We start from the raw sequence: 72089 nt of genomic DNA, 5'->3' as shown, positions 1-72089 counted from the left end.
ATGTGTTTTGGTTGTTCATGTGGGTTGTGGTTGCTCACGCTTTACCGTCAACTTGATCTTATTTTGGCCTGTAATGTTTTGCTCCCAGCTATGAGATGGGTGCTCTCCACTAGCTTTCCTTTTTGAAAGGTGGCACCTTAGCTTGGCACTCATTTGACCATGCAAGAAAAACACACCACCCGAGAAAACTTATGCCAAACCCTATTAGCCCAACACCAACAAAACAATATTGGCCTTTCGAGAATAAAAAATGCTCTTAGAGCAAGTTGTTTTTAGTTTACCTTGGATACCAATTAATGAAGATAGTGCTAGACTATATATAGATAGATATATAGATAGAGAGAGAGAGAGAGAGAGAGAGAGAGAGAGAGAGAGAGTATAAATGATGGAAAAACATGGTACAAAAAAACCTAGGATAACGTAAATTTATATCTAAAATTTTTTGAGCTCAAGGCCTTAAAGGGAATTTTCATTTCAAGAAATGGTTCCAAACACCCAAAACGAGATATCCAACAAGTCCTACACTAAAAGAGAGAGAGAGAGAGAGAGGGAGAGAGAGAGAGAGAAGGGAGGAGAAGGAAGAGGAGGAGGAGGAGAAGAAGAGAAATTTTGACATTATACAAACGATTCCAAGAGGCATCATTGGTCTAGATTCAACATGTCTTGAACTCAAGGCATGTTACTTGAGAGAGAGAGAGAGAGATGAACAATGTGTCTATGTGTTGTAGTCTAGTGGTATAGTTATGAAGCTACAAAAATTATACCAAACCATGCCCCTGCCAATTGAATTTGAAAACCTTTACAATAGACATGGGTACTAGACCATGCCCCTTGTATGAGGTGCTAGGCTTTGTCTTTGAGCTCTAAGAAAAGTGCCGGACATATTTTTTCTAATGAAACTCTAAGAAAGCAATCCCGAAGAATTTATAAAGTTGAGCATGCTAAGCTATTTGGGTGAAAGCATGTTAACGTGTTTCACTTTTTGTGCTAGTTAGCATTTTCAAGTTAGCACACCTTAAAAAAGTTGGGTGTCCGGTAAAATTTTCACAAATAATATCAAAATTTGTCGGAGGTTGTACATTTGAATTCCTTGTTTCAAGTGCTTCCTATCGATATATCATATGTCATAGATCTTGGAGATGTAGCTCATATTATTGTACTAGTTAGCATATATCAAAATTGTGCTAGCTAGCATTATCTAGGACATGAAAAAGTGTGACACGTTAACATGCCTTCACCCATTTCCTTTGCTTGATTTTTTCTTTGCTCAAAGAAACTTTCTCGGTGTCTGGTAGAACTCCAAAGAAAAAGATCTTCTTCACTTGCTACCAAACTCTCTTGGCAAAAAAGCCCTTTTATAATGCTCTTATAGGGTGGTATTTACCCAAAAAAGAACAAAAATTAAGTTCCTCTTCCCCTAGTAACTCCAGGGGGCCTCCTTTTTGAATGGGGGCTCATTTGATCCACTTAGGGGTACCCTTTTAGCATGTTTGATGGGTTGCCGACACCTTATCACTTCTCTCTCTCTCTCTCTCTCTCTCTCTCTCTCTCTCTCTCTCTCTCTCTCTCTCTCTCTCTCTCTCTCTCTCTCTCTCTCTCTCTCTCCACACCACATCATTACCTACTTGTTTGAGCACATTTGGGTTGTCACGATGCCATGACAACCCCTTTGGGTGCCTTTCCCTTCAATAAAACATTTGGCCCATTTGTGGAGCTCGGGGAACTCCCATTGTGGACTCTACCACATCATCATATGTATCGCGTAAGCGGTACCGCCCAGAGGGCCGCTAGTCCCGCCACTAATCATCAACGCATGCGCGCATGCAGCACCCGCACAGGGCCGCCTCATGGATGCCATACCCATGTGCTGGGGGGAGCTCCCCTCTCTCCCACTTGATACCTATAGAGGGGCACCCCTTTGCCTATATTCCATGAGCTCCTTGCCCCTTGCAGTGCATATGGGATCTCCATTGGCCATGTGGTAGCACGAGACCCATTTCCCTCCAAGAGCTTTTATAAGTTCCCCAAAAACACTAAAAAACTTGGCAAAAAATGACTTTTTCCTCAAACTTCAAGTTGCTCCAATGCTTTGCTTACATGTCCAATGCCCAAGCAATGAAATGCCTCTAGAAGCTAGCAACCACGACTCCAAGTCGGCTAATTCTTGATGCATCTTAGTTTTGTCGCCGGCCCTCATGATTCCATTTGACGAGCCATCAATCCGGCTAAGGGCCCATACAGTGCATATGAAATTCTAGAACTGGGTCAAGGTTTGAAATCTCCCAATTTGCATGCATTCCAATGCGGGTAAGGGTGGCCTATAATTGGCCCCCTACAAACATTCAACTGGCCATAACTTTTCCTCTGGAGCTCCGATTGACAACTCGAGAAGACCGGCATGCTCCACAACATAAGCTCTTCAATCTTATCTGCAAACACCAGCTCTGGCCATCTTCCCCAATCTGCCCTGCCTCTTGGGGATCTGCAAAAAATCTTTCTAACTTTGAACCTCAATATCTTTCACATTGGGGCTAAGGAGCCATTTGTACCGCTTCTAGAGCACTTTGAACACTACATTACCATGCACTAACACAAAACTATAGACACTCGGACTTGCCATCCCAATTGGCCTTCCCTAGAGCCTTCTTGGCCCAAAAACCCGCATTCTACATGCATTTCCTCTTGTCTCTTCTTGCCCAGGCCTTACATACCAGCTTAAACCCTTGGTCCCCCACTTGTAGGCATCCATAGTCTTTTACATCACACTTACTAGCTCAAACCAACTTTGCTTGCACCATCATTGAACATTTATATTCAACCAAAATCAATTTTATTGAACTTGAAACCTGCAACACTTTGTAAACATTCAAGCACACTAAAAAAAGCACAATCATATGTACAATTTGTACAACATCGCATATCCACCACTCTTGAGCCTCTTGAGGTGGGTTGCACAACCCCCTTGGCCAGAATTTGGTTCACATCAGGCACCAAGCTTGTGTCAAAGCACAACTTAAGCCACACCCGGTTCACCTTGTTTCTAAGTAGTTTGCCATTTGCTCTCATCAATTTGATAGGTCCCATTTGGAAAAACTTTATGCACCTGTATGGACCTATCCACTTCTTCTTGAAATTATTTTGGAAAGTAAAATCCAAGTATCTCTCATATATCATCACCATATCTCCTTCTTTTATCTACTTATCAGACATGCTTTGGTTAAACTTAGCCATCCATTTCTTTTGCTGCCTCCTTGTTCATTTGCAAAGCTTTGAGATTGAAAATTCAATCTTGTAGCATCCCCTAATGTGTGGCATTGACTCATGACATCCCCTTTAAACAACGTAGCTACGTATATATTGGCAACACCACCTCCTTACGATAGACCAACTCGAATGGAGTAAAATTGATCGCCACTTTGTAGGATGTCTTGTACACCCATAAACACTTCTTGAGATTCACTTACCACTCTGTTTTTTTTTTATAAAAATACTTTGTTAGCATCTCTATGATTTGACCATTGACGCTCTCCACCAAACCATTGCATTGAGGATGATAGGGCAAAGAGAACCGGTGTTGAATGCTCAGTTTCTCCACCAAAGCCTTCATAAGCTTGATTCTAGATCTCCGACCTCTATAAATAATGAGAACCCACGATACTTCAAAACAACAACAAGTATTAGCCACAACACGAGCATTTACCTCCTTCACAGCTTTGGCCTCGACCCACCTTGTAAGGTAGTCAATGGCTACCACAATGTATTTCTTTCCACTTGTCAACTTCATGAGTGGACCAATGTCAACCAAACCCCATTTTTCAAAAACATTTTGGGCAATGATAGCCCTCAGTGACTCGGCTACTAGCCTCCTCTCTCCCATAGTTTGGCACTTTTGTCAGGCTTTGCACTAATAGTGCACATCTTTCACTACTGAAGGCCACCAAAAACCGGCTCTCAAAATTCAAAACAAAACCTTATCTTTACTCTAGTGCCCACTTTCCTTATGACACTGCTGCAACACCATGCCGATTTCTTCTTTGTAAATGCCCCTATGTAGCACTTCATCTCGTCCATACGTCATTAGATCCTCCCCTATCAATGTAAATTTACGAGCCTTGTGCACTATTATCCATTTCACAACTTCGACCATGCTTCCAAACACTAGCCCGTGCTAAAAAAATCTTCAATCTCCTTTAGAGTTTCATGAATAGCATAGGTGGCTGGGGCCACATATATACTTGTAACCTGCACTAGCACTTTGCTGCTTGCAAGCTGATCTACTTCTTGGTTTTGCTCCCTTTAACATGCTTGAATTGAACCTCTTCAAAAAAATTCAACAACTTCTTAATGGCATAGAACCAATGCTTCAACAAATCCATTTCACCTGCCATTGGCCCAACAGTGTCTTGATGACCAATAAAGCGTCAACTTGTACTACCAACCTGAAAATGCCAAACTTTACACATTGCTCAATTCCAAAGGCAAAGTGAAATACTCCACCTCGTTGTTGGTATAAATGTCCCCCAAGCTGTAAGCCCTCAAAAAAATCACATCGTCATGTGGATCTTGTATTACCACACCTCCTCTTGCTTTTTGTACCACCCTCCTATATGCCCCATCAAACCACATGGTAAAAGCTCCCACTAGATCATGATCCTCTTTAGCTTCATCTCGTACCACCCTAGGATAGATCGGCAAATCAACAACCTTACTGACCAGAATCTTGGCTAGATCAGACAGACTTGTATGGTTGACCTTGAATTCAAACTCAAATTTATGTAGCTCTATCACCCATTTCATGATCCGCTTCCCTTATCTCAAGTGCACCAGCACTTCAGGCAACAAATTCTTGGCCATCAACACATTAAACTTGCATAAAACGAGGTGTACTTTGAACTTCCTGCAAGAAAAAACCAAGGCCATAACCCATTCCTCCGCTTCAATATAGGTCGCCTCTCCAGGAATTATAACCCTACTTTCAAAGTAATTAGGCTTGTAGTTTATTCCCACCTTTTGTAGCAACACCGCCCCAATAGCCACCGTTCCTACCATCATGGCAACATAAAAATCATCCTCTTGATTGGGAGGACACAACGTCCGTAGTAGCTGAGACAAAATCTCTTTCACTTTATCAAAAGCTTTTTGAGCTTCTTCATCTCATTCAAAGCCATGCACCTGCCACACCCTCTTTTGAAGCGAGTATACATATTGCGACGTCATCCAAAAAAACCTTGACAGATACTTCAATTTATGCATGAGTGATGCCATACCTTAAGCACTACAGGGAGATTTCATGAGAACTAGAGCCTTAACCTTCTCCGAATCCACCTCAATTCCATTTTGTGACACTACATGGCCTAGTAATGATGCTCAAGGTTGTGCTAATTTACACCTCTTGGGGTTCAATTGCCCTCCTTCTTCATCGAGTCTTTGAAAACATAGTTGTACATTTGACAAGTGATCTACCCTTGAGCTATATCAACCAATGTCATCCATGAAAACCCTAATGAATTTGCCCAAGTAGGGACCAAATACCCTGCTCATCCAATCTTGAAAATTAGCATAGGCATCCACCAACCTAATCCCTATCTAAAAGTAACCTAAAAACCCATCCATGATGGAATACCTCTCATGGCTAGCTACTTGATTTAGGATCTCATCCTAAAACCATAACTGGTAGTGGTTTCTCTTAGTCACTGCATTCAATGGCTTGTAGTTGATTCACATCCGCCATTTCCCATTCTTGTTAGGAGTGATAACCACCGAGCAAACCCACTCAAATTCCTTCATAGGGTATATTGCCTGGATCTAGCAGCTAGTTGATCTCCTGTCAAAGAGCTTCCTTCTGAATTTCACCTAATCTCCTCAGCTTCTGTGCTTTAGGATGGTACCCTTCCTTGAGAACTATCTTGTGCTCAACACCCTTTGCTCCTTGCAGATCCTTTTACTTTGTTGCAAAAAGTTTTGGAAAGGAGGCACACAATTGGACATAGCCTTCTTTTTCCTGCTTGGTCAAATCTCTGCCCAATATATTGACCACTTCTTATGCACCTATGCCATGAACCTACAATAGCACCTTATCTTTTGCATGAGAGTTTGTTGGGGTATAAAGCCCAATGTGGTCGCCCAGGTAAGTGGGCGGGCCGCCAGGTATGTACACATATTCTTTTGTTAAAGAGCTTGATCAACACAGGTTTACTTGATGATGCTGGCTACGTCACCCTTTTGGACAGAACATGTGGAAGATATCCAAGGGTTCTATGACAGTAGCACATGGAGTAAAGTCTGGAGGACTTTACATGATTTATGTATCAAATGTCTCTAAAAATGTAATCAATGTAACCGAGCAGCCGAACGTTTCTTTGTGGCATAGCAGGTTAGGACATATGTCCAAGAAGGGAATGGAAATCTTGTCTCGTTCTGGTTATTTGCCTGGCTTGTCATTTAATGATTTTGAATTCTGTGAACATTGTCTGTATGGTAAGCAAACACATCAGCCACATAAGCATAGAAGCAGTAGAAGAGATACACAGTTGGCACTTGTTCATAGTGATTTGTGTGGACCTATGCCTAACCTATCTCTAGGGGGAGCTTCTTACTTTATGACATTTATAGATGATTACTCGAGGAAAGTATGGGTTTACTTTCTCAAGCACAAGGATGAAGCGTTTAGTGTTTTCAAAACGTTTGTGACACTTGTGGAGAATCAGAGTGGCAAAAAGCTTAAATGATTATGCACTGACAATGGTGGGAAGTATGTTTCAAAGGCCTTTCAAGACTTTTGTGAGTCAAAAGGTATAAAACGTGAACTTACTGCTCCTTACAATCCTCCTCAAAATGGTGTTGCTGAGAGGATGAATAGGACCATACAAGAGAAGGTCAGAAGTATGTTGTCTAATGCACAACTGCCAAATGGGTTTTGGGTTGAAGCTGTATCAACAGCTGTTCATCTTATAAATAGATCTCCTAGCAAGGTTTTGTAGAAGGATTCAGTGGCAGAGATGATATGGTCAGGCAAAATGCCCTCATACAAGCATCTTAGAGTCTTTTGCTGTGAGGCATATACTCATGTTCCATAGGAATTTAGGAACAAACTTGAGCCAAAGAGTAGAAAGTGCATCTTTCTAGGCTATGGTAATTCTGGTGAGATGGGGTATAGACTTTGGGATCCCGAATCCAGAAAGGTTATCCGCAGCAATGATGTTCACTTTAATGAAGCCAAATATCATTCTAAACCAGAGAGGGTTGAGGAGATTAGAAGAGTTGTCTTCCAAGAAGATGGACCTGCACGTGCAAGACAAAATGTCAGGGCTCAAGAGGAGCAAGGACAGGATAGAGTGGAACCACAGGTTGTGGCTGAGCCTAAGCCTCCTATTTTGCGTAGATCAGAACGTATCACGCGACCTCCTGATAGGTTTGTTCCATCTATGAACTATGTCATGTTGACTGATTGCAATGAACCTTCATGTTACAAGGAAGCAGTGCAAATGAAGGTCTCCGGGAATTGGCAATTGGCCATGCAGTCAGAGATGACAGCTCTGCATAAAAACCATACATGGAAGCTAGTTAAATTACCACAGGGCAAAAAGGCTCTACCTTGTAAATGGGTTTACAGGTATAAGATCACCGCTCATGATAGTCAGCCAAAGTACAAAGCAAGGCTTGTTGCCAAGGGCTTTAAGCAAGAACAAGGCATTGACTTTGATGAAGTCTTCTCTTCGGTGGTCAAGATGACTACATTGAGATGCTTTCTTGCATTGGTTGCCATATTAGATTTGGTGTTGCACCAAATGGATGTCAAGACAGCGTTCTTGCATGGTGATTTAGATGTGGAAATTTACATGCAGCAGCCAGAAGGGTTTGTTGAGAAAGGCAAGGAAGATTTGGTATGCCAGTTGTTAAAGAGTCTTTATGGCTTAAAACAATCACCGAGGGCATGGTACCATAAGTTCCACAAGTTTATGCTTTCTCAAGGCTACATTCATAGTGAGTTCGATCACTATCTATATACAAAGAAGGCTAAGGATGGCAGTTGGCTGATCCTTATTTTGTATGTGGATGACATGTTGATTGCTGGCAAGCACTTGGAAGAAATTTCAACTTTGAAGTCAAAGATGGCAAAATCGTTTGACATGAAAGACATGGGTGAGGCAAGTCATATACTTGGTATGCGCATTGAGAGAGACAGATCAAAGAAGTTGATTTGGTTATCTCAAACGGAGTATATTGACAAGGTTTTGCAACGTTTCAATATGGAGAAGGGAAAGGCATTGAGTGTTCCATTGCCACCATATGTGAAACTTAGCAAACAAGATTGTCATGTTTCTGAGGAAGAACAGGCTGAAATGGATAAGATTCCATATGCGTCTACAGTGGGTAGTTTGATGTATGCAATGATTGCTACTCGCCCAGACATTGCATTTGCAGTGGGAGTAGTAAGTCGATACATGTCAAACCCAGGCAAGAAACATTGGGAGGCATTGAAAGGAATATTGAGATACCTGAAAGCTACAAAGAGTATGCGTATATGCTATGGGAGTCAGGAGCTAAGTGTAAAGGGTTTTATAGACTCAGATTATGCAGGTGACTTAGACAACCGAAGGTCTACGTCAGGGTATGTCTTACATTGGCTGGTGGAGCAGTATGATGGCGTTCTAGATTACAAGATTGTGTTACTCAGTCTACTACAGAGGCTGAATATGTTTCGGCATCAGAGGCATGCAAAGAATCAATTTGGCTTAATCGACTAGTAACAGATTTGGGAATCAAAGAAGAGATGCCTGTGTTATATTGTGATAGTCAAAGTGCTATACAATTGGCTCGCAATCCAGTTTATCACTCAAAGACAAAGCATGTGGATGTGAAGTATCATTTCATCAGGGAAATGCTCGAGGATAAGAAACTTCAGCTTGTCAAAGTTCACACCACAGAAAATCCTGCTGATCTACTTACAAAAGGAGAGCTTTGCGCATTTTCGCAAGCAGTTAGGTGTAGGGTAGTACATCACTTCTCTACATCTCTTGTATATTAGCTTGTATAGTAGCTTCTCTCACACTTAAAGTACCACATTGGACTTTAAGTGGGAGGTTGTTGGGGTATAAAGCCCAATGTGGTCGCCCAAGTAAGTGGGCGGGCCGCTAGGTATGTACACATATTCTTTTGTTAAAACCTAATAAGAACTCACTATGCTCTACACATTACAGTAGAGCGAGTTCACCATATCGTCGTGCTCTTCTTCTCGCACTCTCTCTCTCGCGTCGCACTTCCGCTCGTACTCCTTCAGAGTCCTCCATAGACTCTCCAAAAAAATCAGTATCAATCTTTAACATATCATCCCATCTTTCATCTTCCTCCGTATCTATATAGCCCTCATCATAGGTTGTCTCCATCTCATACTCATAGCTTGTCTTGTCATCCTCGTCTCTTGCCACCATAGGATGTAAATGGCTCTCTTTAGTCTTCAAATCTATCACCATCTGATTTCCTTTCTCTTTTTCGGGCAAGGTGAACACCTTGCTTTCCCAATCTTGCTTAGCACCTATAGCAAGCAGCCACAACCTACCCAAAATGATCGGGTACTTTCATCACAAAGAAGTTGATTAGGCACTCGATGCCCATCATCTTCACTCTTACATCTTGAGACACGCCTAAACACCTAGCTTTAGCATGGTTAGCCATCCTCATGCGCACATTTCATTTGGCCACTACTTTAACACCTACCCCCCCCCCCCCCCCCCCCCCCCCCCCCCCCAATCTCTATAGGCATGAACCTATATCCTTTTTTCAATGACAGCATCCGCCAAAGGAAGAATGTCATCTAGCCTACCTACCCACCTTGAGTGCTATGTTTTTCATTGCATGCACATTACCCTTAGCTTTTGAAAACCTTGTAGGACAATGGCCTTGCCCTACCTCTTGCTCCTCGTGGTTATCCTCTATCCATCACACTGAGCCACAATTCTTGCATTTACTTGGATACATCTTGTATATTTTGCACCCAATTTTGTGGCAATACCATATACCTCGGTTCCCTTGGTTCTCCTCATGAGCAGCATCCCTTGGACCTAGTAGTTGAGTAGGAACCACTTCTTCATAGACCGACACTCCCTACTCAATTTTCCTCTTGATTTTCTTGCTCTTTGCCTTTACAATTTCCACTATAGCCCATTATAATTCTCGAGGATCTCAAAGTCTACATTTTCCCTCACTTTAGGATGTAGGTACGCCATGAATTTGTCCAGGTTAAAGTAGCTGCCATTAGCCAACTACATGGCTGCCGCTAATTTTGCCCAACAATCCAAAAATAAACAAATTCTTCACTTACATCTTGTTTGAGTGCTTTCATTTTGGTATCCATCTTGACTAGGGATCCTTCTTTGTGGAAATCATGTAAAAATCGTGCCCGTAGAGCTGGCCAAGTAAGCCTCGGCTCACCTTCCTATGCTTCATGCCACACTTTTGCTTTATTGTGCATTACCAACAGAGTAGTCTACATCTTACTATCCTTGTTTGGCATATGCAGTGACAACATGTACATCTCAAAATCCACAATCCACTCATTTGGACTCTCTTCACTTGTAAAAATTGGACCATAACTCCAAGATGCCATAATTACCAATGCAAAAACTTGTAGTTCTTTACCAAATCAGGAGCAATCAGTGTGCTCCTCAATGGGGTCACCAAAAGATGAAAAGGGGGAAGGAATACACACCCAGAACTCACAACGTGCACTTCTCTATAACCCAAGGTAAACACAGCACCGCACCCCAATCCACTAGGATTCACCTTCAAAGTCCACACAATTTAAGTTGCACCAACTCATATTGCTGCACCAACACACACACACACACATGTTTCACTCAAAGCTCAAGAAAATCCCACACCCACACAACCTTTGTTCCCCATTGCAAGAACTTACAGTACTCTCTCTCTCTCTCTCTCTCTCTCTCTCTCTCTCTCTCTCTCTCTCTCTCTCTCTCTCTCTCTCTCTCTCTCTCTCTCTCTCTCTCTTTATCTCTCTCACTTTGTGCACACGGACCTCGGCTCGAGGTTGCACTTAATTGCACTACAATCGTCAACACAATCAAAACATATGACTAAAAGAAGGGAGGGGGAGTGGAGAATCGACACAAATACGAGGCCAAAATGGTGAACTTCTTCTTGAAAAGCAATTACAAAGACTCCATGGCCTACATAGAGCAAAAGTTCTTCTTCACTTTCTACAAAACTCTCTTGGCAAAAAAGCCTCTTTATAGGGAGGTATTTACAAAAAGAAGAACAAAAAGTGGGTTCCTCTTGCTCGTTTAACTCAAGGGGGCCTCCTTTTCGAATAAGGGCTCATTTGATCTACTTGGGGGTACCCTTTTAGCACATTTGATGCGCTGCCAATACCTCGCTACTTTTCTCTCTCTTCATCACCTGAGTACCTACTTGTTTGAGTCCATTTGGGTTGTCACGGTAGGCCTCATAAAAAACTAAAAAAACACATTTCCCCCCCACTTTGAGGCTCTACCATTTTGTGTACAGTTACCCGGTGATGGGGCTATAAAGTCCCACTAAATCTTCACTTTGACTGACCACAACTTCACGCTCCAGGCTCTGATTTTCATATTGTCTCCTCCTGCTAGCTCCATACATCACATACTACTTCCTCAAACCCTATCAAGCCCAAAAAACCTCCAAATGGCACGCTCTTCCAAGCAGTCAAACTATCCCAAAATTGGCCCCGTCAAAACTTCAAATCCTTGTATCTGGATATTCGTGAATCATATTGCCAATCTGAAAAGACCAGCAGGCTCCATAAATCAAGCTCTATGTATCTATCCACTAAAATCAGCTCAGACTATTTGGCATCACTTGCCCCATTCGTCTCTGCACCTTCAAACTCAAATATCTTGGGCTCTGCAACTCTGTTTGACGAGCTGTCTAGACCTGCTCCTTCAACAACTCAGGCTATACATTTCCAAGCAAAAAGACTGCACCTTGAACTTCCTTCATCTGCCACCCAAATTGGACCTTACTGGAGCCCTTCTTGGCCTATAAACCGCATCATCCATACACATCCGTTGTTATCTGCCTGCCCAAGATATTTTTAGCTTCCCCTGCTCTTTGACATGCATCTTTTAGCCTGCACATACCTACCCATGCCATTTTCTATAGTCGACCAACTTTGGTTGCACCACCGTCAGCTCTTCTGGGTATGGATCTGAGCACCTTTAAAGGTTGACCTCTCTTCCGTCAATGTATCTATATAGTCCTTCACTCTCATGATCTGTCATCCAAACTCTATCAACAAAATTAGTCTTTATCAACTACAAGTTTGGAAGATCCATTACGAGCAGATGCTCCTCTATTGTTGAGATCCTTGTATAAGATGAGTTTGAAGCTAGAGTAGACATGATCATTGGGCTTAATAGCTCTAGCTTGATGTAAGAAGACTTACACCAATGTGTTCAAGTGATCTGATTAGGGAAAAGTCAAAACTATGTCCAAAATCGTGATCGTTTTCTCACAATTCTCTCAAACTGTCAGTTTTAAACACCCCTAACTTTTAAATAAAATTTCAGGCCTTAAACGACCTTTTTTTTTCATTTAAACAAATTCTAAATCCAATACCCGAAGCTCAAGTTATGGCCAAAACAGTCAACCTATGCGTGGAGACTTCATACGCATATGATGTCTACTGACTCAGAATTGCTCCAAACTTTAATTGTAGACTCCGCTTGATGTACTCTAACCACTCCAAGTCTCAGTTTGTGCTTTTGACATTTTTAGATAGATCTATCACTCCTTTTTCTGCTTGGTTGTGTGCAACGTCCCTGGGAGGTTAACTAAGCCAAAAGTGATCCAAATTGAATGAAATTTGGGTTCTAGGCCTATTTTGTGATGGAGAACACTTTTGTAAGCTCAAATGTGAGTTTTGACTTCTAATTTGGCACTTGAGACATCATATGCATATGAAGTCTTTTGTGGAAAATTGACATGACTTTTATGTTACCATATACATGTGGTAGTGATGTGTGAACACACTAGGACCGCCGGGGCATTTTTTCCCTCTTTAGGAGGTTTTTTCCCCCGTGCATTGTATATACGCCCATCACTCTCGGGCTATCTATTTTTTTCAATTGCACACTAAGTAATACACTCTCTATTGTGTGCCTTGAGCTTCCTTCGTCTTCTCCAAGCTGTGTGTGTTTCTCTGGAACCCTAATTCCAACAATTGGTATCAGAGCAGGTTGCGTCCTCCCGGGCTTAGTCGCCAGCTGCTCCAGCACACGCCTGCTCACTTTCTCCGATTTCAGTGAGCTTTGGTGAGCGTTCGCACGTTGACAAATACTCCGGGACTCTGCTCAAATTTTTGATTTAGGCTCATTTCGACCTCCGTTTCCACTACAGGCAGTGCTGCATAGGCTATTTTGTCATTTTGTGCAGAGTTTCTGTCAGTGTCATTTTTTGCATAACACGTGCCTTATAGTCTTCTGCGGTTTGTGCTATATAGCATTGGTTGGTCCCGCTCCATTTCTCCTATTTTCGGGCAGTTTTCACATCAGGTGCAGCATTTACCATGGCTGACAACAACAACACAGATGTGTTCAAGATGTTTGCTGCTGAGGACAGGTTGGATGGGGACAATTACCCTATGTGGGCTTATACGATGCAACATGTTCTTGTGTCAAAGGGTGTCTGGAATATTGTGCAGGGCATTGATGTACGTCCTGATTTCGAGGATGTAGGCGATGTTGAGGATGTTGCAAATCTTGCTGCAAGTATTGCTGCTGTTAGAGTTGTTTTGCCTACGGCAGAACAAGCTCGTTGGGATGTTAAGGATGCACAGGCTCATGCATTGATTGCGTTGTCTGTGAAGCGCACCATTGTTCCTCACATCCGTTCTGCAAAATCTGCAAAACAGGCTTGGGATATTTTGGCTGGTCTTTATGCAAGTCGCAATGAGGCTAAAATTGCTTTGCTGCGTAAAGAGCTGGAGTCGAAGATTATGCATGAGTAAGATGATATGGACACTTTCCTTGCTAGTGTCAAGGATATCAATGAGCAACTTATTTCTGCAGGAGAAGTCATTTCAGACAGTTCCCTTGTGCAAACTATTCTTGATGCCTTACCAGATTCCTACCAGACTTTTGCTAGTACTTGGAGACTGATGACCCAAGAAAATCCTGAAGTTGTCAAGTTTGATGCATTATGCACATTGTTGTTGCAAGAGTCAATTTCTAGAAAAAACAGGACTAGACAGCGTGCAGTTGAATAGGCTTTTATTGTTTCTCAAAGAAAGGGTGGTAACAGTAATTCAGCCACTTCTTATGGTTCTGCTGCGAGTGGCAAAAATTCTTTTCCTAATGCTTCTACTGGCAGAAATTCGTCCGGAAATTCTGGTGATAAGGGAAAAAAGAAGATGCGTTGCCATTATTGTAAAGCTAATGATCACTTGATTAAGTCGTGTCCTAAGTTGAAGCCAAAAGAGGCTAAGAAGAAAGAGGGTGGTTCCACTGCAAATGCTGGTTCCACTACAAATGCAGCCATTGTTGATTCTTCTGTGAAAGGAGACTATGATGCTCATGTTGATGCAAAATGGGCTTTTAGCACAGAGTGCACTTACAAATCCTGTTGTCCATGATGCATGCTTGTCAGTTACTGCAGATTCACACGTGTGGTATTTTGACAGTGGTGCTACAAAGCACATTACCTCACATCGTGAATTGTTTACCTCTCTCGAGTCTATCCCTCATGGGAATTCAGTCACTTGTGCTAACAATGCCTCTTATCTAGTTCAGGGAGTTGGAAAGATTGTGCTTACTGCTGCTAATGGCAGTTCTTTCATACTTGTTGATGCACTTCATGTACCTGGGATCAAGAAGAATCTCTTGTCTATATCCGCACTTGCTAGACTTGGACTTGTAGTCAAATTTGTGGATGACAGATGTACAGTTCATGATCTTAGTTTTGGTGATGAAATTGTTGCATCTGGCCTTCTGTGGCGTGGGCTGTATAAGCTCACTTTGTATGACAAGTGTGGACAAAATTTTGCAAATGCTGTTGCAGATTTAAGGGCTATTTCAGATGCAAAACTTTGGCATGCACGTTTTGGTCATCTGAATTTTGCCAGTTTGCTGCGTTTGCAAAAATCTGACATGGTTGCTTCTTTGCCACCTCTTGAAGCACCTGTCAAACATGTTTGTGAAGGCTGTATTTTGGGTAAGATGCAGTGTTCTAAGTTTCCAAAGGATGGTTCAGTTCAGGCCACATGCAGGTTGCAGCTTGTGCATAGTGATGTTTGTGGGCCCATGCAAACTCCGTCCTTGGGCAATTACGTGTACTTCCTGACTTTCATTGATGATTACTCCAGGCATGCATAGGTATTTCTGCTTAAAGCGAATTCCGAAGTTTTTATGTGCTTCAAACAATTTCTGGCTATGGCTGAAAATGTCTCAAAATGTACTATGGACACCCTCCATTCCCATTGAGGGGGGGAGTATATGTCTCATGAATTTAATGCATTTCTGGCTAGTCGTGGGATAAAACACCAATGTACAGTGCCTTACACACCTCAGCAAAATGGTGTTGCTGAGAGAAAAAACAGGTCACTGACGGAAATGGCATGATGTATGGTCAAAAGTCAAGCTTTGCCGCATTCTTTTTGGCTTGAGGCCATCATGTATGCCACTTATGTACTTAACAGGTGTCCTACGAAAGCTTTGCAGTCTATTACTCCATATGAAGCATGGCATGATAGAAAGCCTTCTATTGAGCACATGCATGTTTTTGGCTGTTTGGCATATGCTTTGGTGCCACAAGTGCAGCGCAGAAAATTGGATGATAAGGCTGTCAAATGTATTTTTGTTGGTTATAGTGCTGAAAGCAAAGGTTACAGGTTGTATCATCTGCAAACAAAACGTATTCTCGTTTCTCGGGATGTAGTTTTTGTGGAAGATTCTGTTCAGCCCTTGCTGTCATGTACTAGAGACAATAATGTAAGCTCATAGGACATTTATGACACTTTGTTGCCTCTTTTCAGTGGTGGAAATACGAATGTAAGTTCCAATGAGGCAAATGTACAGCCTATGGGGGTTTCTGGAAATGTTTTAGATCAGCCTATTACTGATGCAGATGTACTTGATGAGGAAAGGGCTGAAAATGAGCAGGCTAGAGGTATGCCAAAATGGCTGGTGCACACTTTGCGTGACAGTAAATTGGATACACCTTTGTCTAGTCGAACTCGTTCAGGCTCTTGCCATGCATCTTATGCATCAGATTGTTATGCTTTGGCTGTGTCTAGTTTACATGATTTTGAGGAGCCTCTGTCTTTTGATGAAGCACAGAATTCAAAAAATTTGGATGGCTGCCATGCAATCAAAATATGATGCACTTATAGAAAATGACACATGGACTTTATGTGATTTGCCTCCTGGCAAAAAAGCCATTGGTATGAAGTGGGTTTACAAGTTGAAACACAAGCCGGATGGTGAGATCGATCACCATAAGGCTCGACTTGTTGCAAAGGGTTATGCACGGGAAAAAGGCATTGATTATGAAGAGACTTTTGCTCCCACTTGTCGTATGACTATTGTGCGTTTTCTATGTGCATTGGCAGCTCATTTTGGTTGGGATGTACATCAATCAGACATTGTTACTGCTTTCTTGAATGGTGACATATTTGAGGAAGTTTATGTAACGCAGCCTCGGGGTTTTGTCATAAAAGAACAAGTGGCCAAAGTGTGCAAATGTAAGAAGGCTTTGTATGGGTTGAAGCAATCTCCTCGTGCTTGGTATGAGAAAGATGACACTCATTTGGTTAAACGAGGCTTTCGTAACAGTCCAACAGAAAGCACATTGTATGTGAAGCGTGAGGGTGATGTACTTGTCATTGTGGTTCTTTATGTTGATGATTGGCTGATCACTGGACCAAATGAGAGACATATTGCTGAATTTAAGGCTGATTTGAATGCTACTTTGAAGATGAAAGATTTGGGGCTGTTGCATCATTATTTGGGTATACAGTTTAAGCAGTGTGATGGTGGTATTGCCTTGTGTCAGAAAAGTTACGTAGAGACAATTCTATGTAAGTTTGGACTTGAGGATTGCAAAGCTATTGCCACTCCCATGGAAACAGGTTTGAAGTTGAGTCTACATGATGCTGGTGATCCTGCTGATGTTACTCTTTACCAAACTGCCGTTGGCTGCCTCATTTATGTATGCAACACGAGGCCAGATATTCAGTTTGCAGTCTCACAGGTCAGCAGATTCATGCATAGCCCAAGGTCTAAGCATTGGCAGGCTGTCAAGAGGATTTTCCGCTACCTTAGTGGCACTTTACATCTTGGCTTGTTTTATCCCAAGGGGGGATCATTGCCGTCAGACTTACATGCTTTTTCGGACTCACATTGGGCTGGTTGTTTTGACATGCGAGTGTCCACAAGTGGTTTTTGTTTCATGCTTGGCAGTTCATGTATATCATGGTTGAGCAAGAAGCAACCTACTGTGGCCACTTCGAGTTGTGAGGCTGAGTGCAGGGCAGTCTTCACAGCTATGGTTGAGTGTGTATGGCTCAGACGCCTTATGGCTGATTTGGGTGTTGGACATGACACGGTCAACACTATCTACACTGACAGTCAGAGCGCATTGGCAGTTGCAAGGAACCCAATTTTTCATGCTCGCACAAAGCACATTGAGGTGCATTACCACTATGTCAGGGAGAGGCTCTCAGCAGGAGAGATCAGCTTGGCTTATGTGCCAACACAGGACAACCTTGAAGATCTTTTCACAAAGGCATTGTCTCGTGAGAAGCTTGAAGCTTTCCGCAAAGCTTTGGGCTTACTCCCCTTTGTGGACTGATCATGTCCTTAGGGCATGGCACTTCCCTTTACTCATGTGCCAACTCTTGTTCACTGCGTTACTCCAGGGGGGATTGTTACCATATACATGTGGTAGTGATGTGTGTGAACACACTAGGACCGCCAGGGCATTTTTTCTCTCTTTAGGAGGTTTTTTCCCCCGTGCATTGTATATACGCCCATCACTCTAGGGCTATCTATTTTTTTTCAATTGCACACTAAGTAATACACTCTCTATTGTGTGCCTTGAGCTTCGTCTTCTCCAAGCTATGTGTGTTTCTTTGCAACCCTAATTCCAACATTTTATCCCATTGACTCCTTATCACTCAAGCAACTCTCAACAACTTTCAAAATTCAATTTGAACACTTTTTGTGCAAGTTATGGTCAATACAAGCATGAATTTTGCCCAATTTTCATCTTTTGGCACTTTTTAGCCCTAATGTGCTCCAAGTGCAATAAAATTTGCCTATATGCTTCCCAAATGCTCTAGATCACAAGGGTGCACTTAGACTATCTTTTGGCCTCTAGGAAATCATACGCGTATGATGTCTAGGTGGTCAGAATGGACTTTTATTTCTACCATAGGTGCCCCTTGGTATGTGGGACTTGAATATGTGCTCACATCAATATTTGTATGTCAAAATTGCACAAAATCACCACTTTTTGACAAGGAAATCTCCCGAAAGAGTAAAATCCCCTCAAAACTCAATCTATAAGCCCAAATAAAATGAAACTTGGTGTATGTGCTCAACGCAACATACATAAGATGGGTATCATGTCAAAAGTTTGTTTTGACTACCAAAATTACCCTTCGTCTGTTGATGTCTGTTGATGAATATTGTCAAAAGTTTGTTTTGACTACCAAAATTACCCTTCGTGTATGATGTCTGTTGATGAATATTGTGAGCTTTGGCGAGCGTTCGCAGGTCAACAAATATATGGGAAGGCTCAAAGAGCTCAGTCTGCTCGGATCTATGATTCGGGCTCATTTTTGGCCTCCGTTTCCACTACAGGCAGTATTGTGCATTCTATTTCGTCATTTTGTGCAAATTTTTGCGAGTGTCGTGCATAACAGGTCCCTTTCAGTATACTACGACTTGTGCTATATAGCACGTGTTGTTCCCACTTTGTTTCTCCTCTTTTCGGGCAGTTTTCACATCAGATGCAGGCATTTGCCATGGCCGACAACGACACAGATGTGTTCAAGATGTTTGCTGATGAGGACAGATTGGATGGGGACAATTACCCTATGTGGGTTTACATGATGCAACATGTTCTTGTGTCAAAGGGTGTGCAAGGCATTGATGTACGTCCTGAATCTGAGGATGTAGGCGATGTTGCAGGTCTTGCTGCAAAGATTGTTGCTGTTAGAGTTGTTTTGCCTATGACAGACCAAGCTCGTTGGGATGTAAAAGATGCACAGGCTCATTCATTGATTGTGTTGTCTGTGAAGCACACTATTACTCCTCAGTCCTCACATTCATTAGGGCAAAAAAACCCCACAATGGGTAAAATGCTCGATAAAAAGCAACCTTGTGTTAGGCTTAGTTCACAAGAGCTGGCGGAAAAGATGAATGAAAGGGACCATGGCTCCATTGTGGACGGTACCCATCAGCCCCAAAAAGATCTGCACATTTTTAGACTTACAAAAGCTTTGGCGAGCCCCCTTCGTAGAGAAACTCTATCACCCACGTTTCAACGGGGATTGCAGATCGAGGAGCTTGAACTCAAACTTGCGGCTATGCACATGGTGGCTCTACCATTAAGTTGTGGCTCTGCCTCGGCCTCTGCAGATAGAAAACGTTACATATTTTTTTGAACGTAAGGTCAGCAGCCATGCCCTGAAGGCTGAAGTCGACGAACGTTCAAGCGGGCGGATAACGAAGATTCTCTCTTCCGACATGGAAGGAATCACGGCTACAAGTGCTTTAGGTCCGGTGATATACCGAGCCTTGCCTATAGCCCCAAAGGAGGACACGTGGCAATATGGAGAATATGGCTCGGCAATTTTAACCCGGGTTGGGGCCGGGTTAAAAACCTATTCGGATACTACGACGACGGGTCCCTCTCTCTCCTCTCTCTTCCCCTCTCCTGTCTCTCCCCCTCTCTTCCTTCTCATTCCCCTCTTCTGCACTTTCCTTCCTGCTGCCCGCTTGGAGCTCGCCCCCAGCTTTCCAGCATCGGTTTCAGCTCTCTCGCTCTCTCTCGATCTCTGTGTCTAATCACAATACCACCTGCCAGATCGTGGATCCTAGGGTTTCTCAGATTCTCTGCGTTCACGTGCAGGGTTTTCGAGCTCTGATGTAGTTCCATCTCGCAAGCAGAGATGGAACTCCCTCCATTGCTCGTCTCCTTCTCACAATCGTGGTATTGCAGGTTTCCATTCTCAATGACGGTGACGCTTTCCTGCCTGGTCAAGGTCGCCATCATGCCCCTCGACTGATTTTAGGTTCTTTGGAAACTAAAATCACCATGGAAGCTGAAGCGCTACCTGGTTTTTTGAGCTGAGGATTATCATGGAAGTTGAGTCCGGGATTGTGGGAGAGCAAAGGCAGCCAGGTTCACCTCTCCCGCTACCTCCTTGGGCCCAGTCTCCGCCGTCATCTCCATTGCCTGCATCTCCACCGGCTTCCAATCTATCACAACAGCAACCTCAAACAGGGAGTTTACAAACACAGGCTACCATCCCAGAGCAGCCTCAGAGTCCACAACCACCGCAGTCTACTCAACTATCACATCAGCAGCCTCGAGGAGCCCAAACAAATCATCAGCCACCAGTTGTTCCTGGCCCTAAGCCAGCACCTGCATATAGAGTCCTTGCCACTGTGATAGAGAAGAAGGATGATGGTCCTGGCCCTCGTTGTGGGCATACCCTGACTGCTCTTGCAGCCGTAGGTGAAGAAGGATCGCCTTCATATGTTGGGCCTCGCCTTATACTCTTTGGGGGGGCCACTGCTCTTGAAGGGAGCTCAGCACAAGCAAGCCCACAGACTCCAACAAGCAATGCAGGGATCCGTATGTATTTTTGCCTTCTTTCCTCCCTCTACATTGCTACTGATCCCTTCTTTGCATAATATTAAGGGTATGGTCCCTGCGTATTTTGTGAATCTCAGGATTGGCTGGAGCCACAGCTGATGTGCATTGTTATGATGTGGCATCAAATAAATGGACAAGGTATGATCGTCTTATATTCGCTCGGTACAGGCTTCCTGAGTGCATGAAAAATTAAGTTTTAGTGTTGATGCAGCCTGTTTTGTCAAGTTTTAAGTGTGGCATTTAAGTAGGTGCTGACCATTAGGGGACAATCTATAAGAATTTGGGTAATGTCATTGATGTTCCCTGACTTTTGGGAGCACTGTGACTGGCCACTGACATCCTAGTGAGACTGCTTGGCCAAAATTCAAATCTTGTGATTTTAACAGGCTTCAGCCTGTTGGAGAGCCGCCATCTCCTCGAGCTGCACATGCTGCTGCAGCAGTTGGCACAATGGTTGTGATTCAGGTAGAGCTTGTTTTTAATTTCATGCTGGTGTTCTTCCTTATTTTAGTCCTGATTCATAATTTTTTTCAGGGTGGCATTGGTCCTGCTGGGATGTCTCCAGAGGACCTGCACGTATTGGATTTGACACAGTCAAGGCCAAGATGGCACAGGTATTCTTGGGGCTTTCTCTTTTGACTAGAGACATGTTTCTTGGCTCGGTTCTCATTACGTCTACTTGTGTTGCATGGCGAATTGGTAGAGTGTCTGTCCAAGGTCCAGGGCCTGGACCTCGATATGGTCATGCAATGGCACTTGTTGGTCAGCGTTTTCTTTTAGCAGTGGGAGGAAATGAAGGTTGGATTCGTTCTTTGCTTTGTTTGCCAGGAGCTTTGAGTTACACAACTTTTGATTAACACCTCTTAGTGTTTAGGTAGGACGGCTGTGGCAGATGTGTGGTCCCTGGATACAGCAGCTAAGCCATACGAATGGAAGAAGCTTGAACCAGAGGGAGAATGCCCTCCTCCTTGCATGTATGCTTGCCACTCTATGATAATGACAACTTTTGAGTTTTAAAGGGGTGTTCTGATGGCTACCATGTTTTTATGGCTAATGCAGGTATGCAACTGCCAGTGCTCGAGGTGATGGTCTCTTGTTGTTGTGTGGTGGGAGAGATGCATCAAATGTGGTAAGCGTCTTCATATAGCTTGCAAAAGAGGGCTTTATTACATTCTTAAGGAGATGAGCTTATCTGAAGAGGAGCATTGCTTTTTAAAGTACATGGGCGGATGCATGTGTGCAAAACCACCTTTCGAGTGTGGGTGTCCTTATGATAATAAATTTTCCTCCACTCATGAGTGCTGGGGCATAACCGTGATTATACTACAAGTGTGATCAACTATTATTTTCTTCCTTACCTGTATGAAGGTTGCTGAAAGAAGCAAATACAAAGGATTATTCCTACAATTGGTAGTTCTCACCAGGCCTGGATGGAAGGTTGCATGCACATGAATCAAAACTATAATTCCACATGTTTATGCCATACCTGTAATCTCTAACTCTCTCTCTGCACGAGATGGGGTACGACTAAAGGATCATTTGGAGATATCTTTGCCACCACGAGAGGAGTACCTTGACATGGCGTCCTTATCATAGGTGTTGGCTACTTTTCTGGCTGGATGAGACCAACTATAGCATTTGGAAAACCAAGATCAAAACCATCTTATCCTTCTCGAAGTTTATGGGTTTGGCTCCATGATTTTCAACATCAAGCCACCAAATCAAATGGAGTTGGTCTAGACGAAATTGACAAGTGGGTGGATAATGACCTTCGAGTCTTCACCTTTCTTATGCTCAGCTTATCTGACAAAGTCATGGTGGAGGTTCGCAAGGAGCATCTATAGAGCCTAAAGTGGAGGATTCTTGACAAGTACAAGGGGAAGTCCCTTGCCCGCCCGAATACTTCGACTGGAAAGAGTGCCTCACAATGTCCGACACAGCCAGCTAAACTCTCTTAAGGGGTTGGCTAGCAAGATGTGAGATATCTAGGATGATCTCATTGCGGTTGGTCACAAGTATCTCTATTTTGCTGTTTTCCTTCTCCACAAGAGTACGCCAAGATCAAATGCCTCTGACTTGTGCTGTAGAAAATATACCCAAGTTACGTGGCCGTAATCATCCACCACCACCATGAAATAAAGAGCTCTACCCAAAGACAAAGTCTGCATAGGTCCACAAAGGTTGGTGAAAAGCACCTCCAAAATCACAGTAGCTCGGCGCGTAGTGTGCTTCTAAATAGCCTCTCTATGTCTGTTCTCATGAATGCAAATTAGGCATTTCCCATGCTTACTCCCAACATTTGGTAAGCCTTCAATGAGCTTTTCACAAAAAGCACTACGAAGAGCATCAATATAATTCCATAATGTCAGGCGTAGCGGAATTGAATATGGTGAAGATCTAGGTTTTACGCTTCCACAAATCGTTTCCTTTCTTTCCTTGCGTTAGTGATTCCTTTTAGCTTGAATGATGGTTCCTTTTACCTTTCCCTGGAGAGAGGGAATAAGAGAATGCAATAGATATGTGTAGAGAGAGAGAGAGAGAGAGAGAGAGAGAGAGAGAGAGAGAGAGAGAGAGAGAGAAGAGGAGAGCGACACTCGACGGGGTCCCAACCAACCCTCTCAAGGGCCCCCCACACCGTTGCCGATGTGGTAGATTGTGTAAATGGAATGTACATACATGCAATACCTTGAGTGCAGACTCTACTGACTTGAATGATGATTGTTGCCGTGGTAACTTCCCAAGACGAGGCACCTCGAGGCTGATTTGATGCACCTTTGGATCCTTCTCGATGTGGGATTGCGGATGGCCACCAAGGGGAAGATATGGGGTTGATTTACGCTCTTGATGTGAATGGAATGAATGGTTGAAAGCTGTCTGCAAAATGCAGATATGAAGTGCAAAACATAGCAGATCTATCGCGTAAAGCAGGTCTGAAAATGCAGATCTCGACGATGCTGATAATGGACAACAATGTGAACACTTGATGACAACCAGGGAATGGCCGAGGTGAGGCTCAATGTCTGCCAAAGTACCAAACCGCAACGGGAAGATTTGGGAGGCCAGATCCGAGCCGGCTCCGTAAGGGAGAATGGACCGAAATCTGAAAACGCTGGGTGTACCGTTGAGATCTGCAAGCGCTAGGGCTGATTCGGCGCTCCAAGGCAAAACGCTAGGGCTGGATTTGCTGTTGAAAACGCCAGGCTGATCTTGAGTAAAAGGCTTGGCTGCTTGCTACTCTTGCTAGCGCTAGGGAAATTGAAATGCTAATTGCTTGATCAAGTGCTCCCTTTATAGGCTAGGAATTGGGCTTATGAATTAACTAAGGCTTAGGTAGGGCAAACCGTCCACCAGTCCCAACAAATAAATCATAAAAATGATTTATTAATAAGTTTGGTTAGGGGGTCAGTTTCTGGGTGGAATTGTCGCAGATTTGTCCATCCGGGAATCTGATTGACGTGGGAATTGGCTCGTGAGATTTTTCTAATCTAAAACTACATGCACGTCATGCCGGATGCCCACCGTAGTGTAATAACATCTGCCAAAACGTGTGTACAAACCATTTATGCAAGAGGGTTCCAAAATTAGAAAACCAAATCTAATGGACTCGTCCAAACATGCAGGTCTTGCAAATAGGCTCACCAAATTGCCGATACTAATCCTCCTAGGATTCTAGACACTCCTATCTAGGAAGAAGGAAAAAACTGGCTCTGGAAGTCGATGAAGCATGTCCACGTGGCACATAGAGCCATGTGCACTTGACATCCTCTCCTGTTTAAGGTGAGGTACTGGTACCGAACTCCATGCACGCCATAAGACGGTCTTGGATGAAGTTCCTTCTAGATGATGTCCTCCACGACAACTTTTGAGAGAGGCTCCCGAAATGTCCAAAGCACAAGGATTATGATGATGCATCTACTCGCAAACCATGGACTGCCTCTTGGATCAATGATGCCCTTGTTGGTTATCGGCAAACAATAATCTTTGTTGCCCAAACTCAGATGGTGTGAACCAAACTGCAAACCAAACAGATGCTCATAGAGCCAACGGTTGGATATGCAAATGTTGATGTCCATGAAAGTCGGTCAACCTATGTTGCCACTATGCAGGAAGATTGGTGAGAGCAACTGTCACGTGACACATCCAACGCTGTGTGTCCGTGGACAAGCTACATCATAACAGGGTTCAGTCAGTCGAGTCAGTCTAGATTAGAAGTGATATGGCACTTTTGTGAGTCTATTCGTAGACCGTGCATGCCAAGTCACTTAGTATAGATGCATATCCTCTGGTTGCACACAACATGATCATCAATATTCCCATCAGAATCCATTAAAATCAGTTAGGGGATTTTTCCAATGCATTTAGCCTATTTTACCTATTTTTGACATTTTTCACTTATTAATTTAAGTGACTTTCCAACAAAAGTAGGTAGGGCAAATTGGGTAAGAAAATATATAAGCAAACCAAAGTTAGTACTAAATGGCAGATGAGCAAGGAGCACAACAGGCCTTTGGCAACAGGTACTCCCCTCTCTCAGCAAGAACCCCTCAAGCACCCATTGCCTAGCGTTTCCAATCTTCAGCAGCCTGGCGTTTTTAGTCCCAGCTTCATCGCCAGCATTTCAGCCCTAGCGTTTTGTAGCATCGCGAGCCATCCCTTTTACCTTGGCGTTTTCAGCCTGATCCGGACCGCATTGCCTCTCTTGCAACTAGCGATTTCATCACCATCAGAAGGCTGCAATTTCAGCAGCGTTTTCAGCCGTAGATCACAGCAGCCATCAGCGGTTTTGGTTTCACCGTCAGCCTTGCAGATACGGCGCATGCAGAGATTTGCAGCCCTAAAGGTCCATCAAGATCAGCCCTAAAAAGGTTGCAGATTCAGCCTTAGAAGACCTCAGTTTTCAGCCTTGAAGATCCTCAGTTTTCCGCCCTAAACCTGTAGAATTTCAGCGTCAAAGACCCACCGAAAACAGCCCCAAAGTCAGTGTTTTTGGCTCAGTCGCAGATTTCAGCCCTTAGGTCAGTGTCGCCATTCCCGTTGTCGTCACCGACATAGCCTCGAGTTGCATCAATCCATGCATCATCATTGTACCCATTTGTGCAATTATAAGTAGACCACTCTCGCCGACGAGAGTGGGGCCTTCGGAGGAGGGTTTTACGTCTCTGGTGTCGTATCTCTCTTCTCTCTATCTCTCAGTCTCATACACTTGCACGCACAGTGTCCACTCACTTTGTTCGTGATCATAGCACTCTCCATTAAAAACGGAAGGCTCTCCCTTCCATAAGAACAAAAGGAACCTTGAGCACAGTTCGGAGCACTCATCTTGAGCAAAGCGCAAACATTCATTCCGTTGCACCCAGAGGATATGTGCAACCAGAGGATATGTGTTGCTAATTGGACTATTTTCTTATTTTTAATGATTAATTTCTTTTTTAGGATATTTTATTATGTGCACTAAGAACTGTTAAAAGATTGTAGCTACAGGAACTGCCATCAGGAACGGACAACTCTGATGTGTCATTTGATGGGTGACGGTAAACATCGCGAAGGAGTTTCCATACGTTCGGTGGAAAGGGCCGGGTTACGAGTGCCCCTGATGCGTCACATGATGGGTGACGGGTGCATCAGTAAGGGGGCATCCCGTAGGCTAAGGAGGAAATCCGAACCGAGTAAGAAAATACGCGTAAGAACGCAAGCACAAGAATAAAGATGGGTTCAATGAAGCTTTTTACAAAAAGCAGGAACAATCGCGGGAAGGCAGACGCTTTCCCGCGAGGAATCTATGTTTGCATTGCATTCGTGCATGTGGTTGCATCCAGGGACGCCTGGGACGTGTTGTGAAATGCATTGGTTTTAACTTATAAGGTTTTGAGTTTTTGGGCAGGTTCAGACCAATTTTAAAATATGCCGGCTGCCCACTTAATAAGTGGGCAGCCACTTAGAAGATAAAGCAACAAAACCAGCCAGCGAATTCTCTCTCCCTATTTCAGGTAGAACAGTGCACAAAAAAAAAAAAAAAAAACCGGCCGCGATCTCTATGCGAGCAGCTATTCGTGCCGTGGCCAGGGAGCTATAAAAGCACCACATGCCCTCACTCAAAGGAGGGTACCAATGTCAGCAAGAGAAGACTCTGCCGCAAGAGATCGCGAGACTACGAAGCACGGAAGTCGCTTTTTCCTGCGCAAGAGCGATAGGTATCTATTGTGGATTCGCCATATGAATTGTTGTCGCGTGTTTGTGTGGTTTGTTTTGCAGGAATCTCCCGTCTTACGGGAAGGCCCTTCACGGGAAGTACGGCTTCACGCCTAAGTCACTTACGGGAAAGTATAGCTTCGCGCCTAAGTCCCTTACGGGAAGGAACGGCCTTGTGCCCAAGCCTTTTACGGGAAAGCACGACCTTCGGGTCTAAGATTACAGAACGGAGGGGTTTCCTCGGGTTCTCGTGCTTGTATACGAATTCTCCCTGAATAAAAGAATACTCTTAACGGGGGGGGGACCAGCCCATCTTCTGGTCCCCAATACTGTTGTCGATCTTCTCGCTTCTCTCACATTTGCAAAGTATTTTAATTTTCAGATTTTGAAGTGCTCGTGTACGCTCCCGTTTTGTGACAATATGCTTCTACACTCAAGTGACTGGGCATGCACGGTCTACGCATAGACTCACAAAAGTGCCAGATCACTGCTAATCTAGACTTGACTGGACTGATTGAACCTTGTTATGCTATAGCTTGTCCACGGACACGTAGGGTTGGATGTGTCACGTGACATCCCCTCCTTTTCAAAGTGAGGTACTGGTACCGAACTGTATGGCATCGAGGGATTGTTTCGCTTTGCTCAAGATGAGTGCTCTGAATTGTGCTTAAGGTTCCTTTTAGTTCTTATGGAAGGGAGAGCCTTCCGTTCTTAGTGGAAAGTGCTATGATCACGAACAAAGTGAATGGGACAATGTGCGTGCAAGTGTATGAGACTGAGAGATAGAGAGAGAAGAGAGATACGACACCAGAGACGTAAAACCCTCCTCCGAAGGCCCCACTCTTGTCAGCGAGAGTGGTCTACTTTTGATTGCACAAAGTGGTACAATGCGAATGCAATGGACTGATGCAACTTGGACTATGCCGATGACGATGACGGTGATGACGACGACGACTTTAGGGCTGAAATCTGTGGTCTTCTATCTGCTGAATTTCGGGACTGTTTCGGTGGCTGTTTTGGCTGCGTTTTCATGGCTGAAAACGGAGGAACTTCTGCTACCAATTAAGGCTGATCTGCTGCTGTACCATAGGGCTGAAAACGGTGTTGTTCTTCTCCATTGGTGGCTGAAAATGGAATCGTTGCAACATGGGCAAAACGGCAGCAAAAGCGCTAGCTTGTCTGCAAGTGTTCCTAGCGTTAGTAAAACGCTGAAGAGCCTGATGTGATGCTGGCGATGATTTGCAAAAACGCTACACAACTGTGGTGATGGCGATGGTCTGCAACTGAGAAAACGCCAAGGATCTGACAAAAGCCCAAAACACTAGGCTAGGGTGAGTGTTGAGGGGTGCTTGATGAGTTCTTGAAGGTTCCTTCTGAGAAGGTGCCTGTTGAGTGGGGAGCTCCTGTTGCCTCTTCTGCCAGAAAGTGCTAACTTGGGTTTGCTTATATATCAACTTAACAAAATTTCCCTACCTACTTTTGTTGGAAAGTCACTTAAAAATAATAAGTGAAAATACCAAAAATAGGAAAATAGGCTAAATGCATTGGAAAATTCCCCTGACTGAATCTGATGGATTCTGAAGGGAATATTGATGATCATGCTGTGTGCAACCAGAGGATATGCATCTACACTCAGTGACTCGGCATGCACGGTCTATGAATAGACTCACAAAAGTGCCAGATCACTGCTAATCTAAACTTGACTGAACTGATTGAACCCTGTTATACTGTAGCTTGTCCACGGACACATAAGGTTGGATGTGTCACGTGACATGTCGATTCCTAATCGTGTTTTTGAAGAGTGACAAGAGTCCCAGGAAAGAAGGGCTTGTCCAGCCTCCCCTTGTGTCTCTTTTCACTCCGAGAGCGGACCGTGCACTTAGCGGCCGGCCAATCGACGTGAGGTGGGAAAAGAAACCTTGGTGTGAGCGCAATACCGCCAAGGGGTGCGCCCGCAGAAAGGAGTAGAACTCGGGTGAAGAGAAAATCCTTCTCAAACACGGTTTGCAAGCGAAAGAAAACCTCAAGAACCTCAAGACCCTCAAGAACCCAAGAACCCAAGACCCTCAAGAACCCAAGTTCCTCGTGAACTTAAGAACCAAAGATCATAGTGCATGGTCGTCACCCGAAGCGGAATGGATACTTCGCATACAGGTGATGAGCATGAGAGAGGCGACGAAGAGTTCTCCCCACCAAGAGATTTTTCCGACCCTCCCCCTTCGCCATCTACGCCACGATTTGGACCAACTTCTATGGAGGCGATGGTCAAGTCGATGTTGGATATGATGGCACAACAACAAGAAACGAATCGAGTTGCGTTGGCACAATTAGCCAACAAAGCAGAACAACAGGAAGCTAAGGACCGCGAGCAAGAAGCAAATCTCATTGCTTTAGAACGCGAGCGCGACGCACGAAAAGAACGAAAAGAACTAAGAAAGGAGGAAACGGCAGCACGAAGCGCGGCCTTGGAGATCGAGCGTGAGGCTCAAAGAGAACTACGCACTCAACAGTTGATTCGACAAGTACTTGCCTCGAAATCCGAACCAGCCAAAGATCGTGGGAGTTTCTCAAGTGGCGCAAGCCATGATGCAGATTCCAACCATCCAGTCACATAGAAGTTGACTTTCAGTAAGTATGATGGTAAGATGGATGCTACGGTTATTCATTCTTGGTTGTATCAATTTAATGCTTATTTTGCGACAACTAAGAAGACAGGAAATAGCAAAGTTTTGACGGCAGCTATGTACCTTGCCGACGATGCCATTAATTGGTACCAGTGACCACGCATGGCAAGAGGCACAGCTAGTCGTGCACCTAGAGGAAGCCGACGAACTCACGTCCCTTTCTTTCAATCGGGCTGATTTCCAAGACAAGCTCAAGGCGCGGTTTATGCCACCTCAGTACCTCGCACGATTGAAGGACGATTGGCGCGCTCTCAAGCAAAATGGTATGCGGATTATGTCTTTTTCTAATCGTGTTTTGCAGCTAGGTATCCAATTACACAAGTCGGATGATGAACGCAAAGAGGCATTCCTTTATGGATTGGACGAGTATATCAAGTACGATGTCGAGGTGCTCGATCCAATTGATCTCAACAAGGCGGTAACGATTGCTCTCGCACAGGAGATGAAGCACAAGAAGGGAAAGCCTAAGGAGAACAAGACTTCCACAAGTACCTCGCAGACTTATCAGAACCCTTAGAACGGTAAGAATGGTAAGAATGATAACTCTTCTAACCAATCTTCCAACAGTCTCTCAGAAAAGAATTCTTCTAATGAATCTAAGGATAAGGCTAACACAATTGCTAAACCTAAGCTTACTCCATATGAAAAGGTAGCACAAGGAATTACAGGAGGATACATCATGTCGGAAGAGCAAAGCACTTATTCTAAGGAAGGTCTTTGTTTTCATTGTCACATTAAGGGTCACATAAAAAGAACATGTCCTAAGCTTGAATTGAATCAATCTAAAGAATCCATAGAACCCACTTCCTCTGTCCATGCAATTATTGATAACACGAGTGTGCCCCAAGTTTCTCATGACCCTTCCATTGATGATTCTCTCATTAAATGTTATGGTCATATGACAGGCCAACGTTTTGTCATATTGTTTAACCCAAGTAGTATGCATGATGTGATCAGTCCCTCTCTTGTTGAGAGAGCCCGCCTAGAAGTTAGTCAGAGATCTCCTATCGAGGTCTTTGACTTTGTTCCCGGTATGGACGCTCTCATCATGGAGGAGTGCCTTGATATGTTGTTTGCAATTCAAAAAGCTGCCTTCACTAGAAGATTTGTTGTCTCTCCTCTCTCAAGATGTGATGATTTTGGGCATTCGATGGTTTCGAGATGCTAACCCTCTCATTGATTGGGAGGCTAACACTTTCACCCTCAATGCCAAAAGTGATTCTCTCATTTTCATTCATGGAGAGGACATTGTTCATTCTCCATCTCTCATTGCTAATATGCAGGACAAGATTGAACAGATTCATGCGAAGGAGACTCTCTCAGTCTCTTTTTCTCCAAAGCATGACACACGGGATTTGCATGATTGTGAGCAGCATGATGATTTGATTGACAATGATCTGCATGATGATTTGGATGATAAAGACAAGCATGATGATTTGCATGATCAAGATGTGATTTCTGACAAGCATGATGATTTGCATGATCAAGATGAGATTTCTCACAAGCATGATGAGTTGCATGAAGATGATGTGATTGTTCACAAGGATGAGGTGTTAGTTGATGCTTTTTCTAGCTCAGCTAACCTCGTTGTAGATTCAATCAATCACGAAGAACCGATCTTGGCTCTCGAGCCTAGGTCTCAAGAACCCCCACAGGAAGTATTATGTATTCGCATGATTGATACGCACACATTGTTCGAGTGTTCCATTCGCGATCGTTTCTTGTATTTTAGTCAGCATCTTTATGTGATCCCTTTTTCTAGGCATGACATTGTATGTTGAACACGTTTCTCTCATGGATGAGCACGAATGTACGCGGATTTCTCATGAAAAGCTGAAAAGTATGTATGTAAAGAAGTCGCATTCCATGTCTCTTCCTTGGCATGAGACATGCGTAGAACGAGCACATGAAAGTATGAGCACCAAGCATGGGCATTTCTGTTGTGAATTGCCACAGTTGATTGCTCTAGATCATAAGAGAAAGATTCGATCTCATTGTTTACGTGTATGTGGTGAACGGTTTGGCATTGCGTCTATTGGTTCATTTACATTGCATGCACAATCTTTAGAGAAGACGAGATTTTTTCCATTCACTTTACATGGAATGGGTATGTTCATGTTTTTGTGTTGGAAATCGTTTCAGGAAATTTCAGCCATGGAGATTCTTGAAGAAGAAAGAAGCAGAACTCACGACGAAGTTGAAGCATCGAAGGAGCCACAAAAGACTTTGCGTCGCTTTTGGCGCGGCCCAAAGAAGAAGGCATTGCAGACCTTTATGAAGTTAAGTATCGCTCGACCCACACAGCAGAGTGGGCCGGCGAAGAGTCCCTTTCAGGATTCCGGATGCTATTAGCGATCTCCCTCGACGCCATACAGTTCGGTACCAGTACCTCACTTTAAAAAGCAGGGGATGTCACGTGACACATTCAACCCTATGTGTCCATGGAGAAGCTACAACATAACAGGGTTCAGTCAGTCCAGTCAGTTTAGATTAGAAGTGATCTGGCACTTTTGTGAGTCTATTCGTAGACCGTGCATGCCCGGTCACTTAGTATAGATGCATATCCTCTGGTTGCACACAACATGATCATCAATATTCCCATCAGAATCCATTAGAATCAGTTAGGGGATTTTTCTAGTGCATTTAGCCTATTTTACCTATTTTTGTCATTTTTTACTTATTAATTTAAGTGACTTTCCAACAAAAGTAGGTAGGGCAAATTGGGTAAGAAAATATATAAGCAAACCAAAGTTAGCACTAAATGGCAGATGAGCAAGGAGCACAACAGGCCTTTGGCAAAAGGTACTCCCCTCTCTCAGCAAGAATCTCTCAAGCACGCATTGCCTAGCGTTTCCAATTTTCAGCAGCCTGGCGTTTTTAGTCCCAGCTTCATGGCCAGCATTTCAGCCCTAGCGTTTTGTAGCATCGCCAGCCATTCCTTTTACCTTGGCGTTTTGAGCCCGATCCGGACCGCATTGCCTCTCTTGCAACTAGCGATTCCATCACCATCAGAAGGCTGCAATTTTAGCAGCGTTTTCAGCCATAGATCTCAGCAGCCATCAGCGTTTTTGGTTTCACCTTCAGCTTTGCAGATCCGGCGCATGCAGAGATATGCAGCCCTATGATGAGCGCGAAGCGGTGTGTGCAAGTGAAAGAGCACGCGAAGAAGTGTAGGGTGTGCACCTTGGAGAGGGGCGAGTGCAAACAGATAGGAGGGCTCTAGCAGAACGAAGAGGGAGAGAGAGAGAGAGAGAGCACGCTACTCGATAGATGGGGGGAATAAGTGAGTGAGTTAAAATGAATTCACATTCCTTTTATTAAAATGTATAGGACCAATTTAAAGTTAGTGACCAAGTTCAATGTGAACTTGGCCAAAGGTTAATAACCTTTAAACTATACACAAAGGGGGCCATTTGGGCTGGGCCTTAAACCAAACAACCTCCCACTTAAAGGCATAAATGGCGCCTTTAAGCTACGTGACTCCCACCATCTCTATGCATAGATGATGTTGTGCTTTGGATAAGCACTTAGTGAGAACATTTGCTGGATTTTGTGATGTATGGACCTTAACCAATGTAATAAGGCCATCCTCAAGCACTTCTCGTATGAGGTGATACCACATATCAATATGCTTTGTGCGTGCATGAAACATGGCATTTTTTGCCAGACATATGGCACTCTGGCTATCACAACCAAGCATAGGTGCCTTGGCAGGCAAACCAAACTCACTGCATAGGCGTGCTAACCAAATAGCTTCTTGGAAGCTTCAGTTGCTGAAATATATTCAGCCTCTGTCGTAGACAATGCAACAATCTTTTGCAATCTAGAACACCATGAAACAACACCTCCCGCAAGGGTAAACACATAGCCACTTGTGGATTTCCGTGTATCCACATCACCAGCCATGTCAGAGTCACAAAATCCCTTCAACTCCAATGGTCTTTTACCATAGCAGAGGCATTTGTTTTTAGTCCCTTTCAAGTACCTCATAATGGACTTCACTGCATCCCAATGCAACTTGCCTGGATTAGCCATAAACTGGCTCACAACTCCCACTGCATGGGCTATGTCAGGCTTAGTAGCAACCATAGCATACATAAGTGAACCACAAGCTGAAGCATAAGGCACACTTTGCATGTCATTGGCTTCTTCCTTTGACTTGGGACAATCATCCTTGGAGATTTTGACATATGGCTGTAATGGCACACCAAGAGGCTTTGCTTCAGCTATGTTAAATCTGTTTAGCACCTTTTCAATGTACTTTTCTTGTGACAAATACAATAGGCGCTTGTCTCTTTGCCTTGTAACATGCACTCCAAGTATATGTTCAGCGGCCCCAAGGTCTTTCATTGAAAATGCAGATTTCAGCTGCCCTTTAAGAGCATCAACAGTGCTTCTTTCCTTTGCAGCTATCAACATATCATCCAGATAGAGCACAAGAATGATAGGGCTGTCATCCTCATCACGTTTGGTATACAAACAATGGTCTGCATGGCTTCTTTTGTAACCATATTTAAGCACGAAGCAATCAAACTTCTTGTACCATTGTCTACATGATTGTTTCAGCCCATACAAGCTTCTATTGAGCATACATACCAAATGTTCCTTACCAGGAATAACAAAACCCTCGAGTTGCTTCATGTAAAGCTCTTCTTCCACATCACCATGTAAGAAAGCGGTATGTACATCCATTTGGTCCATATCCAAATCAAGAGCAGCCACTATGGCAAACAATACACGCAAAGTGGTCATCTTTACAACAGGAGAGAATACTTCTTGAAAGTCTATGCCCTTGGTTTGAACATATCCCTTTGCAACTAGTCTTGCCTTATACTTGGGTTTTGCATCAATAGTCTTGATTTTATACACCCATTTGTTAGGAATAGCCTTCCTTCCTTTGGGCAATTCCACCCAATCCCAAGTATGATTAGCATGCAAAGCTTTAATCTTTTCCTGCATAGCAAACTTCCACTTGTCGCTGTGCTCACATGTCTTTGCCTCTTTATACGTAAGAGGCTCTCCCTCATTTGTCAACATAATGTAATGCAAAGAGGGATCATATCTGCTCACAGGCCGTCTTTGTTGAGTAGACCGCCTCACCCAATGATCCACATTATCCGGCAATGGGTTTACATCAGGTGGCATGATAAAATCATCAACAATGGGCTGCTGTACATAATTTTCAGCATTGTTTCTTGGCTGCAAATGCCCTTCAAGAGCCTCAATTTACTGTCCAACATCATCTGGCTCAAACACCACTGGATCATCTACATTTTCAGCCATATGTGGTGCATCTTGAGGGTCAAAAATAGGCCTAACAGGTGGCTGGTCATGCTGAAATTTCACCCTTTTATGATCATGCGTTGAGGCACAATTGTTTTGAAGCGCCTTGCCTCATTAAAAACAACATCCCGGTTGCGTACAACCCTTTTGAGCTGAGGTAACCAAATCCTGTAACCCATTTCGTCTTCTTCACCATATCCCATGAAAAGGCCTTTAATGGACTTGGCATCTAGTTTACTCCTCAACTCAAGTCTGACATGCACAAAAGCCTCGCAACCAAAAATGCGTAAGTGATCATATGAAGTAGGCTTGCTAGACCAAACCTCTTCAGGGATGTCACCTTTCAAAGACATGTGAGGGGATCGATTGCATATATGCACTGCAGTTTTCAAAGCTTCTCCATGAGAGAGATTAGCTGTGGACAACATACATCTCACCCTCTCACAAAGTGTCCTATTGAATCTTTTAGCCACACCATTAGAAGAGGGGCTGTATGGCATAGTAAACTCCCTCTTAATGCCCAAATTTTCACAAAATTTGTTAAATTCAGCACTTGTGAACTCCCTCCCATTGTCCGTACGCAAGCATTTTAGCTTTCTACGTGTTTGGGTGGTCACAAATGCATGAAATTTCTTAAATCCAGCAAAGACTTCATCCTTAGATTTAAGCAAATAAACCCAAATTTTTCTAGAATGATCATCAACAAAGGAGACAAAATAGCACGCACCTCCCATAGACTTAGTAGGCATGCTACATACATCAGAATGTACAAGATCAAGCACACAAGATTTACGAGAGACACCAAAGTAATAAGAACGCTTTACTTGCTTGCCATATTGACATTCATTACAAAAGTAAAGCTTTGTGCCTTTAGCATCAAGCTTGTTCATAGTACAAAGTTTAGAAAGGCCCTTTTGGCTCATATGGCCAAGCCTCTTGTGCCACAACTCCATGTGAGAGTTAATTTCAGCCAATGCAATAAACTTGCCCAACATGGTCTTTCCATGCATGCAGTAAAGTGTCCCTTTCTTTGTGCCCTTTACAATTAGCCTTGAGCCTTTAGTCATTTTCCATGATCCTCTCTCAAACAAGATGCTGTAACCATGCCTATCCATCTGACCAACAGAAAGCAGACTCTTCTTGATTCCCGGCACATATCTAACATCATGCAAGACAAGCTCATTTGTGCCATCTATGGAGAGATGCATAGTGCCAATACCCTCAATGGAACATGCATGATTGTTTCCAAGGTATACATGGCCTCGTTTGCCTGCATCAAAAGTAGAGAAACACTCCTTGATAGGAGTCACATGAAATGAAGCATCGGAATCAACTATCAAGTCTGGGATAATGCATCATTGACGGTCAATAAAGCATCAATAAGATCACTCTTGGTGATCTGCATGTCCTGAAAAAGAACATTAAGAGAGGCATCAATGTTATAAGCATCATCATCTGACAAAGTGACACACAAGATGTCCTCTACATCTGACATCTCTTCAATCACAACACTAGAAGCCACATTGGCCTTCTCTTTGTCCTTTGAGCTAACCTGTGCATTTGTTTTGACTTCCTTCTTCTCTTTCTTTTTGTCTCTGCCATTCTTTTTCCGTTCTAACTCGGCTTTGTAGTACCTGGAATCGGGTTTCTTGTGACCTTTCCTACCACACTGATAGCAAGTCACATCACCCTTGCCTTTGTTGGCATTTCCCCTTTCCTTACTCTTACTCTTACTCCTTTGTGCATAGGCATTCTTCTTCTCTGTCCTGCCTCTAACCATGTTGGCAGAGCTGCCTCCCTCGCCACTTGCTTTCCTCCTGATTTCCTCATTCAAGATAGAACCCTTAATACCATCAAAGGTCAAATTGGGGTTATTTGACAATGAAACCACCAATGTTTCCCATGACTCAGGTAAGTCATAAGCAAGAAGATAGCTTTCAGCTTATCATCGAAAGGGGGCAACCTGAATCCTGTAATTGTGGCAAAGTACCTGCGAACAACGATAAGTGCTCTGCAGCGCTCTTGGACTCATCTAGTTGTATGCCAACAAGTTTTCGCATCAAATGCACTTGGTTAACAGGCATTGTATTCTCATACATTCCCTTTAACTTCTCCAACACATCAAAAGCACTCCTTTCACATCAATGACTGTCTCATCGGTCATGGCCATTTTAATGTATGTAACAACCTTCTTGTTCAGGCTAACCCATGCTTCGTCCGTCATATTCTTTGGCTTTACCTGTTCAAGTGCCCCTTCATAATCCTTAAGAAATAGGATTCCCTGGATCGTGTCTTTCCAAAGATCGAAACCTGTTCCATCGAACCTCCTAATCTCAAAGAGATTCTTCACATCCGAAGAAGATGAGGCCATAGTTGCCGAATAAGAGGGCTAATACGCTGAATTTTTGGGCAAAATGCACAAAAACCGGAGTATAGCCTCACAGAGGTGTGCACTACAACTCCAAATGGTCACAGGAGCAATTTGGGGCAAAATAGGTCGATTTAGGCACAAAAAACAATTTCTGAAATTTATGCGCAGGAAATTTCAGCGAGCGAATTTGTGCTAAAAAACAACAATTTTAGTTGTTTTTAACCTCAGAGAACATACAAAAGGCTAATACGTAGCCTTTAGAAGCATGTATGAGCAAAAGCCTCAATTTGTAGCATCAAATTGCACGAAATTGAGCCACAAATGGTCATACATAGCCAAACTTTGTCAAACGTGCGTAGAATGCATCAATTTGCACTTTCCCCAATGTAGTCGCATCATAAAAACACTTGCAAAAACCTACGTAAATCTGAAATTTGCTGAAAACACCTGTTTTGAGACTTGTTTTTCTGCAATTTCAGTGTTTTCGGGTAGCGGAGACCTAGCAAAGATGTTCCCACACCTTAATACATCATTTGCAAAACCTGTATTTTGCTGATTTTGACCTAATTTCAGCCTGTTTTAGGTCAATTTGACTTGTCGGGAGCTCTCTAGTGTCCGAGGACTAGTCCTTTGGCGATGAAATTGCAAAATCTCGCGTGAAAGTTGACCTCCTTGGCTGAAAATCAGCGTTTGTAGGTTTGGGAGAAACCCTAATTGGGCTCTGATACCAGTTGATGAGCGCGAAGCAGTGTGTGCAAGTGAAAGAGCACGCGAAGAAGTGCAGGGTGTGCCTTGAAGATCCTCAGTTTTCAGCCCTAAACCTGCAGAATTTCAGCATCAAAGACCCACCGAAAACAGCTCCAAAATCAGCGTTTTTAGCTCAATCGCAAATTTCAGCCCATAGCGTTTTTGGACAGCAGTAGAAAGATTGCAGTCGACGATGCGGAAGCGTAGAGAGAGAGAGAGAGAGAGAGAGAGAGAGAGAGAGAGAGAGAGAGAGAGAGAGAGAGAGAGAGAGAGTCTCCCGAACCAATCAACCATGGCAATGAATAACTAAATGTGTAATACAATGGAGGCAAGGGGTTGCTTATATAGCAACCTCAGTAAATTGCCCTACCCAGACTTTGACAAAACCTATTCTTTGGCGAAGGCATCCCAAACCCCAGTTACCTCCCTTGACTTAGACAAGATTGGATTAAGCTCTATTTTGAGATTTCAAGAAGCTTTGGATGCTCTCTCTCCTTGTGTGAGAAAGGTTTGGAACCATCCCATCGTAGCTTTCCAATATGTGAAAACTTTAGGACAAAAAACTTTCAACTATAGTGACATTGGACGTAATCTTAAAAAGCAAGAAAGGCTAGCAATCTCAAGTATTGATTGCCCTTGTAGTAAAACTGTCTTTTCTTCTTACGTAAATGGAGCTTTTGGGTCATGTAGTTACTTCTAATTGTTCTATTCTTCTTTTAGATTCCTTGAAAGACCTTTTCTCAAGAGGTACTAAATATAGACTCCCTTTCTCGAATGACTCCTACTTTCTTTTAAAGCCATAGAGAAAGGAATTTCTAGTTTCGTAGTAAAGCTTGGGGAGTCTTTAGGAGTTCAAGGTGTTTTTACTCATTGGAAGTTTGTAGTCCTCAATAAAGCTTCTTTGAAATTAGCATCTTGCTCTAGGAACGTTTCTTCAGGAAGGAACAGCTTTATCTTTTTCTGATTGCGATGCTCTTAGGAAAATTCATCGTGATTTTGTAATCTCTTACGTAGATAAGTGCTCTAATAACTTTGTTGTTATGTGAAAAAAGTTCTATTTAGAATGCTTCTTAGGTGAAGTAAACTCAGAGACTTACAATGATTTTGATCTTTGGATACAAGAGGTTATCTTGAAACATCAAGATTTTTGTAAGTCATTTGGTTTTGAATGCCAGCCTAAATTACCTTTTTTATATACCGTTTGGAAGTTCCACAAGAACCCTATAAAGCCTAGATTTATAGCTGCTTCTTGTAACACCGCTTTGACCGAGGTTTCCAAATGGCTTAGTTATTGTTTCAAAGCCATTTTACCTAGCGTAAATGAAATGTGGAAAAATCTGCTGAAGGAAGTAGATGTACCTACCGATTCAAGTTGGATTTTAAATGATTCAGTAGGTGTGATTCTTGTCCTAAAGTTCTTGAAAAGCCTTAAGGAGAAATCTTCTCCTTTATGTCTCCAAACTTTTGACTTTACAACGCTATATACAAAACTAAATTTGGAGGACCTTAAATTCAGAGTCAAGTCTCTTATTTCAAAAGTTTTTGCGTACAAGCTTGAGAAGGATAGGTACAAGGCATTACTAGTAGAAAAGTCGGCCTTGAACTTTGACTTCTTATGGTTAAAAAGTAAGAATGTAGATGTAGACAAAGGAAGAAAGAGATTCACCAGGCTTGTAGATGACATTGACATCATATCTTGGTTAGATTTTCTTTTGGACAATTTTTATAGAACCGTCGATGACTCTCTTTTTAAGCAAACTATTGGTATCCCTATGGGCGCCAATTGTGTTGTTTTTCTTGCTAATTTCTATCTTTTTACCTATGAGTTTGATTTTATGGAGCGTCTTGTCCTTGCTAACACTTGCCCAATATTTTTGCACAAGTTATGCAATGTAAGACGCTTTGTAGATGATCTTTTTGTTCCTGATGTTCCTTCTTTTCAAGATTTTATGTACTTGAATTCGAGTTCTATAGGTGGAGGAATTTATCCTAAGGAGTTTTGTGAACTTAATTGTACCACAAATAGTGATTGTTGCGCCTTTTTAAACCTTAAGATTTTTCAGATTTCCTTGGGATTAGCAGTAGATATTTATGATAAGCGCCTTGAACCAGAATATGTCAACCTTAATATCACCCGTATGCCTCACATATCTTCGAACATTTCTCTTTTAGCTAAGTACAGTGTCATTTGCTCTCAATTATTTAGATTTTCTTGTCTTTGTTCTAGTAAATCTGCTTTTGTTGTTCAATCGTGCCATCTTATTTCTTTTCTCGTTGAGAAAGGATACTCATTCAAAAGAATCTTGGAAAACGTTTGTTCATTTTAGCATCGTAGTAAGTTTATTTGTAATGTTTCTTCCTTTGGAATGTTCAAGGTAATCAGTAGTAAATTCAATAAAAGTGGGGTGCTTAAAAGCCCACTTATTGTTTGACTTAGTAACACACTATTTTGTTGTTTTGATTTTTAGCGCTTCTAGTATTTTTACTTTAGCTTGACAAATGCTAGCCTTTATCATGGCTGAGTATGCACAACACCTCTAGAGGGTGATAAAAACTTAGCTCGTTGGTTTTGTAGAGTACGTTCAAAGCATGAATGACCTCTATACAAATGTGCACCTACCTACTCTTGGGCACTAAGACGTGTGTAGGGATGTCATAGCTGTTGTCCAAGCTATGCATGATAAAGGTGATAATCTTATTCTTCCTATCTGGACAAGGAGCGAAGTTGAGGTCACATATTGTCAAGTTTGGATCTTTGAACTTCTTCGGTTATTTGCAGTCTCTTCTTCTAGGTTTGTAGTAGTATTCATTTTCTAATTTCATATTTAGCTTACGTTAGGACCTCAAATTTGTTTCTTTAGAAGTTGTTGTGTGAAGTTTGATTTCTAGAATAAAGTTTTAATGTCTTATCCTTTTTTGTTTAAAGTTCAGTACTTGTTTTAAGTTTTAGCCAAGTAAGCTCGTCAACTTATTTTGCGCATGACTTTTCAAAAATCATTTTTAAGTTAATAATGTTTTGTTTTATCTAGTTTTGTTTCGTAGCAAAATAAAGTGATTTAGTTTTTTTTTCTTTTCCTCTTTTTCTTGTGTCCCTTGCTTTTATAGTTTTATGAGTGTTTTATTTTCTCTTATAATTCGTGAGTTTAGACTCTTGTGAACTTATGAAGATATATATATAAAATAAATACCTAAAAGCCAAACTAATCAATGGGATCACATTGGGCAGTTCTCTTGAGATGCCAAAACTCTAACAGGTCCTACGTGCAATGGTAGGTCTTGCAGTTCCCTGAGTGAGAGAAGCGTCCTTGGGTGAAACGCTACAACACACACTTAAACACTCGAGATAATTTTTTTCCCCCAAAGATTAGCGGATTTATGCGGTGCAACGGAATTGAATATGGTGAAGATCTAGGTTTTACACTTCCACAAATTCTTTCCTTTCTTTTCTTGCGTTAGTGATTCCTTTTAGCTTGAATGATGGTTCCTTTTACCTTTCCTTGGAGAGAGGGAATGAGAGAATGCAATAGAGATATGTAGAGGGAGAGAGAAAGAGAGAGAAAGAGAGAGAAGAGGAGAGCGACCCCTGATGGGGTCCCAACCAACCCTCTCAAGAGCCCCCCACACCGTTGCATGTGGTAGATTGCGTAAATGGAATGTACATACATGCAATACCTCAAGTGTAGAATCTACTGACTCTAATGATGATTGTCGCTGCGGTAAATCATCAAGACGAGGCACCTCAAGGGCTGATTTGATGCACCTTTGGATTCTTCTCGATGTGGGATTGCGGATGGGCACCAAGGGGAAGATCTGGGGCTGATTTGCGCTCCCTATGTGAGAGGAATAAAGGGCTGAAAGTTGGCTGCAAAAACGCAGATCTGGAGCGCAAAACGCAATAGATTTATCGCATAAAGCATGGCTGAAAACGCAGATTTCGACGATGCCAATGATGTATAGTAATGTTAGCACTCGATGATGGCAAGGGAACGGCCGAGGCGACGATGGGTTGCCGAAGTACTGGACCGCAATGGGAAGATTCGCGAGGCCAGATCCGAGCTGGTTCCGCAAGGGAGATGGGCTGAAATTTGAAAACGCTGGCTTTACCACTGAGAACTGTAAGCGCTAGGGCTGATCTGGCACTCCAGCCAAAATGCTAGGGATGGAATCTGCTGTTGAAACGCCATGCTAATCTTGAGCAAAACGTTGCGCTAGGGAAATCTGATGCTAATTGCTTGACCGTGTGCTCGCTTTGTAGGCTAGGAATTTGGCTTAGGTAGGGCAAACCGTCCACCAGACCCAAGAAATGAATCATAAAAATGATTATAAATAAGTTTGGTCAGGGGTGAGTTTTTGGGTGAAATTGTCGCATATCTGCCCACCCTGGAATCCGATTGATGCGGGGAATGGCTCGTTGGATTTCTCTAACCAAAAACTACATGCAAGTCACGCCAGAGGCCTAATGTAGCGCAATAACATATGTCAAAACGCGTGAACAAACCATTCATGCAAGAGGGTTCCAAAATTGGAAAACCAAACCTGATGGAGTTGTCAAAACATGCAGGTCTTGCGAACAGGCTCACAAAATTGCCGGTACTAATCCTCCTAGGACTCTAGACACTCCTATCTAGGACGAAGGGGAAAACTTGCTTTGGAAGTCGATGAAGCATGTCTACATGGCACGTAGATCCATGTGCACATGACACATAAAGCACTTGTGGGAGTACAAGTCACTGACAAGGAGCCTGTAGAGACCATGCTCCACCATGTCTCTTCTAGCCTCCTTGCCCGAGTCTCGATTCGGAATGGACATTGCATCCTCTGTGAAATTCACCTCCATGCCTAAGTTGCACGCCTCGTGATAGACATAAGAGTTGAAAATTTAAAACCCAACTTTGGAGCATAAAGAACCTTGGAGGTATGCATACCCCCTCTGCCATCTGGAATCAACTTCATGGTACGCTCGTTGTGAATAAGAATCTCTGATTGGTCGCCAAAGGATATACAACCATAGTGTTGCCGCATGTTGGATAACCGATCCTTCGAAGGTGTCGTGTGCCGTAAAGCACCATTATCAATTATCCAATCCCAACCATCTCGGACAGTAGGAGCCCTCTCAACCGTTCATACCTGGAACGTTTTTGAAATAGGAGGGCCCTGAAACTGTGGAACGAGAACGTGGGCCTGAACGGAAAACCTAAAATATGCTTAAATTAGGCTAGTCTCAACCTATATGTTAGTAGAGAGCCACACACACCCATTAGTCAATGATGCTTAAGGCTTACATGGGTTCGTGCCGTGCATGCTTGTCAACGATGCTTAAAGCTTAGACGTAATTGTGCTGCGCAGTAATTGGTTGCACGAGAGTCCAAACTCCACATAAAAGCCTGTAGTAGCAGAAGCTTGCATTATAAGTGGGAGGGAGCTTTTGAGAGAGAGAGAGAGAGAGAGAGAGAGAGAGAGAGAGAGAGGATTTTGGAGCTCGGGACTCAAAAGAGAGGGAGGGATGGAGCGTGGCCAATTGCTCTCGGCCCCGTTCTAGTTATGTTTGGGAATAGAACGACGTTTTGCTCTGTCACCGGGATGTGTATTTTTCCCGTTTTCTTCTTTAAATATACACTACATATTTTTATTTATTTTATGTTTTAATTGTTTTCCCCGAAACCCTTGAAATGGAGCAAGTGGGCACTGCATGGGCAATGCGAAACAGCTGCAACCAAACGGGTTTCTCACATCGGGAATCTAGGTCAACCAGTCGGAGGCTGGTCCAGCCAGTTAGCATTGAATTTTGATGAGTATGGAAGCTTGTGTGGGCCTAAATAGAATTCGGGCCACTCAGCAAGTTAATGATAACTTTATGGGTTCGGAGGGGTTAGGAAACTGAACCATAAGGGGCATAGTGGATACATGGCTGAAGGAGAGCCACCTGCCCGCCAACTTAGCTTCCACAACTAGGGGGCACCCAAAAGAGAGGGGATTGCTTTTTGCCATTTGCGAGTGGATTTTTAGGTTGTGCAGCTTTAATGGAAAGCTTGCCTTTCTCCCTTGTCTCATGTAGCGCGATGATTTTCCTCTCGTGCATCTCTCTCTCCCTTCACTTATGGTAATTCCCCACTAGTTGGGCTCCTAGATGACTATGTACATAGTTTTGTGGGTTTTATGTGCGTTTGCCAAGGTAAGAGCCTTATGAATAGGAACTGGATTAGCTAATTGCTAATCCCCCACATGTACACACAATTCCATCACGACAAATTGCAGAATAGGAGTTTCCTCGTGTGTGAACAAAGGGAATTGTCCAATTGCGTGTGGGAGCCCCTAAGACATGCATAGACGTGTTTGCTCCGCTCAAAACGGTCCAAAATAGAGAATTACAGCTTGCTACATTTATTTGCAGGTTTAGAGTTTCACACCTAAATTGCAAGATAACATCAGGGAAGCCGTGGGGGGGTTTTCTAGGAGTTTGGGCTGCTGTCAGTGACCAAACCAGAAAATTACAGCACGCTAAAATTCATTTACAGCTCCCCGAAAAGCTTCTTAAATGCAAGGGAATCCGTCCTAAACTTGTACTTTTGAGCTACAAGGATTTTGGTGCCCTTATGTTGTCGAAATTGGGTCAAAAACCTGCAATTTCAGCCCTTGAATGGTTTGGACAGTGTGTTGAGAGTTTGATCTAAGTGTTTGGATCGTCCGTTACCAACAAATTGAATAAAGAAAGGGACGCGAGTCTTTGGGGCTCACATGGTGTCCGTCTTCGTGTACGCAGTGACAATCTAGTTGCTAAATGCATTTGTGTTCTCTCTTCTTCTCAATCCTATGTGTGAAAATTAATAGATAATTGAATTAGTACCGTACAGGTTGGTTATACGGTTCCATCAATGGGATAGTTACATTTTCTATCAAAAAGTGTAAAGTGAATTGCTGTGGGTGAAAGCAACACAGAGTGTCGGGTGTAGCGGAATTGAAATGGTGAAGAACTAGGTTTTACACTTCCACAAATATTTTACTTCTTTTCCTTGCGTTAGTGAGTGCTTTTAGCTTGGATGATGGTTCCTTTTACTTTTCCCTGAGAGAGGGAATGAGAGTGCAGTAGAGATGTGTAGAGGAGAGAAAAATAGAGAGAAGAGAAGAATGACTCTCGATGGGGTCCCAAACAACCCTCTCAAGGACAGCAAAGGTAGCCAGAGCACTTTCGGGTTGCAACATGGATGACATCCTTCCAATCGTCGACGTCAACATAAAGGGTAAGAGGGTTGGAAACACCTACATTGATGGTGGTGCACAAATTTGTGTCATGAGTGAAGCTATGATACTTCGGCTAGGGCTCAAGGTTGACAGGCCTTCTCCATGCAAGGCAAAGATGGCAAACAACACAAAAGTAAAATGTGCGGGTGTGGTAAGTGCCATGAAGGTAAAAGCCTTCAACATTGAGGTAGAAGTTGATGTTTTGTGATGCTAACTAAGGGGGAGGGCTATCCATTGATCTTGGGAAGGTCATGGTTGATGGCCATGAAGGCAAAGCAGGACTAGGGTGCTGGTCTTCTATGCATGACGACTGCCAGTAAGCTCCTACTGGTTTGTGCCATTGTTAGAATATATTGAAAAGTATTGTTGTGGATTGTCCAAGGGAATCAAGGACTACTATCATGAATATGGTGCAACTGATTGAGAATGCAAGAGTGGCCAGTAATCTGTCGAAAGGAAATTCTAGAGAGAGTCCCAAGGGAAATAGTTTTCAACGAAGGGCGATGTTGTAGCAAAGCCTTCTGTGCCTCAGAAACCCTCCACTCATGTAGCTGACACATCCTAGAAGCAATTTAAACCTTCTTTTGGGCGAGGACAAGGACAAAAAAGGCATTTTTCTGGCAAATCTTAGAGCTCCAAGAGAGGCTAAGAAATGCTTCATTTGTGAATAGGAGGGACATTTTACAAATGAATGCCCACAAAGGAAGTCACAAGATAAAGATGACAAGTCAGAGCATAAAGGAAAGAAGCCAAAGCCCAACACATAACATGTCCCAGATTTGTTTTGTGATCAACCAAACACAGATGCCACGGAATTGTGTAGAGCTTGGGTAAGGTTAGGGACCAAACATTGGTTTTCTTTGATCCAAGAGCCCGTGCAAATGTTGTATCACTAGAATTGGCATCAAAGTTGGGCCTTCGTGTAGAGGAGATGGGCATGACGGGTGAAGCAGGTTTTCTATGTCCAGGTCATTCAGAGCTTGTTACTCCCATTTTGGGGAAGCTTCGCTTGCACATTTAGAGTTATGTGGAGGTTGCATGCTATGGTGGATATCTACAACAAAAGGAATTCCCTTGTACATAGAGTAAAGACTTATTTCCTTGATGTAAAGCTTAAAGACGAGTCTGTTGCAGCTGTCTCTATTTTTGCTATTTCATATGTAATAAAGAATCATCTTTCTGCGTACTTGATCTTTGCAAAAGAAGTACAAGAAGTTGTATCTAGTTTGTCTAGTTTAGATAAAGATAAAACAACTTTTTTGAGTGGTTTTGGTGATGTTTTTTCGGACTCTTTGCAAAGGGAACTACCTGTTGAGAGACCATAGGATCATAGCATAGATCTTGTGTCAGGTTCTAGTCCTTCGAACAAGCCACTGTACATGGTAAGTGCAGAAAGAGATTGAGTGAGGTCAATGAGCTTTTAGAGAAGGGGTTGATTCAACCCAATTCGTCCTTTTTTGTTCGCCTTTACTCCTAGTGCAGAAGAAGGATGGTTCATGGCGACTACCACGTTTTGAATAAGAATACCATCAAGAAGAGGTTCCCCATAAGGAGGATAGATGACATTCTTGATTAGCTTAAGGGAGCGTCATTGTTTAACAGGATGGAGGTAAAGGGTGGGTACCATCAGATACGCATTAGGCCAGAAGAGTCCGTAAGATTGCTTTTAGGACAACATTCGGTCTTTATGAGTTTCTTGTCATGCCATTTGGTTTCACAAGTGCTCTTGCCACGTTTATTAGAATGATGGACAGAATATTCAGACCAAGTAGAAACTACGTGGGTTGATTGTCTTTCAAAGTTTGAAGAGGAGCATAGGGATTGTTTAACCGCAGTTTTCAATGAGCTACAAAGGAACATGGTACTCATTAATGCGAAGAAGAGTGAATTCTCTTGAAAGAAATTCACTCTCTTGGGCACATTGTTTCAAAGGATGGGGTACGTTTGGATCTTGCTAAAATGGAAGCAATTAAGTCATGGCCCTGCTAAAATGGAATCAATTAAGTCATCCCCAAATTTGAAATCCGTGCATGACATTGGATGTCACAAAGTGATGGCGTGGCATGACCCCAACTGACAGAGAAATTGTTGGAATTAGGGTTGCTGGAAACACACAGAGCTTGGAGAAGACGAAGGAACCTCAAGGCGCATACTCAGTGTGCAATGGAAAGATGAGTTAGCCCTAGAGTGATGGACATATATACAATGCACGGGGAAAAAACCTCCTAGCGAGGGAAAAAATGCCCCGGTGATCCCAAGTGTGTTCACACACATCACACTCACATATATATGGTAACAATTCCCCTCTAGGAGTGATGCAGTGAACGAGAGCTGGCACATATAGTATAGGGAAGTGCCATGCCCTGAGGACATGATCAGTCCACAGAGGGGAGTAAGCCCAAAGCTTTGAGGAAAGCTTCACACTTCTCACGAGACAATGCCTTTGTAAAAAGATCTGCAAGGTTGTCCTGTGTTGGCACATAAGCCAAGCTGATCTCATCTGTTGAGAGCCTCTCCTTGACATAGTGGTAATGCACCTCAATGTGCTTTGTGCGAGCATAAAAAACTGTGTTCCTCGCAACTGCCAATGCGCTCTTATTGTCAGCGTAGATGGTGTTGCTAGTGTCTTGTCCGACACCCAAATTAGCCATAAGGCGTTTGAGCCATACACACTCAACCATAGCTGTGAGACTGCCATGTACTCAGCCTCACAACTAGAAGTGGCCACAGTAGGTTGCTTCTTACTCAACCATGAGATACATGAACTTCCGGGCATGAAACAAAAACCACTTGTGGACACTCGCGCGTCAAAACAACCAGCCCAATCTGAGTCCGAAAAAGCATGTCAATCTGGCGGCAATGATCCCCCCTTGGGATAAAACAAGGCAAGATGTAAAGTGTCACTCAAGTAGCGAAAATTCCTCTTGACAACCTGTCAATGCTTAAGCCCTGGGCTATGCATGAATCTGTTGACCTGTGAGACTGCAAAGTGAATATCGGGCCTTGTGTTGAATACATAAATAAGGCAGCCAATAGAATTTTGGTAAAGACTGACATCAGCAGGATCACCAGTATCATGAAGACTCAATTTCAAACCTTTTCCATGGGAGTGGCAATCGGTTTGCAATCCTCAAGTCCAAACTTACATAGCAATGTCTCTATGTAACTTGTCTCACACAAGGAAATACCACCATCACACTGCTTAAATAGTATGCCCAAGTAACGATGCAACAACTCCAAATCTTTCATCTTGAAAATAGCATTCAAATCAGCCTTAAATTCAACAATATGTCCTTCATTTGGTCCAGTGATTAATAAATCATCCACATAGAGAACGACAATGAGAAGTACATCACTCTCACGCTTTACATACAATGTGCTTTCTGTTGGACTGTTACGAAAGCCTCGTTTGACTAAATGAGCATCAGCTTTCTCATACCAAGCACGAGGAGATTGCTTCAACCCATACAAAGCTTTCTGATATTTGCACACTTTATCCTCTTGTTCTTTTTGACAAAACCGTGAGGCTGCATTACATAAACTTCCTCAAATATGTCACCATTCAAGAAAGCAGTAACAATGTCTGACTGATGTACATCCCAACCAAAATGAGCTGCCAATGCACAAGAAAACGCACAGTAGTCATACGACAACTGCTTTCAACACTATAACCAACAAAAATGCACTTGACAGCCTTGTCATCCAATTTCTTGCGTTATGTTTGTGGCACCAAGGCATAAGCCAAACAACCAAAAACAGGCATGTGCTCAATAGATGGCTTTCTATCATGCCATGCATTATATGGAGTTATAGACTGCAAAGCTTTTGTAGGACACCTGTTAAGTACATAAGTGGCACACATTATAGCCTCAAGCCAAAATGAATGCGGCAAAGCTTGACTTTTGACCATACATCGTGCCATTTTAGTAAGTGACCTGTTTTTCCTCTTAGCAATACCATTTTGTTGAGGTGTATATGGCACTGTACACTTGTGTTTTATCCCACGACTAGCCATAAATGCATTAAATTAATATGACATATACTCTCACTCGATCGAAACGGAGGGTGCCCATAGTATATTTCAAGACATTTTCAGCCATAGCTAGAATTTGCTTGAAGCACATAAACACTTCGGACTTCGCTTTAAGCGGATACACCCATGCATGCGTGGAGTAATCATCAATGAAAGTCACGAAGTACAGGTAATTTCATGGGTCCACATGCAACCTGCATGTAGCCCTTCGGAAACTTTGAACGCTGCATCTTATCCAGAATATAGCCTTCACAAACAAGAATACAGCCTTCACAAACATGTTTGACAAGTGCTTCAAGAGGCGGCAAAGAAGCAACCATATCAGATTTCTACAAACGCAACAAACTGGCAAAATTCAGAAGCCCAAAATGTGCATGCCAAAGTTTTGTATCTGAAATAGCCTTAGCATCCACAACTGCATTTGCAAAATTCTGTCCACACTTGTCATACAAAGTGAGCTTATACAGCCCACGACATAAAATGCTTGATGCAACAATCTCATCAACCAGACTGAGATCATGAATTGTATATCTGTCATCCACAAATTTCACAACAAGACGAAGTCTAGCAAATGCAGATACCGACAAAAGATTCTTCTTGACCCCAGCTACATAAAGTACATCAGCTAGTGTGAAAGAACAGCCATTCACAGTAGTTAACACAATCTTTCCAACTCCCTTGATCGGATAAGAGGCATTGTTGACACAAGTGACTGAATTCCCATGAGGGACATCCTCGAGAGAGGTAAAGAAGTCACGATGAGAGGTAATGTGCTTTGTAGCACCATTGTCAAAGTACCACACATGAGCATATGTAGCAACTTACATACATGCATCATGGACAAAAGGATCATAAGTGCACTCTACACTAAAAGCCCATTCTGCATCAACAACGACATCACAATCTCCTTTCGCAGAAGACCCAACAATAGTTGCATTTGTAGTGGAACCAATCTCTTTCTTCTTAGCCTCTTTTGCCTTCAACTTAGGACATTGCTTGATTGAGTGATCATTAGCTTTACAATAATGGCAATGCATCTTCTTTTTGCCTTTTCACCAGAATTCCCAGATAAATTGTTGCCAGCAAAAGCATTAGGAACATGCGATTTACCACTCGCAAAAGAACCATGGGAAGTGGCTACATTGCTGTTACCACCTTTTCTTTGAGCATCAGTAAAGGCCTGTTCAATTGCACGTTGTTTAGCCCCGTTTTTTCTGGAAAGGGACTCTTGCAACAGCAATGTGCATAATGCATCAAACTTGACAACTTCATTATTTCCTTGGTCATAAGTCTACAAGTAGACAAAGCATCAAGAACAATGTGCGGGAACTGTCAGAAATGACTTTGCCTGTAGAAACGAGTTGCTCATTAATATCCTTGACACCAGTAAGGGAAGTGTCCATCTCATCTTCCTCATGCATAATCTTCGACTCCAACTCTTTACGCAGCAATGTAATTTTAGTCTCATTGCGACTTGCATAAAGACCACTCAGAATATCCCAAGCCTGTTTTTTAGATTTTGCTGAACGAATATGAGGAGTAATAGTGCGCTTCACAGACAACGCAATCAATGCATGAGCTTGCGTATCTCTTACATCCCAAGAGCTTGCTCAGCCATAGTCAAAACAGCTCTGGCAGCAGCAACCCTGCCACCAAAACCTGTAACATCCTAAACATTGCCTACATCCTCAAAACCAGGACGTACATCAATGCCTTGCACTACATTACAAACGCCCTTTGACACAAGGACATGTTGCATCATGTAAGCCGACATAGGGTAGTTGTCTCCATCCAATCTATCCTCAACTGCAAACATTTTGAACACATCTGTGTTGTTGTCAGCCATGGGGAATGCTTGCACCTTATGTGAAAACTGCTCGAAAGGAGGAGAATTGAAGCGAGATCAACACGTGCTATATAGCACAACCCGTAGAAGATTGTAAAGGACCTGTTATGCAGGAAACGACACTAACGGAAAGTTTGCACAAAAGGATGAAATTGGCTGTGCAGTACTGCCCGTAGTGGAAACGGAGTACGAAATGAGATCGAATCGAAAATTTGAGTAGACCAAGCTCTACGAATCTACCCGAAGTATTTGTCGACTTGTTGACGCTCACCAAAGCTCACAAAAATCAAAGAAAGTGAGCAGGCGTGTACTCGAGCTGTTGGCGACTAAGCCCGAGAGGACGCAACTTGCTATGATACCAATTGTTGGAATTAGGGTTGGAGGGAAACACACATAGCTTGGAGAAGACGAAGGAAGCTCAAGGCACACAACAGAGTGTGTATTACTTAGTGTGCAATGGAAAGATGAGTTAGCCCTAGAGTGATGTATGTATATACAATGCACGGGGGAAAAAACCTCCTAGTGAGGGAAAAAATACCCCGGCGGTCCTAAGTGTGTTCACATACATCACTACCACATGTATATGGTAACAGAAATGGCCGTGTGGACAAGAGAAATTGAACGGACTAACTTGAAGAACTTATGAAGCACCGGCAGTGGGGCCCAAAACCCTAAAAAACAAAAGCTTGAACCCTGAAAGGGATTTCCGTATAGTGCGTTGACATGCTGACGTGGTAGATCGTATGGGTGTTGACCTGGCAGGGTCGTACGGAATTTCCACAAATTACGCTGGCTGCTCTTCTGAGAGTAGGTGCTTTTGGGGGAAAGTGCTTTTGAATTGATTGCTTTTGGGGCTTTGCTAATTGGGCATCCCATGTAAGAATAAAAGAGAATCTGGAGGCAGACTCTGAGAGCAAAGGATCCTTGGGAGTTGTACCTTGTTGTGATCAATAAAGAAAGAAATACCGAAAGGGGTGCCAATCTTTGAGGCCAATGCTTCTTTGCGTGGAACTCTCTCTCTCTCTCTCTCTCTCTCTCTCTTTCTCTCTCTATTAAAGTTTAGTGATTTTTAAGTCTCTGTCTGTGTGTTGCTATTGATTACTTGCTTGGAGTGTCCAAGCCTGTTACAGTGGTATCAAAGCTTAGATAGATTCTTCTTATATGGAGGATCGGATCCTCTTTGCAGCGTTCACATTTTTTTTGTGAAAGAATGTTACAGTGGTATCAGAGCGAGAAATCAATAGCAACACACGAACAGAAACTTCAAAATCATTGAAATTTAATAGAGAGAGAGAGAGAGAGATAGAGAGTTGACACGGCACGGTAGAGTTCTGCGTCCCCCAAAGAATGGCGCCCCTTTCGGTATTTGTTTATTTATTGATCACAACAAGGTACAACTTCCGAGGGTTCTATGCTCTCAGACTCTGCGTCCAGATCCTCTGCAGAGTGAGGCCACAAGGGCTCTTTTATTCTTACAAGGGATGCCTCAAAAGCAATCAGTTCAAAAGCTCTTTCCCCCAAAAGCACCTACTCTCAAAAGCTAACGTTGGAGACTCCCAAAAGCAGCCAACGTAAGTTGCAAAAATTTTGCACGGCCCTGCCACGTCAGCATAGCAGCGCAAAATTCAAAAAAATTCGTACAGTTTGCCATATCACCATACGTACGGACTGCCACGTCAGCATGTCAGTGCATTTTACGGAAATCTCCTTTAGGGTTCAAGCTTCTGTCTTTTAGGGTTTTGGGCCCCACGGCCTCCGATACATGTGATTGAAAGCTCTAATTTGCCTTCAAAACCTCCTCCTTTGTTGCTTCAAAGCATGGACATAGGCATCACTCCCAAATTTTGAAAATGGGAGACATCATGCTTTCTACCGCAGTCAGCCTCAAATGAAGGTTGACGGGGGAGGCTTTCCATTGCAGTTAGCCTCAAATGGAGTCTGATGGGGAAGCTAAGTCATAAGAGATCGATTGACCATATGAACAGCTGTAGCAACGACCTCTGTGCACAAGACTTGGGCAGATCCTGAGCTAAAGCATAGTTCGGGTCATGTCCACTTCAATCCTATTCTTCCACTCCACTACTCCATTCTCTAAGGGTGATCCAAAATTTGCAAGCTCACACCTGATTCCATGGTTCACACAATACTGTACAAAAGCGTTGTGTAAGGTGCAGCGGAATGAATGTTTGAACTTTGCTCAAGATGAGTGCTCCGAACTGTGCTCAAGGTTCCTTTTGTTCTTATGGAAGGGAGAGCCTTCCGTTCTTAATGAGAGAGCGCAATGAACACAAACAAAGTGAATGGACACTGTGCGTGAAAGTGTATGAGACTGAGAGATAGAGAGAGAAGAGAATACGACACCAGAGACGTTGTAAAACCCTCCTCCGAAGGCCCCACTCTGGTTGGCGAGAGTGGTCTGCTATTGATTGCACAAACTGGTACAAAGTGGATGTATGAGATCTGATGCAAGTCTAGGGTATGTCAATGTCGAGGACGGGGATGACGAGACCGACTTGATGGCTGAAAATCTATGTGCTTGCTCTGCTGTCCAAAAACGCCAGAAGGCTGAAATTTGATGAAGCAAAACGCTGGTTTTAGGCTGTCCAAAAACGCTGATCAAGCTGTGGGGAAAACGCTGTTTTGGCTGGGTTTTCTGGTGCTTCAAACTGCTGAATTTCTGAGGTCTTATCGTTGAATTGCTGGGACTATAGCGCTGCTGAAAACGCTAGGGATAAAAGGCTATGCTGCTGATGTTGAAAAACGCTAGGGGACTGGGATCTGTGGCGATGAGGCTTGGCTGAAAAACGCTAGGTACTGGGGTCTATGGCGATGAGGCTATTGCTGAAAAACGCCAGCATGTGGGAGGTCTTGCTTGGAGGAAAAAAGCCACCAAGGGGGGAAGTCTTGCTGAGAGAGAGAGAGAGAGAGAGAGAGAGAGAGAGAGAGAGAGAGAGAGAGAGAGAGAGAGGGGGAACGTGCTGCCTGTGGCCTGTGTTCTCCTTGCTCTTCTGCCAAATAGTGCTAGCCTAGGTTTGCTTATATATTATCTTACCCAATTTGCCCTACTCAGTTCTTAACAAAAGTCACTTAATAAATAAGTGAAAAATGTCAAAAGTAGGGAAAATAGCACTGGAAAATTCCCTTGAAGGATGCTGATGGGAATGCTTATGATCTTGCTGTGTGCAACCGGAGGATATGCATCTAATATAAGTGACTGGTCATGCACAGTCTCAAAAATGCTAGATCACTTCCTCTCCTAGACTGACTAACCCTGGTCGTGCTATAGCTTGTCCACGAACACACAGGGTTGGATGTGTCACATGACACGTCGGAGGTAAACTCTCCACCCTTGTCTGCACATATAGTCTTCACTTGCTTGCCTAATTCCTTCTCCATAAGTTTATGCCCATGCTTGAAGATCTCTCCGTGTGTTTGCCAACAGGTGTCTAGTGCCACATCATCTGGACAAGAAACTGAACGGATAAACTGGAAGAACTTATGAAGCACCGGCCGTGGGGGCCCGAAACCCTAAAAGACAGAAGCTTTAACCTTGAAAGGGATATCCGTAAAATGCGCTGACATGTTGACGTGGCAGGCTGTACGGATTTTCACAAATTACGCTCGTTGCTTTTGGGATCTCCGGTGCTAGCTTTTGAGAGCAGATGCTTTTGGGGGAAAGTGCTCTTGAACTGATTGCTTTGGGGGATTGTTTTTGGGCATCCCTTTTATTGTTTATAAGAGCCCTTAGGGCCTCAATCGGTAGAGCATCTGGACGTAGAGTCTAAGAGCAGAGGACCCTCGGGAGTTGTACCTTGTTGTGATCAATAAATAAAGAAATACCGAAAGGGGCGCTCTTTGGGGCCAATGCTTTTGGGCGTGGAACTCTGCCGTGCCGTGTCGAATCTCTCTCTCTCTCTCTCTCTCTCTCTCTCTCTATATATATATATATATATATATATATATATATATATTATATATATTATATATATATATATATATATATATATATATATATATATATATATATATATATATATATATATATATATATATATATATATATATATATATATATATATATATATATATATATAGAGAGAGAGAGAGAGAGAGAGAGAGAGAGAGAGAGAGAGAGAGAGAGAGAGAGAGAGAGTTCAGTGACTTTGAAGTTTCTGTTCGTGTGTTGCTATTGATTTCTCGCTTGGAGTGTCCAAGCCTGTTACAGGTACTTTTGTTCAGCAATTATTTTAACCAAGAGCTCTACATTATTGTATTATGAGGCTTGTATTCATGGTCTGCATCGTAGTGAAGGAATCGTTGAAGGGGGGGCGGGGGTGGGGGGGGTGTGTGGGGGGCTGGACTCAAAAAATCCAGGCCAGTATACTGTGTTGCTTGCCAATTTGTAAAGATTTTGTGTGTCTAAACGGCATAATCTACATGGTTAATGAATTGTCATAAGTTTTATGTTTTTGTCTACTTCAGTTTCATCATCTGTCTCAAATATTCAATTGTCTTTGAAGAAGAATATTGCTTCATGTAGCCTCTTTCAAGCGCTTATGGGTTGGCCAAACATCGGGATGGGAGATGGGAGTGGGCTGTGGCTCCAGGGATATCTCCAGCTCCTCGTTATCAACATGCAGCTGTGAGTGACTGACTAGATGAAGTTGTAGTCTTCCCTGTGATATGGCAGATATGGTTTACAAGTTTAACAAATGCTGTGACAGACCTTTGTGAATGCAAGGCTCCATGTTTCTGGTGGAAATTTAGGAGGTGGTCGGATGGTTGATGATGCATCTAACATAGCAGGTAAAATGTCAAGAACGTAGGTTTTATCAAATATCTAAATTGGTAAAATGATTACTGAAACAAAGGTTTACTGATGTTGATTTCAGTTCTAGATACTGCTGCGGGTGCCTGGTTGGATCGAAAAGGAGTGGTAACAGGTCATCGCACAGGAAGGTATTCATCAGACTCTCGAGGAGGAGATCCTTCAGCTGAGCTAACCAGGCGTTGCCGGCATGCGGCTGCTTCTGTTGGAAATACGGTGTACATCTATGGTGGCCTACGAGCTGGTGTGTATTTGTTTCCTGCTTGTGCCTTGTGAGACACATTTCCATGGCACGTCGTTATTGGAAGTGCCAAGGTTGAACAGTAATTTCCATTTTTGTTTTTGTTTTAAAAACTTGTGAAGCCCTAATATATAAGAAACTTGTCTTAAAAACTTGTGTAGCCCTAATATATAAGAAACGATCTGGCTCAAGGGCACTTGTTTACTGACAAAGATGTTTGAGGTTCTAAATTCCACTGTGTATAATCTTTGAAGGTCAATACTCAAAATTGACAATATATTTGATCTTAATAGATATATAGGAGAACTTGAGAAGCTATTAGTTTTTACTGAAAATTCTGTTATTTTTTGGTTTTTTTCTGGTTTATGTCTCAAACCTGCTACAATTTGGCTAGTGCGGTGGCATATAATTCTAGGAGCATTTCTCATAATTTGCAAAATTTCTTTTGTAGATTTGGGTGTGATGTCTGGTCAGTAGATTGTTTTGTGAAAGTTACTTCAGCCTGCTAAGTACTTTATCTAGCTGTTGTACTTTTGAGAGGTTTTTCATGCTGATATTTTATGTTTAGAAAAGCAATTTGCAAAAGAGTCGAGAAAAGTAAGAACAGTTTGACCTCTTATGTTTCGTAGTTGCTGTGTTGATACGAAGAACAGGCAATTGAATGCATGATTTTTTTTCAGGTGAAATTTTAGATGATATGTTGGTAGCAGATGATTCTGCTGCCATAGAAACGATAGCAGCACCTTTTTCAAACATAGGCTCCAATGGACGAATATCCCATGGTTATGGAGGTGCGAGGCCAGAATCACAAACTTCTGAGTCTGTTATGATTGGATATCCGGGTCTTTCCTCTCCTAATGGTGATTTAGATATGAATGTCGACAATGGTTCACAAGAGGGTCATCAAAGGCAAGGCTTTAACCAGTCTCTCTGCATGTGGAATTTGTCGATACTTACATAATGACTTTGGTTTATAAGACTTGTGTGTGCTTGTGCGCTGTGTAAGCTAGCCTAGGGGACACAGAAAAAAATGATGTGTTATTTTTTGGTATTTTGCAGCATTTATAGGCTGCTTCCAAGCAATGTAAGCCATATGTTATGCTGGGATACATTTTGACTTCAGACATTGCATCGAAATCTTAAATCTTATGTTATGGTTTCATAGCTATCAAAATTTTACTAATAGAGTTATTCCTTTGCATGTCTCATTGGCATACTGCTAAGTTGAGGACAACCCTAGTTTCTTAAAACCGTCAGGCCTACAGGATGAAGGGATGAGTTTGTGAGCCGGGAACATCTTAAGCGCATTTCTGTGCATAAGAGCTTGGAACAAAGCAATGTTTTGATTGCTTCTACCACAATTTAGTTCATGTTTTGTGGGTGCAATAGGCACTTCTGTATTATAATCACTTTATTTAAAGGGAAGGATTTTATATGGACCCTTTTTATAGGGTACTTGTCTATGAGTAGGAGTGAGATTTAGTTTTTCTTTAAACCTGTAGGAACTTTTGGTTTGTTGAAGCTGAACCAGTAAAAACGCGAGAATAAATTTTTTTAGGCTACTCAAGAGAGGATGATTGTTTTTTCTGGAACTTGAGTGAGGGCTTCTGTAGCTTGTGGTATATCAACTATTTGAATGAGCCGCACAGGTTTTATGATGAGGATAATGGGACTGTAAACAAAATACTTTTACCTATGTTAACAGTGTGACCAATTTTTCTTTTGAAGGTCATTCTTGGCTGCATTTTTCACCCAATCATGGTGACCTTTGTTGAGCAAACATTAGCATACTGGGAAAAGAAAATTTGTGAGCAACAGTACATTTCTAATAAGTGGCATTTTTTCACCCAATCGCTGTGACCTTTGTTGAGTAGCATACTGGGGAAAGAAAGACATTTCTAACAAATTGCAAAGCCATACTCATCAGAGGTTTTTACAAATCAAAGGTCAAAGGTGTCCCTTTTATATGAAAGTATAGATTGTTATTTTTCATGTCTACTGTTGTTAACTTGTGTAAGGAGACCTAGCAAGGGAATCGTATGAATTTCTATCTTTGATAGGATTTTCATAATTTGGATTCAGGAAAATCAGCAAGGGTGTTGAGTCTTTGGTGGAGGCATCAGCAGCGGAAGCAGAAGCAATGACCGCCGCCTTACGAAGAGTGCGCCAGATTGAAAAAGGAGAGCAGAGCGGTGAATTTGAGGGGGATGCTGAGGATAGCAGCAGTCCATCCAAGATGCCAGCAACTGGTTCCCTCAGCAAGGTTCATCCCACTCACATGGAGCAGCTTACCACACCAGTTGATGTCCGCTTATGTCACAGGGCGGTGAGTTCAGATGTTCAAGCTTCTCGGACAGGAGTGTTTTGAGAGAGATGACAACTTGTGGTGGTGGCAGGTGGTGGTTGCTGCAGAGTCTGGGGGAGCTCTCGGTGGGCTGGTTCGGCAGCTTTCCATTGATCAATTTGAGAATGAGGGCCGCCGTGTCAGTTATGGCACTCCAGAAAATGCGAGTGCAGCAAGGAAACTGTTGGATAGACAAATGCCTGTTAACAATGTGTCAAAGAAGGCAAGCTCCTCATCATGGCTTCTTGTTCGAGATGGGCTTGGTTCAAGATGCCGTTTGGCGACAAGTTTGTAGAGCATCTGTTCTTTCTTATGGAATTGAGTGATGTTTGATATGATTCTAGTGATTACCTGCAGGTCATTGCACAGTTATTGAGGCCACGTGGCTGGAAGCCGCCATTGCGTAGGCAGTTCATTCTCGATTGCAATGAGGTCTTGGAACTGTGTGATTGTGCAGAAAGGATTTTTAGTCAGGAGCCCACAGTTCTCCAGTTGAGGGCACCAGTCAAGATTTTTGGGGATCTTCATGGCCAATTTGGCGATCTCATGCGTTTGTTTGATGAGTATGGGTCTCCTTCGACAGCTGGAGATATAACGTAAGGCATTGGTTAAATTTAGTTTTTTTTTAAATTTTACATGCACCTTTGATGTATGGCATAAGCAAATTGACTTGGTGGTTAATCATTAGCCATCATTGCAGATGCCTGTGACTTGGAAGCACTGTTTTAACTGTTTTGCTCATTCTTTAGGTATATTGATTACCTGTTTCTTGGTGATTACGTGGATCGAGGTCAACATAGTCTGGAAACAATTACTCTTCTTTTGGCGCTTAAGGTATGACGTAGTTTCCAGAGTTTAGACTATGTTGTGTCTTTTCAATGCCAATCTACTCCAGCTGCATAAAGGAAGGTTGTTTTCATTTTTGAAGGTGGAATATCCTCGTAATGTTCATCTTATACGAGGAAATCATGAGGCTGCAGATATCAATGCTCTTTTCGGGTTTCGTATTGAGTGCATAGAGCGGATGGTAGTTTAGCTTTCCTGAAACGCTTTTACCATTACTTCTTTTGGATAATAATGAGCTCTTTGGTTAACAAGTATTTTACTGGCTGACAGGGCGAAAGAGAAGGGAATTTTGTCTGGCGGCGTATCAATCAATTGTTTGATTGGCTGCCTTTAGCTGCACTGATAGAAAGCAAAATTATCTGCATGCACGGTGGAATTGGTCGTTCTATCAATCATGTAGGGCAAATTGAGAATTTGCAACGTCCTATAACTATGGAGACTGGATCAGTGGTACTCATGGATCTACTATGGTATGCAGCGACCTATTCGAGTGCAAACCATAATTTGACAGATAGACATTTGTATTCAAATAAATTTCAGCTCTTTCTGCTTGCTATTTTGATGACACATATGTTAAGTGCTGGTTTACTTATGAAAACATGGTGTATTTATGCACAGGTCAGATCCTACGGAAAATGACAGCGTCGAGGGGTTGCGTCCAAATGCACGAGGCCCTGGATTGGTTACATTTGGGGTGGGTTCTTTTATAACTAAGAGAAGTCTTTTAGTTTGCTTCAATGGTAAATAAAAAGAGGGAAGTTCAAATATGTCTGGGTTTTTTGATGTATTTGGTCAAGCAGCCAGATCGAGTTCTGGAATTTTGCAAGAATAATGACCTGCAACTCATAATCAGAGCACATGAGTGTGTAATGGATGGGTTTGAGCGTTTTGCTCAAGGGCATCTTATTACTTTATTCTCTGCCACAAATTATTGCGGTAAAAATCTAAACCCACAGGAGTTGTTTTAGGTTTAAGGACGATTTCCACAATGCTGAGGTTATATATGGTGTCTTTTGCAGGGACTGCAAACAATGCTGGAGCAATTTTGGTTCTTGGCCGTGATTTAATTGTTGTCCCTAAACTGATACACCCGTTACCTCCAGCCATAACGTCACCGGAGGCTTCCCCTGAGAGGCTTGCAGAGGACACATGGATGCAAGTAAGAACTATATGGACTGGACTTTGTCATTGGTTTGTGGGTGCCACCCTATGTGGGATGGGACTCATAAACAGTCACTTCACAGCGCACACAAACCTTTTGGACTTTGTAAAAGAAGCTTAGTGAAGAAGGGAGTTTGGCATACATTTGACTTTTGCATGTGAAGCATTGAATGATTGAGTTCTTCTTTGTAATTTGGTCCTTTCATTTAAGAGCCTCATATGCCTATCTCGTTTTGGTGTTTTTGTTTGTGTATGCGCGTGCGCGCGCGCGTGTGTGTGTGTGTGTGGGGGGGGGGGGGGGGGGGGGGGTTTGTTAAGTTTTAGAATAGAATGCAACTTGACCCTTCACTTTGTTTACCGACGACTGAGCTTGCAAGAGGACCTTATTTTGGCTTGCTTCGATTGCAGGAATTAAACACTCAACGCCCGCCCACTCCAACACGTGGGCGTCCGCCGTCAAATGATCGTAATTCCCTAGCTTGGATATAAGCCACTTGGCAAAAGCATTACATTCACAAAGTCAAATACTTCAGAAGCTTCTGCGTGGACCAGTCACAATGACTAGCCATGCCTAGGTGGAAGCCACAGATTACCATTTGGATCTTAACAGCTGGCTATGAAGTTAGTGTATGTGCCAAAACCATGCCAAAAAGTTTGGTCGAATTTGGTGGTTGGTCTGCCTGGTCTTGAAGTAGCACTACAAGAGCCCATTGTAACAAATGCATTACCCTCGCAAAAGCTTTTAGTGCGGTAAGAGTTAGCAACACCAAGTATCTGTACCATCATTTGTGCTATATGTGACTCTTATTTTTGTAGTTTAAAGGAGATATGTAGTTATCTCAAGAGATAAGGGTGGTTGTACAGCGGGCTATTACCCTTTATAGCTGATTTATGTATCAGAGGTATTCTGTGCGCACAATGTAACCCATACATGTAACTTTTACATTTTTTTGTGAACAGAATAAAGCATAAAAAATTTACTGTTGTTTGATTATTACTTTGAGTATACATCTTTGAATGTGCAGCGGTTTCAAATGTTGTCATCTGAGAGAGAGAGAGAGAGAGAGAGAGAGAGAGAGAGAGAGAGAGAGAGAGAGAGAGATATTAACGTCTCCAAAAGGCCAAAATGACCTATGAGACCAAAAGGTTGCATCCATGTGTGATTCTAGTAGAGAGAGAGATTAACGTCCACAAAAGGCCAATGTGGCCTATGTGACAAATACCAAATTTCATCCATGTCTGATGTCATCTCATCAGCAAAAACTGAAGAAGAGGCGGAGATCCGGTACTCTCTCTCCTCAGGTCTCCAGATTAGGCCATGAGCTCAGCTATGAGGTGGGTCATGGCTGTCCTGCCTGAGGTGTTGTCTCCAGTGTTTCCCTAGGATAGCTCTGATATGACCATAAAATGGACCTCCCAAGCGTCGTCCTGGTGGACGCCATTGTTGGACTCAGCAGAGTGCAGTGGATCTGTTGAGTGTGACTCCACGATGGGGGGCGTAAGGTATGCGGCGGAGTGGCTGTGGTGTTGTTATGGTGGGTGTGTGGTCTGCTCTGCTGAAGAAATCTGTCACTGTTCCATTTCGCAAATGCTCTCACAGGTCGTAGTGGTGTTTCATCTCTCTTGATTAGCATGAAACCTGTGTGGCAATGCCTTCACAAGCTTTTACCTAGCACATTGCCAGATACACAATTTGAGGAGCAATCCACAACCATTCAAATTCACTGAATCCATTTGTTATGTCTCCATCATTGGAAAGGGAACCTAGTCTAAGACACCTTTGGGGTGGGTGTCCACCATCTGGGCAGACTTCGTCACACCCGTCCAATGTGGACTGTCAGTTTAAAATGAGGATGAGGCCTCATTTGTAGAGGACGACCTCCACCGGCAGAGTGGAGGTCGTCCTCTACATTTGTAAAGGACGACCTCCACTGGCAGAGTACCAGTGGTCAACCTGCAAGGCTAGGCATGCACAAATGATGCCTCGACCTCATTTTATAAGTGACCAGCCACACTGGGCGGGCTCACAGTACGCTTACCTAGACGTTGTAGAGACTACATCTCCTCTCCTATGATAGGGACATAACACCAGCTCTTCTTATTAATTTGTGGCCTTTGTTTGTCTGGGGATTTTAATTTGTGGCTTATGGCTCTACATTTACATTGGTCATAAGAACCTTTTAACTTGGTTGTAATCTATAATTTTTTTGCTTTTTAGTTTTAGATCTGTGAGTCATCTACTTCGGTGGGAATCTTATGATTACCTGTTCTATGTGATTCATTCATTTAGAGCATTGCAAGCTAGACACATGATTCTCATAATTTATAATACTTCTTGTGCAGTGTTACAAGGCTCATTTTTCAAAGGTAGCCCCAGTAATTCAGGTTTATAAGTAAATTTGAGAGAGAGAGAGAGCAAAGTTTGACATTTTAGGACTTCCCAAAATCCGTACATACCCGTTCTGGTCCCATGTTTCACTGTGCTCTTTCATTACATTGAAACGCTTCGTGGTGAAACACCACGTTTCGAGGGTGAAATCCCTGAAGTGTTTTTTGGGGGATGTTGGATAGTTCATCCGTCATAGAAGCACACATCGTGATCCATACACAATACTTGTGAGCGTATGGACAAGCAACTGATAGTGTTAGGATGGCTTCATGGAATATTCAACCATCACAATTAACATAAAAGTAAACAAGTAATCAAGTAGAGAGAACATTAAAAACTAGGGAATACCAAATGAATGAACTAAATCTCAATGTGCTAAATCAAAAGGTGACCCTATCTTGAAGCTAGATATGACAAGTCCATATCTCTGTAAGATCAAAGAGGATGAAAAATGGGGACTATTTTTTGCCAAGGCAGTGTTGCAAATCCCCTCCTTGTTAAGTGCCACTCATCATGCTCTCTTTAGCAAGCCCATTGTCTCATAGGAGCATGTGTTACTTTACCCAACAACAGAAAGCTAGTTTCAGCACCTCGAGCTTTTTTCCTTGGCATGCGCACACCAGGGTGGACCAAATTCTATATATTGGCCCAAGGCATAGTTTCTAATAAAACCTATCATATAGAGAAACCCTTCTCGTCAATAAAAAAATGATGACAATAATTGCGGGGACATTGTCAAATTTAATTGTCGAAGTTGACAAATATGTCTTATAGCCCTTTGAGCAAGATTGATGTCAAGGCTTGCCTAAAACATTTCTTCTAAGCGAAGACGAAAAGGGCACACTTATAAATTTCCCGGTTATTAAGTTAAAATTTGAACATTTGCTGGTATTTACAGTGGAACTTTTAAAATTTTTGAGTTTTCTTCAAGCAAGCCCATAATCCAGTTGGGATTTTGCAATTTTAGCTAGTTAGAAGCTTCAAGGACACTTAGCTACATATGATTGTGACAATACACTTTGTGGGGACCCTCCCCCCCCCCCCCGCCCACAACCCAAGTAAATTGGTGAGCCTCACAAGACACTTGATCTTTGTCATTAGTTGATAGTGGCCTTCGTAGTGCACTTGGTGGAGACACATACCCTCGTTGGCTTATCAAGGGTTGTTCTTGTCCTTCTTGCAAATGTGTGACAACATCTTACGGAGTTGCGGCCATTGGTGTCTCTTTTTGTAAACTAGCAGTGATTCTTTGTGTTGTTAACATGATATGGTAGTGAGCATTGTAAACACAATGAGAATCTTTGAGCCACTTTTTTAGCTCGCTTTCCCTCACGAGGAGGTTTCCCCCCCCTTGAATATACACTCACAGCACTAGGACATCTTTATCTTTGTTTCAGGGCACTCAATAATACTAACTCCTACATTGTGTGCCCTTGTGCTTCTTGTTTATCTTCTCCAAGCATTGTGTGCATTCTTGCAACCCTAAATCCAACAATTGGTATCATTGTATGCTTGTGCATCCAAGGCAACAATGTGAGCATCTTTTTGCTCACTTTCTCATACTTGGTGAGCAATCGTAGGGAAATATGACCTTTAGGCTTTGGAGTAATTCCTAGAGCTAGGTGTTGTTGAAATTTCCAGTCAGGCATATTTCAACCTCATTGGCAACACTATGCAAGCTATTTTAGTCGTTTATGTAGGTTTTGTAGCATTTCAAGTTTTTGCAAGATAGGCATCCTATAAATTTTTGTGGGTTGTGCTATCTAGCGTAAATTGGATTTGTTTAGTATTTCCTCTCCAAGGGAAATTTTTGCATCATGTGTAGATGCGAACAATGGCTTAAAGCAATGTTTTTTGTTGTAAAAATTGGATGGGGACAACTACCCAATGTCGATTTATATGATGGTAAAAGTTCTTGTTGCAATGGGTGTATGAAATATTTTACAAGGTCATGATGTACAATTACTTTTGTCAATAGGAGGTTTATGGAGGTCGTCATAGGTTTTAGCATTCTGGTCCTAGAGTTTTTTTGCCCTTTATTATGCAAGCACATTAGAATTGTAGAGATTAGAAAATTTAATACATTGATTATTGTCTCTGTTAAGTGTCACATTACTCCACACAAGCTTTTGTGTATAAGATAGGAGTTTCCTGCTTGACATCATGTGCATAGTGTGTCCTTCCTCGGGTTTAAGTAATAGCACAATGTTCATCTATATAAGTTTTGTTGCCTTTTCTTTCTTGAACTTATTTTAAGAGATATCAATGTTCTCACAAAACTTCCATAATTTCAGCAAATCAATTATATTTCCCAATAGGTTTAGATATAGTGGGATCATTGAAGTATTGAAGTAAACATAACAGTTTGGCAGCTTGAGGTACCTTTCTCTTATGGAATCCTTCCTTGAACCATTAGGGAATCAATAGAAATTCTAGCCTTGTTACATACTCGCCCACATAACTTCTTTGTACGCTAACCATAGTGAGGCAAAAATTGCCTAAAAGAGCTAGAACCAAATTATGCAGGAGGAGGATGATATGGATATATTTCTTGTGGAGATTAAATATCTCAAGGAGAAGCTTGTTATTGTTATAGAGTCATTCCTGATAGTTCCCTTGTGCAAAATTGCATTGCAGGATTCTTACTAGACATTTGCCTTCACTTTGGAGATTTGTGACAAAGAGAAAAGCTGGTGGAAAGATTGATGCTCTTGCATTGCTAGAGTCTTAGTCCAAGACAATAAGGGCTAAGTTTCAAGCCATTGTGGAACTCAAAACAAGAGTACTAATGATTACCATCTATAATACTCCTTCAGGTAAGAGGCTTGTGATTACATCTTGCTCAAACATCATTAAGTTTAAACACTCTTGTGATAAAGATAGGAAGAAGCTAAACTATAATTGATCGTCTTATGAAGCAATGTCCTAAGCTTAAAGCTAAAGAGTCTCCCAAGGAAAAAAAAAATGAGGCCATTTCACATGCTTCTTCTAATGGATGTTCTGCAAATGCTATGCAAGAAATGAATATGGGTGTTTAAAGTAGATGGTTTGTATGATCCTTTTTTTGATGATGCATATATGGCACTGACTACAAATTCATGTGCGGAGTACTTTGGTAGTGGTTCTACAAAGCACATTAGATCTAATAATGATATGTTCATATCTCTTGAGGCTATGCCTAATAAGAATACCATCACATGCATCAATAATGGCTAGTATTTAGTTAAGGGAGTTGTAAAAATTATGGTTACGGTTGTGGGTTCTTTCAAACTTGATAATGCACAATATGTTCTTAAGATCAAGAAAAATTGATTGCATGCCTGTGTTCTTTTGAAATTGCTAATTAATGGATGAAAAATACACTATTCATGGCCTTAGTTTAGGTGATAGGATTGTCGCATCAATCTTGTTTTGTGGGTTGAACGAGGTTCATACATATGACAAATGTGTGGAAGACTCAACATGCATAGTGTCTTATTTGAAGGCTATTGCAGATGCAAAAACACACTTAGGTAATTTAAATTTTGCAAGTTTGCTATGCTTGCAAAATTTTGAGATGGTTGCTTCATTGTGTTCTCTTGAGACACCATTCATACATGTTTTATGAGTGTTGTGCTTTGGGGAAATTTTAGTGCTCTTAAGTTTTTAGACGATGGTTTTTTGGAAGCTTGTGATCTGTTGCATATCCTAGAATTTGACTTCAACTCTTGGTCGATAGAGTTCCAACAAGTGTTAAACTTTCAAGGCCCCATTCAAATACTTTGATAATATTCTTTGGATCAATAACTCTATTTTTTATTTATTCATCAATGATTTGGGGTGTTTACCCTTAGAGCCTTCACATAGAAGGTAACTTTGGTCTCTCATGCATATTTCCACAAGTTCCACTATCAATCGCGTCATCTAGATAATTATTTCACACTTTTGCCAAAAAAGACACTGAGGTCGTATTCACTATTCTATCATATATTTCATTAAAAGGATCAATAGGCCTAGCTTATGGGCACATAAGGTGATCCATTCACAACTTATGATTCCATCTTGTTCTACAACACCTTCTCAATTGAATCCACTAAGATATTTGGTCAAAGCATTTGCCACAATGAGTTTGAAAGAGCCAAGTTTTGGAGGATGATTAGAGATTGGCTCAAAAATTGTACCAAGTCTAACTACACTTGCAGTTCAATTGAAATCCTCTTAAGTACGTAGATATATTGGGCACTAAGGCCGACACCAAGGGGGCCTAGTAGCCCTTCATTATTTGGATGCCCATAGATGAGATTGGATGAGGGGCATATACATTTCCATACAAGTATGATACCCCAACTCAAGAAATAATACCCTCCCACTACTCACTCAATTATTGTTTGCTGTACCTACTTGGTTGAAAGTCTTCTAAAACTATTAATTTGTCCTTGAGATTCTAAGATTCTCTTGCAATGCCATGAATTTAAAGAAACATACCCCCCCCCCCCCCTCCCTCCCTCTCGCTCTGCACGCTCCACGTCCATCCCCCTTCGCTGCTCCAGGCCACCCAATTGCCCTCTGCATTCCCTTGGGATCCCTTCCCATCGTGCATAGTGTTGCTTCCAAGGTCTGTTGCGCCTTAACCATTCACATCCCTCTACTGCTCGAAACTACCTGCTACTCTCCTACACTCGGCGCCTCCACCACAGATCAAGGAGACGCGCAAAGACAGAGACAAAGAGCAGGCTTGGTCCATCGCAAGCAACAGTACACACACAAATCTCTCTCTCCTTTGGAGATTCCTCTTTCACTTGCACTTGCTTAGGGTCTATCTCACAAGGCTCCATGTGGACACCTCCTTGCCTTGAATTGTATGACCGCAGACCAAGGGTGATGGCACTCTCTCCGGATGGTTCTCGTCCGGCCTCCTTGCTTCGACTCAAAGCAGCGAGACAAAGACAGAGACATATGCTTGCTTGTCCTATCCTACGCACCTCCACACACACACACACACACACACACACACACACACACACACACACACACACACACACACACACACACACACACACACACACACACACACACACACACACACACACACACTTGTTCAAAGTGTTGCTTACAAAAAAAAGAGTCTATCATAAATAAGAGAAGATAAACTGCCTAGGTTCCTCTTACATCACGGTTAAGCCATCCATTACATGATCACACAAACAATTATCGCAATAGAAACATATGGGTGGTCGTTCAGTAAGGGGCAGGATACGATTTGCTAATGCCACGAATAAACCTCTGGTTCGGGGAGAATAATCAAAGTATCCTTGTAAGTAGGGGCCAAAATGAGGACATAGGAAGAGCTTGTGATGAGGAATAAATTGTGCCAGTAGGAATAATCGCTTTGAGAACCCGCGCTTCATAGACTGCTCAACTTAATAGTACTTCGGACCTAAACCCATGGACTCTTTTACCATTGACGAGACTAATGTTCTTCCTGAAATGCTCTCGACCCCATAATGTTACTCTGGTGAGTTTATCTTGATATGTCCACCACTGTGTTTGGGCTACAGATGTTCCCTGGTTCGGAAAGAGGAGGCTGGCATATTTTTTGACAAATGATCTGCGAGCTAACTCATTAGTCTGCTGCAGGTGTTGGACTGCAAAAGCTAATATCAAATCGATGTTTGTTGCCATGAAGGATAAGTGTAAAAAATCTTACTAACTTCCTGTACTAGTGTCTGATGCCGCTCCAATGGCTTCCTTTCTCTTATACTAAAAAGGGTATAACTCTGGTATGCCCTGACTCGGGTTAAAACACCAAATAATAGGTATCTGGAAGATATGACCTATCCTTGATAGGTATAAGGAATAATGTAGTTGCTTATGAAGTGATACCCTAGTGTTAAAAACCATTCATCTAGTACATATGTGCTGATGCCACTCCAGGCTGGCTTTATAAACAAGGAAATACCTTAAAACACCTAACTTAAGTGTAGGAAAGCTTTTTTTATAAAGGGACTTGGAAAAATATGCATTACCCCTTGAAATACTAATAGGCAGGGACTAATTGGTTCTCAGTACCTAAAAATATCATCGGGTATGGGGCCTTTAGCCTACCAAAGCTGTAGTTATCTGGAAGATATGACTTAGCCTTGATAGATATATGGAATAATGTTTGGTTTTCCTCTGAATACCTTGCATATAGTTGCTTATGGTATTTTTTTTTGCATATAATCTAGTATCAAAAAACCCTTCATCTAGTACGTGTGTACTAATGCTACTCCAAGCCTGCTCTATACAGTACGAGAAAATAATATAAACTTTTTTGGCCTAATCCCCTTAAAAAAAGAAGAGAAGCACACCTAACTTATATTGTATAGATGTTGTGGTCTTTGTATAAGGAGAACTTTGAAAAATGTGTAGTACCCTTTGAAATACTAACTGGTTGTCTACAATAGGATTGGAATAATTGTTTCTTAATACCATCATCAAAATTGGGCTGTAGCCTACCAGGGTATATTACCTCTTGTCTATCGCTCAGAACTTCTATGGTGCATGGGAATGCTAGCTTAACATGGTATTTCCTTCTTAAGGGGAATTGGTAACTACTACTTCTCATAAAAGTTTAAATTGGACTAAGAGTGGGTCATTATCTTCTGCCTTCGATTTTTACTGTGTATGGTAAGGGAATTTGTAAATGTTTTTACATTGAGGGGTGAGAACTGTCCTGCACTCGGATAAATTTGTCTTTTACTATCATGACAAGTGGGAAGGAAATCATCGTGGGGGCTGGATTGCCTACTACTCCGAGTTCACAGGTAGAATAGCTTGTAACTTTGTATGCGTGGAAAATACTGTGTATTTGTTTTGGTAGTATGTTTTGATTCTGATACGGAGATAATCTTTCCATACATGTTGTTGGGTTCTAACTTACAAACTAAATGAAGCGTACGTACTAAGAATGATACCCTATGGGACATAGGATTGCTGTGGGTGTTTCTCCTAGCTCATGACTGGTTCGTAACTATAAAAAACTATAAAATGGTGCTTTGTTTTTATGATTAGGGGCATTTTTTTGATACATACCGTGGGGTTGTGGATCTAAGAACTGATTGTATTGTACAATGTCAGAGATCTGTTGAAAAAATCCGGGTTAAAGAGGACTATCTCTACCTCTGTCATATTCTGTCTGGCTTTTGATTGGCTTCTAGAAAACTTCAATATGTATCTAATCGCAGGGCGAAGCCTGTTTTGCTGACTGTGTGTTTTATAGGACATGATGAAAAAAGTGACACCTTTATGAGAATTTTTATGGGTAAAGAATCAGGCTTCCACCGTTAAAAATCTGTTTCCATAATATTTGAATAGCTAGGAGGCCTATCTTGACTTCTAAACATAGATATTAATGAAATGGATAGGGTTTTGTGTCTCTATAACATAAATGGCCGATAATTGGGGCACTCATGGGAAGTGTACGATAGGATATCTCTTAAAGCTGAAAAAAATTCTGCTCTAAACCGAGAAGGAGCAATTTTTGCGTTCCGGGCATCATAGAAAACCTAATTACGACCATATTATTGAACCTGATATAAAGGTCCAGCCCGTGATCATTTGTATATTTGCCCTAGCTATGTGGTATACTAACAGGCTGTAAGGCATCTCAATTGAGGACTTTTATTCAAGGATAGCTCTATTCTATGATAGAAACCAATATTCTAAATGGTTCTCTAAAAAATGGGGCAGTGGCCTTAACTGGCTGTTGTATAGTTCAGTAATAAACTACAAAATTTGAATCAAAAATGTGGTGAGCTATTAAAACCTAGGTGACTAACATGGTGCACTAGGAGATGATTGGCAAGTATTCATTTCTAAATATATATACTGAATTTTACTTTGCTCTCTAGTAGGAAGGAACGTAATATTCTGATGAAAATTTTTCTTCGATGATCTGGTTGTGTATGGAAGACTTGATCTTGGTTTCACATCTCGGTGTAAAAGTATTATAGCCTGTATTGCTGCTGGGGATGCCGTCTATCTTGTGTCGGTACTGTGTGCTGAATACTTTAGGTTCATTATACTCTTGAAAATGATTGGTTAAATACTTTAAATATAGACATCTCAATGCTTTATAGCGAGGAAGTGAGCTGCGCATTCCTAAGCAAGAAATAAGCAATATTGTGTGCATATTACAAACGTGGCTGACCTTGATTCTGGGAATTTGCTGCCTTATGCTGTGATACCTAGATCTCTACTTATGTTGTATAAAACCTTAACGGTATGTACTGGGTTTTAAAATTGAACAAAGGCCTTAAGAAAGTATGATAAAAATAAAAAAAACCCCAAACGTATGTATGTAAAAGAACCCTTCCTCTATCACTTCTATAGGAAAAATACCGAGTATTTTACTACATAAAATCTGTATGAGATACTTTTTTCTAAGTGTATATATATGGTGTTGTGAAAAATAAAAAGAAGTATAGTATCATGTGAAATTATTTTCAAAGGATCATATGGAAACACATAAAGAATTATTTGTTTTATCATTGTGACATGGATAACAACTGGGATGCCCATGCATCACTTGTATACGGTAAACAATTGCTAACTGAGCGTTTTCTTGTTTATTATGGGTGCATGTGAGGGCTACCTTCTTTGATTAAAACAGGTTATTCTTTATGTTTTGGAATTGATGCTCGTTCGAATGGGGAGCAGCTCTACTACCATTCTTAGGGATTATATTTTTCCTATGATGTATTCTAGGTTACTGATACCATGTACATAATTTATTTTCAAACATGCAAATAAATTTTTGTGCATAACCCTTGCAGGTTTACTGGTGCATCAGTGTAGTGTGCTCGTCAACTTCGATGCCGACCGAGGCATGCCTTCGACGTAATTTCTTGATTTGTTGTCGCCATTGCGTGATTTGACCGTTCTTCTTCGTTGCTTTGGGTGTCGATGTCGAGCTTCTTCAGTTTTTCTTCTTGTGTGTGTGTGTATGGCTTGTCTAGGATCTGGTTGTCCATGAACACTTGTGTTCGTTT

The 72089-nt window shown here is 42.3% G+C and overlaps 2 protein-coding genes across 2 annotated transcripts; both read left to right on the top strand.

The window, feature by feature from the left end:
* The first annotated feature begins 19920 nt into the window (after window positions 1-19920).
* On the top strand, window positions 19921-61683 carry LOC147445600 (serine/threonine-protein phosphatase BSL3-like). Its single transcript, XM_086525059.1, has 21 exons — window positions 19921-20856; window positions 20955-21015; window positions 21264-21342; window positions 21412-21491; window positions 21581-21675; window positions 21752-21851; window positions 21937-22006; window positions 55810-55911; window positions 55994-56075; window positions 56162-56341; window positions 57019-57247; window positions 58421-58664; window positions 58735-58905; window positions 59040-59278; window positions 59432-59516; window positions 59611-59709; window positions 59799-59998; window positions 60147-60222; window positions 60329-60464; window positions 60548-60687; window positions 61098-61683. The coding sequence occupies exons 1-21, from the start codon at window positions 20358-20360 to the stop codon at window positions 61176-61178; spliced, it is 3048 nt and encodes a 1015-aa protein (XP_086381185.1). The 5' UTR covers window positions 19921-20357; the 3' UTR covers window positions 61179-61683.
* On the top strand, window positions 39477-40478 carry LOC147445601 (uncharacterized). Its single transcript, XM_086525060.1, has one exon. The coding sequence runs from the start codon at window positions 39477-39479 to the stop codon at window positions 40476-40478; it is 1002 nt and encodes a 333-aa protein (XP_086381186.1).
* Window positions 61684-72089: the final 10406 nt, after the last annotated feature.

The sequence above is a fragment of the Adiantum capillus-veneris genome, chromosome 12 (assembly GCF_014529385.1).
Source record: "Adiantum capillus-veneris isolate H3 chromosome 12, ASM1452938v2, whole genome shotgun sequence".
Taxonomy (NCBI): domain Eukaryota; kingdom Viridiplantae; phylum Streptophyta; class Polypodiopsida; order Polypodiales; family Pteridaceae; genus Adiantum; species Adiantum capillus-veneris.
Note: the sequence above shows the minus strand (reverse complement) of the source record. Positions and strands in the feature narration are given on the sequence as shown.

Excerpts from the sequence above, each read along its gene's own strand:
- LOC147445600 (XM_086525059.1), top strand. The coding sequence starts at position 20,358 with ATGGAAGTTGAGTCCGGGATTGTGGGAGAGCAAAGGCAGCCAGGTTCA. Across the intron at positions 56,076-56,161 it reads TGATGCATCTAACATAGCAG|TTCTAGATACTGCTGCGGGT; the intron begins GTAAAATGTCAA and ends TGTTGATTTCAG. Across the intron at positions 60,223-60,328 it reads CTGGATTGGTTACATTTGGG|CCAGATCGAGTTCTGGAATT; the intron begins GTGGGTTCTTTT and ends TTGGTCAAGCAG.
- LOC147445601 (XM_086525060.1), top strand. The coding sequence starts at position 39,477 with ATGTGGAAAAATCTGCTGAAGGAAGTAGATGTACCTACCGATTCAAGT.